The sequence below is a fragment of the Urocitellus parryii genome, chromosome 12, assembly GCF_045843805.1.
Source record: "Urocitellus parryii isolate mUroPar1 chromosome 12, mUroPar1.hap1, whole genome shotgun sequence".
Classification (NCBI taxonomy): Eukaryota; Metazoa; Chordata; class Mammalia; order Rodentia; family Sciuridae; genus Urocitellus; species Urocitellus parryii.
This window is the reverse complement of record NC_135542.1, coordinates 92,722,964-92,795,052: the sequence shown is the minus strand read 5'-3', so window position 1 is coordinate 92,795,052 and position 72,089 is coordinate 92,722,964. Positions and strand designations below refer to the sequence as shown.

Sequence of the window (72,089 nt, the reverse complement as noted above, 5' to 3'; positions counted from 1 at the left end):
CCAAGCTGGCAGTTGTGCATATTATGAAGAGCAGCCTGAGGGACATGCTAATAGGCATAATGGACTGACCTGTTTTCCTCCATTGCCCCCAGTTATCTCTCTTAACCTATCCCCATGGCCTGGGGTTTGTCTTCCAGGCTCAAGACATTAACATTTTTGCCTGTAGAGAGAGGATTCTCACTGAATACATCAGCCACTTCTTGTCTCTGCTGTTTCTGGTCCAGTGTGGCAGTTAGTGAAGTTAAAGATGATATGTGGAAAACACAAAGAGAGGAAATGTATCTTGGGTGGGGGTCAGGACAATGTATATTCCTTGAAGCCAGGGATCTCAAATGAGTTCTAATGTTTGTAGAGGAGAAAGATGAAGGGGAAGTAAATATGATGAATTTAATTTGACTCTTGAGTGCTATTAAGAAAAGGTAGTAGAGGCTGGGGTTGTGGCTCAGCAGTAGAGCACTCGCCTAGCACATGCGAGGCGCTAGGTTTGATCCTCAGCACCACGTGTAAATAAAGAAATAAAATAAAGGTATTGAGCCCAAGTATAACTAAAAAATATTTTTAAAAAGGTAGAAGGGTATCTGAGAGAGCAACACTAAGAATTCTGGGTGTGAGGGTCAGTGGCTTCCTCAGGAATGGCTGGAAGGTAGGTCATGTGTAGTCAGATGAGGCCTGTGAGAACAGAATGGTACGTGGCATTAGCAGGAACAGATTTGAAATTGCTTAAATGGATCCTGGATGGATGGCCTTATAGTTTGGCTGTGGTAGGTGTGGAGAGAGTCACCTTAAAAAGGCCCTTTCATTTTCTTTTTTGGTAAGGGAACTACACATTGGAAAGGGGAGAGGCAAACTAAGTCCCCTATGGAAATAGGAGGAGGGGCCCCTGAAGATTGAGTGTGGGAAGATGAGTGTGGGCATATTTCCAGAAGGCATCCCTGAGGTGAGGTAGGAGGTCTTTTGGGACATCTGGAGGAATGCTAGGTGGTTGAGGTTGAATGGTGAGGGAGCAAATTCTCCCCTAAATTAGTTCAAAGGGGCTGATCATAAGAGGATTTGGGGGCAGTACCTGGATCCAGAGAAGGGCCAAAGGGAGGAGCTTAATCAAATACAAGGAATGTCACTACATAATTTGGTTAAGGTTGCTTTTAAGGTCCTATTTGTCCTTTCAACCTTTCCTGAGGACTGCAGATGATAGGGGATGAGGAAATTCCATTTTATATTTCAACTTTAGCCAATTCTTGGGTAATAAAGAAATTAACTTGGGGGCCTATATGAGATTGGAGAGAGGCAGGTAAATCAAAACATGGAATTATTTCTTGGGAAGCTATGTTGCAATGGTAAAAGCCTTCTTATTGTTAGCTGGAAAGGCTTTGACCCATCCAGTAAAGGTGTCTACTGAGTCTAGGTGGTATTTGTTTTTCTTACAGGGGACATGTGGGTGAAGTCAAGTTGCCAGTCTGTGGCAGGAAGGTCTCCCTAGCTTGGTGTGTCAGAAATGGGTGTGGTCTCACATTAGGGTTGGGGTTATCCTTGAGACAAGTGGTGCAGGATTGAGGAACTTGTTGGAGATCCTGTAAATCTGAAGAGGGTAGGTTTAGTGAATTCTTCAGGAGTCACTGGAGGGAGCGCATATCAGGGTGGAGTAAACTTTGTAGGTAAAATAATAGGACTTTAGTTTCATCAGGGAGAAACTGGAGATTTGTGGACTTAGAGGCTTGTGAAGATTGAGGGTGGTGGTGAGAGAGAGCAGCCCGCTTCACTAGCCAGTCCTCTGTATTATTCCTAAGGATATGTAACACTAGCCAGCCTGATGTCCTTTACAGTGCAACTCTGCCATCTTGTGGAATAAAGGAGCAGCTTCAAGCAAATTTCTTATGTAATTAGCATTAGAATTCCTGCCTGAGGAAGAAAACCTCTTTCCCTGCAGATTAGGATATTAGAATGAATTATGTTATAAGTGAATTGGAATCAGTAGAAATATTGACTGATTTGTTTCTGGCTCATGATACAACTTGAGTGAGAGCAGCAAATTCAGCTTGTTGAGATGTGGTGCCTGAGGGGAGGGGAGCAGCCTCAATTAAATGGGTAAGGACAAAAGAAGAATCTCCTGTAATCTTTCCTTGAAGTACAGCATAGCCTGCAAGATTTGGGGACTGTTAGCACAAGAGGTCCAGGCTGGATACAAACTTCATGGATCAGCACAGCTTTTATGCAGGTACAGAGTGCTGCCTCTGATGAACCCACTTCTCAGAAGGTGGAAAATGAGTCATGGGCCTAAGGGAGAATCAATGCTTATATAGGTTACAGAGAGGTGACTTATTTAAGGAGGACTCATGATACAGGTTTGGGAGAATTTGAAAATTTGTTTTTACTGTACAGTGTTTTTACTTGGAGAAAAATGGAGCGTCTGGGGTTAGCATTCTGTGTTTAACTCTTTCCCTTCGGAGTCCCATTGTAGTGTTACTGGGAAAAGATTTATTTGTGGAAGGATCAATACTCTGGCTTCCTTTCTAGGGATTTTTATGTCACTGGGAAAGAATGCAGTGGGAAATGATCAATGCCACCCATGTACTGCTTTCTTCTTTACTCCCTCTTCCCATGCCACGGTATTTTGGAGTTTGTCATTTTCCATATCCAACAGGGACTCTTTGTGGGAGCTTCCAATTATGAACCAGTCTGGGGAGTCAGGGAGTGGCTGATCAGTTATATGTAAAAAGGGGTTCTTTAAGAAATCAAGGGTGGGGCTGGGATTGTGGCTCAGAGGTAGAGTGCTCACCTCACAAGGGCAGGGCCCTGGGTTTGATCCTTAGCATCAAATAAAAATAATGAAATAGAGGTATTGTGTGCAACTACGAATAAGAAATAAATATTTAAAAAAATGGAGGGTATCAGGACACAAGTGAGAAATCACATGGGCAGATTTTTTTTTTTTTTTTGGGAAAGATTGGCATGGTTTAATAGGGAGTCTTGCTGCTAGGTAGTTAGGGGATCCAGGAGTTGTGCATGCAGTCATTGGACTCTGGTTGGGGGAAGGTTGAGGGAATGGAGAGAAATGACCAACAACTGAGAAGTTTTGAAAGGGCGTGTGTGGTAAGAATAGTAAAAGTTTGACATAATCCAAATTTTCTGGCTTCCAGGATCAATAGTGCTGCAGTCTCTGAAACCTTGAGGCATTGGGGCCAGCCTTGATAAACTAAGTCTAATTGTTTGAATAACAATGTAATGGGGTGGGGGATTTTCCCTGACTTGGGGTAAAGAAGTCCCAAGGACTCCTTTGTCTTCTTTGCCAGAGTGGAGTGACAGGAAGAAAGGCTTATTAGGGATAGGTAAATAAAGAATTAAGGATTCCAGAAGAGAATTCTGGAGAGTAGAAAGGGTGGAAGAAAAGGAATGGGGAGATGGAAGAAGATCTAAAAGATTCCCTTTTGAGGCTTCACAAAAGAGTTTGGCTATGAGAGAGAATTTGGGTATCCAGATGTGAAAATACTGAAAAAGGCCCAAGAGGAAAAGCCTATCTCTTTTAGTGGAAGGTAGGGGAATGTTCTTTAAGGCCTGGAGTCATTCTGAGGGTATTGTATGGAGTTGGGCGGGGGGGGGGGGGGGGGGGGGGGTCAGTAGGATACCTAACTACTGCACCTGAGGGGAGCAGAGCAGGGTCTTAGATTGAGAGACCTTGTACCCAGGGAGGCCAGGGCATTAAGTAAGGTGTTGCTGATGTTTGGAGAATTTGGGGGCTGGGCTACCGAGCAGGAGATCATCTACATGTTGTATGAGATGGCTGGGGGATAAATTTAAGGTGGCCAGTTCTTGTTGGAGAGCCTGGCCAATTTAGTGGGGCTATCTCGTATGCCCTGTGAGAGAACAGCCCAGGTGAGCTGCTAAGACAAATTAGTGCCTGGGTCAGTCCAGGTAAAGGCATAAGTGAGCATTAGGCAGGATGGAGGGGAATAGTGAACAAGGTAGCTTTCAGGTGGAGAACTGAGAAATGTGTGTTGGAGGCTGGGATATGAGATAAGGGCACAGACTGGTTACTTCAGGATATGTGGGAACACTTGCCTTATTGATTTTCCTGACCTTCTGTACTAGCCAGAATTGGCCATTGGGTTTCTTTACTCTGAATATGGGGGAGTTGTGAGGATAGGTGGTTGCTATGAGGAGATGGACCTGTAATATGGTAGATGATTGTTGTGCTTTAAACCTCTGAGGGTCAGGGAGTTAATGGATATTGGGGAAGGGCACATAGTGAGTGGTATCTTTTAGTTGGATATGAACAGGGGAGTGGTGTTTAGCTATTTTAGTTGAAAAGTATTTCAGACTTTGGTTTTGATTCCAATGGGCAAAGAACAATCAGGACGCTTAGGGGACTCAGGGACTAGATAGATCTGGGCCAGAATGTATTAAGAAGATGATTTTGGAGTTTAAAGGGGGGATGATGATTGAGGCTTTTATTTTGTGGAGCAGATACTGTCCCAGTAGGGAACATGGCAACTAGGCATAACTATAAAAGAATGGATGATGAGAAGGATTGAATCGTACAAAAAACGGAAGTGTCTTTAGTGGATATGTAGAGGTTCCTGAGAATCCCATAATGGGGGTATTTGCCTCAAAAAGTGGGCCCATGGCATTGAGTCAAAAGTGAAAGTCTTTCCCCAGTGTCAATCAAAAAGGAAACTGCATGGCTGTTCACCCACCTTGTAACCTGGGGCTCCTCAGATGTACAACCTGAGGTGGTAGGGGCAGTGGAGCCCGGGCCCCCTCATTCTAGAAACTCAGTGAATGGGACAAGGGAAGCAGGTAGCTGCACCAAGGTGTCCTTGCCTGGGGACAGTTCACCTTCCAGTGTCCCCATTGCCCACAGTTGGGACAGGGCTTGGTGGGAGGCTTTAGGTTAAGTCAAGATTTTCCCCAATGTCCTGTCCACCCACATCGGAATCAGGGATCAGGAGGTATATTAGGTGGGACCACGAGTGGCAGGGATGCTTTTTTTTTTTTCTTTCTTTCTTTTTTTTTTTTTTGGTGTTGGGGATTCAACCCAGGGCTTTGTGCATGCGGGGCAGGCACTCTACCAACTGAGCTATATCCCCAGCCTGGCAGGGGCATTTTTAGGGCTCTGGATGGCTGAGGCCAGCAGTTGATATTTAGTTTAAAGACATTTATATTTATCTCTCTTGTTTTTGGCTTTGTCTTCCCTATTATTAAAAATCCTTGAAAGTAGTATCTAGAAGCTGCTGTAGTGGGGTCTCAGGGCCCTTTTCTGACTTTCTAAGTGTTTTATGGATATCAGGTGCAAGACCCACTGATAAAGTTAAAATGGAGAAAGAGAGTGCCACCAGGAGTATCCAGGTCTAGATTGGTATATTTGGTAACAGCCTCAGTAAGCCAGGCCAAAAAGAGGGTGGGGTTTTATCAGGTCCCTGGATAATTTTCTTTACCTTGTTCCAATTAACCTGGGTATGAGAATTTTTTTCATGCCCAAGGAGGCAAGTAATCATGTGCTGGAGTCTGATGACCCAGTGTCTTGAGGCTGATATGTCCAATCAGGTTCAGCTGTAGGGATGGCAGCCCCTGCTGCAGGATGGATAAGGGAACTTTGGGCATGGAGGAGATTGGCATGGTTTAGCCACCTGTAAACTATGAGCATGTTCATATGGAGTCAGGGTGGAAGGCTGGATGTAATAAATCTCTGCCCAAGTAAGGTGGTGAGCCTGAGTCAGACGCATGAACTCCTTCCTGTATTTAGTAGGGTTTTCAGAAAATGAGCCTTATCTGCCTCTGTTTGTGACTAAGGTGTCATAGAAAACATGACATGAACTTGGAGCATCTCTTCAGCCCCTGTTACCTCTCTGAGAGGGAACACATGTTGCACTCTAAGGACTTTGGATCCTGTAGAGGAGGTGATGGTATTGGGAAGATAGAGTATGAGTGTGGGGTTTCAGGGGTGGGGTTAGATTGGGAGTAGTGGGACTTTGAGGAGAAGAGTCTGATGTGGGGCCATGAGACCCCAGAATCTGTAAGGATTGGGTTCATCTGCTATTTCTTGATCAGTGAATGAGGAGGAGAGGTGTGAGTCTGTGTGGATTCATTGTAAAGCAGAGCAGGGCTGACTTAAAGAGGGCTTTGAGCTGAGGAGAAAGAAAGCTTAGAGATAAACTATTTTAGGCCCTTTGCCATTCCTCCATTGTTGGAGATAATTTGTGAAATCCTGGAAAATTTCTTTATCAAAGGTCCTGTTACTTGGGCCATTCATTGCAAATTTAAAATAATTTACATTATGGCTAAATTTGAGTGCAGAGAATAATGAGGCATTCGATATAGAGGTTTGAGAGTAAATATTCTTAAAATTACTATCCTAATGGGGAGTCCTGGGGAATAACTGTGTAGTTCACATATTGGAGAGGTTTGGTTGAGGTGATGGTTTGAGATGAGGGAATCCCCTGAAATCTCATGTCACTGGACTGGACTGATACACTGGAGAAGAGGAGAATGTCCTCACTCCAGTTTCAGTGGTGGGGAACACCAGGGTCCTGGCTAGTCAAAAGGTGGTGTCCCTGGTGTCCCTCTGCTGGGGACCGGACAGGGCCTTACCTCTCTGTAGAAAGAGAAAGCCAGTGTTGGCTCTGGGAACAAAATGGCAAAGAGGTCTCTGATCCAGAGGGCTGTAGGGTGTTGGGGAGGGGAGGGATTGGGAAAAGGATGGCAAGGGTGAGGGAAGGGGATCAGAAAGAAGATGTCTTCAAAGCCAATAGACAATCTGATGCAGATCCTTGCCCTATTGACATAACATAAGGCCACAAAAACCTAGCCCAGGGTTGCGTTATTTTGGGGTCACATGCTGTCATTGAGAGTCAAAGTGGAGTTAGAGGGCCTGAAGAGTCTCTTTCTATAGGGTGGGGAGGGAGGTAGAGGTACAGTCAGTTTAAAGATTCAGCAGTAGCTACGTGAGCTGTGGCTTGGGGTTTCCCTGACCTCAAAGGGCCAAAGGAGTGACAGGTGTTCAATGGTCACTTCCCAGGTCTCATGGGTCATTTCATGTGACTGAGAAAAGGAAAAGGTTGAGGGCAGGGCGGGAGGGATGGGGACATGTGCAGACATGAATTCAGCAAAGCCTTTATTCAGCTGTGGAGTCAGGCATCAGGTGGACACTTAGAAAATGGCCACCCATTACAGGAGCAGTCTTGATTTATGTAGGTAACACCCTGGGAGGTGACTTGCCTTTGAAGACTTAAATAGGAAATGGACATTCAGGAAAATGTTTGCAAAAATTACAATTTTTTTTAAAACTAAGCAGTGTTTTCACAGGGCAATAATGGAGCGTCTATTGCACTGCCACTGAGAAAGGATATATTGGGAAAGGATCAATGCTTGGCCTTTCCAGGGATTGTCCTATCACTGGGTAATGTTCGCTTCCTGCCCAGGGATTGTCTTGTCACTAGTAAAGGATGTATTGGGAAAGATCAATGTTCTTAATGTTCTTCCTTCTTCCCCCCATCTTCTTCAAAGGCCACACTGTTTTGGAGGTTTGTCATTTCCATATCATTCAAAAGCAATAGGCTTAAAACCAGGAGGAATGTGGTGTATTGTTAGCTTTCTGTTGCTGTAACAAACACCTGAGATAATCACCCTATAAAAGAGAAAAGATTTCTTTTGTTTGACAGCTTTGGATGATTCAGTCCATAGTGAGTTGGCAAGGCAGCACATGATGAGAGGGAGTTCAGGGTGGAACAAGCTGCTTACATTATGACCTGGATGGAAGAGAGAGAAGAGTGGGGAAGAGGAGGTATTGGGCCCTATTTTCCCCTTTCTTACTGGAAACCCTCAAGCCTCAATGATCAGAAGATATCCTACTAGGCATCCCCCCCTTTTTCCGGTACTGGGGATTATGAGTTATCACCAGATCCTCTTTTAAAATCTTATTTTGAGACATGGTTTTGCTCAGGTGCTCAGGCCAGTCTGGAACCTGAGATCATTCTGCTCAGCCTCCCAGGTAACTGGGATTTTAGAATACAACACTGTGCCTGGTTTAGGCCCCATCTCTTAAAGGTTCCACCATTTCCCAGTAGTGCCAAGCTGGAGACTAAGCCTTTATGGGACATTCCAGATCCAACTTTATAGCATGTGGTAAGATCATTATTGGGAGCAATATAATTTTTACATACTGAAATATTCAGGTTCAACTGCTGTTTGCCTCTCCTGTTTCCAGGCTTCATAAAGATTTGTTTTCATAATTCCATCTCGCTTGGAGTCTCAGCATCATCATACCTTCTAAAACTAGTCTAAAATGTGGTCGGAAAACTTAAGAAGTCTTGGTCCAACACTTGGACCTTAGCATTAAGTCTTCCCCTGACTAAACCCTCACTTTTTATACTGAGGTTATTGTCCCAAGGGCAACCCCATCCCTACATTTTGTACTGATCAGGATGACTGGGACTCATATTGGTTCACCCTACCATACTATCTGTCATTGAGGTCCTTCCATATTCTCTTCTCAGTTTTATTAAAGATTGGAAACCGGGCTGGGGATGTGGCTCAAGCGGTAGCACACTCGCCTGGCATGCGTGCAGCCCGGGTTCGATCCTCCAGCACCACATACAAACAAAGATGTTGTGTCTGCCAATAACAAATAAATAAATATTTTAAAAAAAGATTGGAAACCCTCATTCATTTATATTTACATAGGTCTTATCCAGAACTGTCACATTTTATTAGTGTCAACTACTTCATAGTTGCTCCAAATATCCCTTACTCCTATCTCTATTTTCCTCTCCATGTATTAGGTATCTGGAAAAAATACCTAAAATCCTCCAATGACCTCCCATGATATTTGGGATTAGAATTCATACTCTTTTTTCCAGTACTGGGGATTATGAGTTATCCTAGTTTGCAGAGTGATTCAGCCACTGTGGCCTCTCTGACCTCATCTCCCACTTTCCCTCTTCCTTGCTACTCTCCAGCCACACCATCAGAACATCTGCAGTTCCACTCCAGACCTTTGCCCAGCTGATTACTCTCATGAGGTGCTTTTGTAGTGCTCTTCATGTGGCTGGTTCCATCTTATCATTCATGTCACCTCCTCACAGAGAACTTCTCTGTCCATCCATTCTAAGGAGCTACCCAGTTTCCCTGTATCAGTTGTTTTTGAGTCAGTTTTCTTGATAGTCCTTACCTCTCTCTCTGATATGCTTTGGGTTTATTGTCTTTCATTTCCTATTAAAATATGATGTCCAGAAAGACAGGAGATTTTCTGACTTGCTTACAGCTCCCTTCTCAGCACCTACATTCTTTTGTGACCCCGGTGGATATTCAATACATATTCCTGGTCGTTCACATATATCTGATATAAATGTTGTCTCACTGTGCCTAAAATCAATTATATGGATGGGCTAGCTAAGTATGGTGATAATCAAGATATACAATGAGAAACCAGCTGGTAGGTTCTTGAATCCAAGTCTTCTGCACAAGGCAGTCAGAGGCAGAAGCATAATGCCTCAAGGCTAGATGCCTTCATTAGCTATCATGGTCATGAATCCATGTTAGCCAATGGATCTACAATGAAAAAGTACAGTTCCTGTTGTTTTATGGATTTCATCAATGGGGGCTTAGAGCCATCAGAAGGACAAATATCTTTAAAGTTGAGGAAATTCCTCCAGAGGATGCTAGGTGAGTTGCATGCATTGCAATGCTACAGCAGCCTATGCGGAACATTGCTAGGGAATGGGGATGCTCTGAATGCAGAAATGGAATGAAATTGTTCACGAATTGTTCATCCTGGTAAAATGTTTGCTGTGAGGCCATTGGGAATATAAAATGATAGAAGTTGAAAAGTAAATACCTGGGAAGAAAAAGATGGGACGAGCTGGTTCAAATATAGGAAAGTGTCTCAAATGCATTGGAATTTTTAAGTTGTACATTATTTTAGCATGCAAATTATGTCTTTTTACTTGGAGTTGGAATTACTTAATGAAGTTGTCCCTTAAGAAGAAGGCATGTGACTGCATGACCAATATGATTTTATAACATGTACACTCAGAAAAATGAGAAATTATACCTCATCTCTGTATGATATATCAAAGTGCAAAAATGCATTCTAATGTCATGAATAACTAAAAAAAATTTAAAAAAGAAAGCTACAGTAAAAATCATAACATGGAGATTAATCTGTGCTTTGGAGCGCCACCTATAGTTTCTTTAAAGACTGTATCTCCTGTCATCAAGAAAAATGACAAGTTTGGAAAACATATTCTTATGCATGCCTGGAAAGATCTTTAATATGTGTGTCTATTAAAATTAATGATTAAATGTGTACGTAAGGAATCATTTGTATTTTAGACATATTTTGATCCTTTGTTTCTGGCTAGTTAGCTATGAGTTATACAATTTATTTCCTAAAGATTCAAGATCTTTGTTTTAGGTAAAAGTTCCATTCTCACGGTTGAGAATGTCAAAAGTAGTTAAATGACATAAGAAAATTTAGGGTCCTTTGATGCACTTCAGGTTAGGGATTTATGTTTATATTTAGTTTACACATTTATTTTAAAAAGTGGCTTATAAGCAGATACTATAACTTTTTTGTACTTCGAATTATTAACTTTTTAAAAATATTTCTTCTTTCTAGTTATATGTGATAGTAGAATGTAATTTTTTGGGGGTGGGTACAAGAAATTTAACTCAGGAGCACTTGACCACTGAGCCACATCCCCATCCCATTGTTGTATTTTATTTAGAGACAGAGTCTCACTGAGTTGCTTAGCATCTCGCCATTGCTGAGTTTACCTTTGAAGTTGTGATCCTCTTGTCTCAGCCTCTTGAGTCACTGGGATTACAGGTGTGTGCTACTGTGCTCAACGTAGTAGAATGTATTTCCACGTGAAGTGGAGTTACACTGGTTTTGTATTCACATGTGAAAATAGAAAATTTCCTTCTGATTCATTCTACTGTCTCCTCTTCCTACCTTCTTCCATCCCTTCATTCCTCTTTATCTAATCCAATGAACTTGTATTCTTCCCTCTCTCACCCGACATTTTGTTTGGGGATCTGCATATCAGAGAGAACATTGGCCTTTGGTTTGAGGGGATTGGCTTACTTCACTTAGCATGGTAGTTTCCAGTTCCATCCAATTACTGGCATATGCCATAATTTCATTCTTCTTCATGGCTGAGTTATATGCCATTGTGAGTAATATGCCATAACATACCACACTTTCTTTACCCAGTCTTTTGTTGAAGGGCACCTAGGTTGGTTACATAACTTGGTTATTGTGAATTGAACTGCTATAAACATTGATGTAGCCATGACACTATAGTGTGCTGATATTACATCCTTTGGATATATGCCAAGGAGTGGGATAACACTATAACTTTCTTTGAGGCAGAAAGAATTCCATGCCACTCTATTAATACTCCTTCAAAAAGTTATTTTATTCAGTCATTCAACAAACATATCTTGATTACCTCTGAGTTCTAGACACCGTTTAAGTCAAGGGGCACATCGAAGTGAACAACACAGACAAGAAAATTTCTTGCCTTCAAGTATGTTACATTTTAGTGATGGGCAAGGGAGTGATGGAGAGTATAAGCCATAAAGATAACAAAGAAGTAAATTACATAGTATATTTAAAGTTCAGAGCACTACAGGAGAAGTGGGCTCTAGTGAAGGGAATCAGATACAAGTAATGGAGAAAAAATATGAGGTGATTGCAGTTTCAAATAGAATAGTCAGAGAAATCCTCATTGAAAAGATTCCATTTGAGAAAAGTCTTAAAGGATGAGAAGAGGGATCCAGCCATGGAACAGCAAGTGGGTTCAGTAGGTCTAGAGTGCAGTGAGTGAAGGGATCACAGTAGTAGATCAGGCGGAACCAGAGTCAGTGAAGCAGTGCAACCTGTTTTTGTGAATAAAGTTTTATTAGAACACAACTAATGTCCATGTGATTACCTATTTTGCAGGGCCACATTCTTTCTACAAGTGCAGAGTGGAGTTGTAGAGACAGAGAAAATCTGGCTCATAAACACTGACATCTACCCAGCATTTTATACAAAGTGGTTGTGACCCCTAACATGGGTAGACAGGCAGGAAATTGTAGGGGTTATGCGAGAGTCAAAATGAAGGGATGTAGTCAGAAATGGATAGGTTCTAGATGCAATTTGAATAGAGGGCAAATGTTATTTGGAATTTGCTAATATTCTGAGTGTGCAGTTGGGAGAGAAAGATAGGAGTCAAATGATGTCAAAGGATTCTGGCCAGGGCAACTGGAAAGATGACATTAACTAAAGGAAATTTTGCATAGACCAGATCACCCTCCCTGACTCCCCTCCACCAGTGGAAGGAGAACATATTGGAGATTCCTTTTCATACATGTTTAGAAAGTAGATACAAAGAAAAGAAAAACACACATTTGGACTAGAGGCCATGTCCCCATTCTCCACCTGTACAGCAGACTACTCCCTCTTCCTGTGGCCAGATGTCCCTCCCCCTGAACCCTGAGATTGTTGTTGTAACTTCTCATTCAAAACATGAACGGAAAGCACAAACATGAGGTGCCATGTTAGAAGGGACTCACAGTCTGCCTCAGAGTCTTAACTAGTTTGGGGGAAATGGAGCTTTTCTTTAGGGAACTGAAAACTGCAATGTCCGAAATGTAAAATAATTATGTTAAAAGAATAATCAGGATTTCAGAAAGATGGAGGCAGCAGTGCATTTTTGATTGTCCCCAAACAAAGAAAAGAGAAGACACATTTCGACTAGAGGCCATGGAAATAGATGAAAGAAAACCAAACCCTGGAGTAGCATTTACCACAAAAGTAGAGAACACAGTTTTCCCTAGGAACTTCAGAACAAGAGGATAGGGCCAATCACCAGCAGGAGGCACCAGACCTGCCTGGCAGCAGCACTTGCAGCAGAGGAAATGGGAGACAAGAGGCTTTCAAAGCTCCAGCAGGCATTCCTGCAAAGCACTGTGGGCCAGCAGGAGAAGAGCAGCTGAAACTGAGAGGGGTTCTGGCCAACCTGGAAGTTAGTACATTTGGTCTCATATATCTATAGGTTCTGCATCTGTGAATTAAGCCAACTTCAGGTCAACAATATGCAAAAGAAAAATTGAATCTCTACTAACTATGTACAGATTGTTTCTTGTTATTATTCCTTAATGAATATAGTACAACAACTATTTACAAATCATTGACATTGTATTAAGTATGATAATTAGAGATGATTTAAAGCATTCAGGAGGATGTGTGTAGTGTCTATGCAAATACTACCTCATGTTAAATAAGACTTGAGCATCTGTGGATTTTAGTGTCTGTGAGGGTTCCTAGATGCAATTCTCTGTGGATACTGAGGAGCAGCTATAAGTACAAGTGTCCCATGTTCAAACCTAAAGGGCTGACACTTTCTGGCCCCTCTACTGTCTTGAAAAATGAACAGCCAACACTCCTTTTCAGAACATGGCCCCGCACAGAAGAGAAATTGCTGGGAGGAACAATAGACACAAAGGATAAAACTTGCAGGTGGGAAATGGCCAGAAGATCTTAGAAAGCAAGCCACCATGTTTTTGAATAGTACAAGTAGAAGGGGAAGAAGGAAAAGGAGAAAAAGCAGGAGAAGAAGACTAGAAAGAATAAGTAGGGTAGAGGAGGCGGAGGGGAGGGAAGAGAGAGAAAAGGTAGAGAGAGAAAGGGAGGAAATCATTGTTCCATTCCACTAGAAACTGTATCCTCTGACACACTTTTACAAAGACAACAAATATCACATAAAAATGCATAGCAAGAAAAGATGGAAACCAGATTCCATATAAACGTATTCTAAGAAAAAGAATTGTATTCTCTCAATGATAACAAGTCCAAAAAGAACCCACCAAGCAGATCAGATGGTAAACAAGTCTTTCAAACCTAGCTCAAAGACATTACATAAAACAACGCAAAATATGACAGAACATGAAAGAGGAATGGGGAATTATTATTTCATGGATAGAGAGTTTCCGTTTGGGATGGTGAAAAGTTTTGGCGATGGATAGTGGATAATGCTATGCCATTATCTATTTAAAAATGGTTGAAATGGTGAGTTCTATGTTATATGTGTTGTTCCACAATAAAAAAGAACAATGTAGGGCTGGGGTGGTAGCTCAGTGGTAGAGCACTTGCATAGCATGTGTTGGGCACTGGGTTTGATTTTCAGCACCACATATAAATAAATAAAATAAAGGTCAATTGACAATTAAAAAAGAAAAATATAAATGGAAATTAGATGAGATGGAAGAACTCATAGGTAGACAAAAGGGGAACACAGAGTAAATGAACATAAAAATAGTACCTAAAAGAAAGAAGAATTTTTTAGAAAGATGATAAAAAATAATCCAGAGACAATGGTCAATATACAATGAAGAAAGCCAGGAGGGTTCTACAAAGAATAATGCAAACACACATAGGAATTTAGTATGCCATAAAGGTGTCATTTCAAATCAGTAGGACAGATTATTCAACAAATTGTGATACATATATTTTGGGGTTAAATAAACTATCTCTGGAAGGATCCAATAAGTGGGAAAAGGCAAAGTCTCCTGTGGGAAGAGTGGTGAAGATGGGGGCTGGAAAATTGGAGAGAATGGGTAGATTTCCATTTAGTACTATTTTGCATCTTTTAAAGTGTTCTATTGTGTGAATACTTTCAAATGTTGAATGCCAGAGTTCAAATCCCACATTCCCAGTTAAATGGTAGTCCTTACTCTTGAGCAAATTATTGACATTATCTTTTAAAGATCAAGAGGCTGAGCATAACTTTCAGCCCCAAATTCTCAATGAAATTACTAGTGAAAACAACCCAATGCCCACAGGGGATGTGTGGATAAACAAAGATGGTGTATCCACACAATATGATATCAGGCAGTCTTAACTGGGGAGGAAAGACATTTTACAGCATGGATGATGATCCTTGAAAATAGTCTTCTAAGTGGGAGAAGCCATTTATAAAGGTCACATATTGTATGATTCCTCTTATATGCAATGTCCAGAAAAAGGTAAAACCAGAGGGATTAATGTTTGCCTGGGGCCAGGGGGTGGGGGGAGTGGGAATGACCACTAACACGCACATTTTGGGATTATGAAAATGTTATGAATTAGAAAGTGGCGATGGTTACACAACTCATGAAAGTCTTTAATGCTCCTGAACTGCACGCTTTTAATGAAGAATTTTATGTGAATTTTAAGGAATAATTTTAAAATATAAAGTACTAATCTTTCGATGGTGATGGTCTGCTGCCTCCATCATCTTCTTGCCCCACTCCATTCCTTCCCTATCCTCCCGCCAGGTCCCTCATGGGGCATCTGCGCCCCAGGACTCTTACCTCGTGCAAAGCCTGGGCACCTCAGGCAACCCTTGGACTGCAGGATCCTGCAGCGGTTGGCAGGCTGCACCCTGCGCATGCGCACTCCACTCACATTGGCTGGAGATAGACGCCAAGAACTAATTTTTTTCGTGAGCTTCCGTTGATGGCAATGTCTCTGAAGGTGGCACGTGCCGGAATTAATGGAGGAGGACCTGACAGCCAATCAGTTAGTATTTATCCCCTTTTTGAAGCATGATCTCTCTACTGGTAACCTCTGGAAGCTGTGCTCTGAAAGCCAGGTTGGCTGCCTGCTGATCACTTGCCAACCCCATGGACTTGAGGCTAAGGCCTCAGATTGAGGCCTTGCTTCTCTGCATACAATTTGATCATTAGTAAAGTGTCAGAGTGGTACTGGCCTTGTGTGTGAATGTTAATTGAAGTAGTGCCTCTCTGCTGCCCTGGTGCATGGGTGTTGAGTCAATGTGATTTATTCCAGGCCATGTTCTGGGTGTGCCTCACGCTACTGAGTTCACTTGGCCAAGTCCTAGGTTATCAGCTGCACTCAGGGTAACTGTGACCTCCTGGGACACCCATGGTAGATTCCCCGTGTTTTGAATTTACCTTTCCCAGCTAGGATCTTAAATGACCCAAACATGCTGGAGATGTGCCCTGAATCTTATTTTGTAAAATGCCTCTCAGGTAGGTCATAAGACCTAGGCCATTCTCCATGAGAACTTTTGGTTTGATTTTTGCATTTTTTTCTGATCAACATGAACCCATCTTCTGGCATCTTCAAGTTGCTTCACATTTTATGCTTTTAAACCTACCCTCAAACTTTGTATTTTACTTCTGCCATTTTACCTAATCCTGATTCTTCCAGAAAGCTCATACACCTCTCTCATTTTTGCTTTCCTAGTGCTGGATCATATGCCTTCCTCTTTCCTCCATTCCTATCCTTTACCCATGTTATCCTAGTCAAGTTTTAGTTCCTTTCTTCTCAAGCAGACTGTGATCCCCACTTCTACCAAACAATACCAGAGTTAATGGCAATTCAAACTCAAAAGTCCTCATTATTATTTATCTATTAATCAATTCCATTACATTTCTTTATTCGATTTTATTTTTTGAAAGTATACTGGAATGAGGAAAAATGTTTGATAGCCAAGTGGTAACAGAAGGCCTCTTTATTATCTGTTAACCAATTCTATAACAATTCTTTATTCAATTTTGAATATTTATTGGAATAAAGAAATTTGTACCTATATAACTACATATTTAAAAAAAATTGTATCTACATATATGTGGAACATTATGGGGTGCCCAAGTGGTGCCAGAAATCCTCTTTATTACTTATCTCTCAATTCTATTACATTTATTTATTCAACTATATTAAGTCTTAAAAATGTATAAGTGAATACCTTTGTATCTATGTACCTCTCTCTCAATATATGTGGAAAACTATTTGGTATTCAAATGGTACCAGAAAGCCTCTTTATTGCGTACCTATTAAAGAAGCCTATAGCATTTCTTAACTTTATTACATTTTGAACTGTGTCTAAATGAATGAATTTGTATCTCTCTATCTATGTGTATATGTGCAACACTATTTGGTACCCATGAAGTACCCAAAGGCCTCTTTATTTTCTATCAATTCTCAGTGGTACCAGAGGCCTCTTTATTATGTATTACTTATATTATTATATTACATTATTAATTTAATTTTATTAAACATTGAATGTTTATGAGAATAAATAAATGTGTATCACTCTATCTATATACATGTGGAAAACTATTTGGTCCCTAAGTGGCACCACTGATCTTAGCAGCTCTTACATTGTGTAGCCATAGTAGCGAGAAATCTCCATCTCTCTTTCCCTCTCAATGAAACACTGCACTCTCCCCAAAGCAGTGTACTTGGCAGCATTCTCACGCTCTTGTTGAGCCTTCTTCTTCATGGCTTCCCGCTCTGGCCTCTGCTGTTTGGTGATGGGAGTTGATACTACTTGCCCAGCAACATTGGGTTTCCTCCATGGAATTGGTTGTAAGGCAAAGTCTTGGAGGAGATATTGGTTTTGAGGCTTGGGCGGTTGTGACTGGGGCTTGGTCCCAACCCTGGGAATGGGTTGCCAATGAAGAGAAGTACAAGATGATGTTTTGTAGGGTGCAGGCCCAGAAGCAGCAGACCAAGGGACACTAGGCTGGGTAGAAGCGCTCACACGTGACTGAATGGCATGAGTCAAAACGGGGTGAGCTGGCTTGGCAGGACGAATCCAAGATGGGTTGGCAGTAGCTGGTTGGGATGTGTTGACTGCCATGGGTTGAGCTGAGCTAGCAGGGCCAGGCTGGGCAGGGTAAGCCCCAGTGGGTCTCCGTGAGGCCAGAGACTGTGGCCTCCTATTGATTACTGGTCGAGGTGGAGGTTTCTCCTGGGTCAGAAAAGGCAAAGGTACCAATTTGACCTTCCCAGGTGGTGGAGGCTCACCAATGGAAGGAGAGGGACCCTCTCCTTCAGCACTGATATCTGGATTCTGGGCTTTGATTTGTGATTTCTCAGGACACTTAACCGCCAGCCATGGTTTCATAGCTGGGTATGGATGGGGGTCTTGGGTAGTGCCTGAATTTCCCAGGGCCTGGGAGGAAGAGGCCCAGTTTTCTTATCATTCTTCTTCCCCAGTGCATGGAAAACCTGCACCGACTGCAGCATGTGCATGCCGAGACAGCTCCGAGGTCTCTTGGCGAAGGTCTCTTGGCAAAGCTCAGGTTGGTTCCTCTTCCGCTTCATCTTGGGCACATTTGGCTTCTCTTCTGCCTTGACTTTATTGCCTGGCTGCTTCCTCTCCTCGGCTTTCTTGGAATTTTTTTCCCTGGTTCTCTTGGTCTTTTCCTGCCCATGGCCCTTAGCCTTGCTGTTCCTGCTGGATGCAGCTTCCTGAGCTTTGCTGTTAGAGTGCTTGGCTGTGTGCACATTGGCCCTACTGCTGTCTGTATCCCTGTGAGCAACTTCTCCTCCTAATGCACCCTCTAGGTCCCTTAGCTGCATTTTGGCCTGAGGAGTTCCATGAGGAGACTCTGAGGCTTTATGTTTTTTGTTCCTCACTGGATCACTAGGACTCTTTATGGCACTTGTGATTTCCTGCCCCTGATTCACCATGATGGCTCTGGTGTCATTGGATTTTGTTATTGTGGGACTTTCAGGTTGGTCAATGTCTTTGAAGGAACTGAAAAGCTCAGGAAGTTGAATATCCCCCAGCAGTGCAGTGAGGTCTGCAAAACCACTGCTAAATTCAATCCCATTTTCAAGTGTGCCTTGGTCCTCAAGACTCAGGCTATTCCTTTCTAGATGGATATTTTCAGAATGTGGCTTCTCCTCTTGGTCCAGAGGACCAATAGAGGCCAAAAGCTGGTGGATTTCAGGGATGTCTAAAGGGAGTAGTGGAGGATCCTGGTTCTCCATGGCGATCTGGTAGGTGTTTAGTGGTTCTGAGAGCATGGTGTTAATCTCACACAAATTCTTAATCTCTGTTTGTTCCTGGCTTTGATTTGGAGGCAATGCCAAGAAATAACTCTGGACTGGAGTTATTGTGGAAATGTCCCCAAGTTCAGTTTGTGAGTTTTTCTCAATTATTTGGCTTTTTCTGTTTTTGCAGGTGTATGGGAATTCCAGAGGCTGTGGCAGACAAAATATCTGACTTGGAGATTGCAATCCCAAGGAAGCCTCCATCCCTAGGGAAGTTTCCATCACTGCAAAGAAAGGAATCAAGGATGATGGTAAGTAGGATGCTCCCCCTGCCCAGCAACACACTAATTAGGGAACCTGTGGACTGTGGATATGTCATTTCTATTAGCTCTTTTTAAGGAGTGCGGACTTGTCTCTTTCGGAGGTTCCTGTTAGTTACAGGTGATCAGTTGTTGACACAGTTTTGGGCTAACACGTCATCATGGCAACATGACTCAGTGGTGGAGCACTTGCCTACTCTCTGGGAAATGCACAAAAACTGTTTTAGAAAGTCTCTCATTCTTATACATGGGCCTCTCAATTCTCTCAACTCTCCCCAGAATGTAAGAACACTTAACAGCCTGAACTAGGAGAGCGTGAAGCTCTTTCTCATGAAATATATGAGAAAGGACAGATTTTTAGACCCCTGCTTTGGACAGCATCACTGCATACAAAGTTTAAGTCCTGCAGCAAGTTAAGGAAAAATTATACTGTCACTCCCTGGTATATTATGCAGTATCTTCCTAAGACATCAAAGTAAAACTATGGGAAATAAATGTATAATGATGTGGTGTAGGGGGACTGATCTGCAAAAATTGTGAAAATAGCCTCCTTCAGTGTCCTGGAGGTCTCTTAAATGCATCCTGGATGGCCATTATGGTGTCCTGCATTCTTGTTTACATAGTCTTACAATGTGGAATGCTAAACAAGTATGGTAGATAATGTTTTGGGACTTAAATACTACAGGTCTGTGGACCACAGCTACCAGCTGAAATCTTAACCCTCAATTGAAAGGTAATCTTTTTTTATTTTTTTAAGAGAGGGGGGAAATTTTTTAACGTTTATTTTTTAGTTTTTTGGTGGACACAGCATCTTTGTTTGAATGTGGTGCTGAGGATCGATCCCGGGCCGCACGCATGCCAGACGAGCGCGCTACCGCTTGAGCCACATCCCCAGCCCGAAAGGTAATCTTAATCCTTCCCCTTCTTGCTAATTGTACTCACTTTGAAAATTTTCTTCTGTAATAGGTTGAGCAAACACTGAGCAATAGATCCCAGGGTTAGAGACTGATGGTAGGACATTTGTGGGCTGAACTTCCTTCAGCGCTGTCACCATTTCTGGTTGAGGGGCAACAGCACTACTTCCTGCATATGGCACAGAGCCATAGGATTGCAGACAGGGGCCATGTTCTCCACAGAGCAGAGTCCCCAGAGTGTTTTGGTCATAGACGTAGAGCTGGCTTCCTTCTTGGTAGGTAAATAAGAGGTTATGTCCCTGATTTGGAATCTGAACAAGCCTGGTGTTGGATACACACAGACCATGACATTGGCTTCAGAAGTTTTGGATGTCATAGATATGGAAGAACCTGCTGTGTCCTGGTCAGTGAGAGTCAGATTAGAGTCCCCGAGTGAAGATGAGCTCTTTTCAGCACTTCCTGGGATATACCACTCAGAAACACTTGGATAGGAGGCAGGTGCCATGGGAGTCTGGTTCTGGCCAGTAACCCCAGACACCATGGCTGTGCTAGCATGTTGATAAAGCTAGGCACTGCCCATGAGTGGCTGGAAGGAGGTGCCACAGGTTGAGGGCAGTAACCATGCTGAAGTGGCAGCTGGAGCAGAGGCTCAGGAGAAGTTGCAGACACTTCCTGTCAGGGAAGCTGTATTGGTCACCACAGGAAGAGAGAGCTGCAGAGAATGTGCATTTCCATGTAAAGAAGAATTTTGGAAATTTTCTGTAGGAAGAAAGAGGGTGGTGAAAATGTGATGAGACTGAGAGATTCTTATGACATCTCTGGATGAATATCATCCTAAGGTTGTGGCAGTCAGGAAGCCTCCAATACCAGAAATCATTGAGATACCCCAAATCAAACCATTTAAGATGGCTGCAAGTGTGGGAGCAGTTTGGTACTCTTGTGATCAACTGTCTTTTCTGTCCAATTGGGCACAGTAGATCCAAGTGATCTGCTTCACTCATTGTTCCCTAAAAGCATCCTTCTCTCTGCCCTCTCTTTCCTTTGAGTGGGCCATAGTATTAACTTATGAATATGCCCTAGAGCTGAAGCCTTTTAGAACTTTGAGAACACTTAACATTAACAGTTTGTTAAGTGAGGAAACAGAGGGTCAGAGAAGTAAGATTGATTTGTTCAGTATCAGTACCAGGTCATAGAAAATTACTGCCCTGCTCAGACTCTGTGCTCTAGACAAAGAGCACAAGTCAGGGAAATAGAATTTTATTTTTCCCTCTTCATAGAAAACAGTCCTGGTATCATCACTGTTTGCTTGTGCAGCTCTCCTGCCATTTTCTAGAGTTTACTTGTACCATTCAGATGGTATATTTAATGGATATTTTTTAGTATTTATTTTTTAGTTTTAGGTGGACACAATATCTTTGTTTTATTTCTATGTGGTGCTGAGAATGGAACCCAGTGCTAGGTGATAGGTGAGCGCGCTACCACTGAGCCACATCCCCAGCCCAATAGGTCTTTCTTTACCCTCTTAAGCCTGTCTTTTGATGCTATATCAAAATGACCACCTGAGAGTAAGTTTCTCAAGAAATGCTTTCTGGAAGAAAAATGTTATTTAAACTCTGTGAGCTTCAGGTTACTAATCTCGAAGGTGATTACAATAATACTAACAGCGATAATTCATTCATGAACCAAAATCTAATATTACTTAAGATTCATTCATGAACCAAAATCTAATATTACTTAATATTACTTATGACAGATTATATTGTATGTTCTGGAGTGACAGAAAAGTAAAAATGAAAAACAGCATAGAACTAAAAAGAATGCATAGATAACTGATGAAAATTTGGAAATGTAGTATATTTTCTCACAAATGAAGTTCTGTAATCATGCACAAAATATTATGAAAGAGAATGTTTCTAGTCTATTTTCCTGAATACTGTTAAACAAACCACTGCCCTCACCATTGAAGGTGATTTTAAATGAATTTCTATGCAGTGCATATAGGCAGAGAAACTCATCAGCCAACATAAGCAACAAAATTAAGTAAAAGTGACCATATATGTAGCCACAATGTATGTAGCTACCTATTTCACAAACAGTGTTATGAAGCCAGCTGCAGTGGCACACATCTGTAATCTTAGCTACTGAAGGACCTGAGGCAGGAGGATTGTACGTTTGAGGAGGACCTTGGCCATTTAGTGAGACAGTGTATCAAAATAAAATTTTAGAAGGGCTGGGGCTGCAGCTCCTTGGTAGAGCACTTGTCTCATACATGTGAGGCACTGGGTTCAATCCTCAGCCCCACATAAAAATGAATAAATGAAGATATTGTGTCCATAAAAATTGGGGGGTGGACCTGGGGATGGAGGTTGTGGTAAAGTGTCCCTAGGTTCATTCCCTGGTACTGCAAAAAAGCAAAATCCAAACCAATCTCTTTCCCACCACATGCAAAAAGCAAAAACCAAAGCAAAAGCCCACTATGAATGGTGGGGTGGGCCTGTGGTCCCAGAATTCAGGAGTTTGAGGCTATGGGGTTGTGGGAGCCCAGGAATTCAAAACCACCATGAACAATTTAGCAAGATCCTGTCTGAGAACCTCAACAAAATGTGCTGGGGATATAGATTGTGATAGCATGCCTGCCTAGCATGAATGAGACCCTGCATTTCAATCCCTGCATTCATTCCCCAGCACTGGAAAGAAGAAAGAAAGGAGGGAAGGAAGGAAGGAAGGAAGGAAGGAAGGAAGGAAGGAAGGAAGGAAGGAAGGAAATTTTGGCCAAAGTAGAGAATGAAACAAGAAGTGTAAAGTAATTTCATCACTGTGCTTGTTCATCTTTCTCTAAATATTACCCACACCAAATAAATGGTATGAATTTTACTATTAGAGATTTCAATTAATATAAAAACATTTTCTGATAAACATTTCAGTCAAAAATCAGGAAAAATGCTTGAAAATGAGCATAAAATTTACATTTGTCCTCAAAATCTAGTTTATAATCATCTATAACAGGAATATGTTGTCGCTAAAGTCTGAAAAAAACATCACCACTAGAATATCATAATACATTTAAATCTAATTTTTTTATGTTTACTGGTGCTGGGAAGTGAACCCAGGGCTTCACACATGCTAAGCATGCACTCCACCACTGACCTACACCCCAACCCATATAGAACAACCAAAAAGAGGGGCTGGGGCTCAGTGTTAGAGAGCTCGCCTAGCACATGTGAGGCACTGGGTTCATGCCACATATAGATAAAGGTATTGTGTCAAACTGCAACTAAAAAAAATACATATAAAAAATAAAACCCAAAAAGATTTCATAAAATTCTTTTAGATAAATGTGGAATTAGAGATGTGGAGCATGAATTTTTGTCCTATTGTAGGTCTCTCTTTTGATTTTTAGGTTTAAAAACCATTAATGACTCTTGAAAGGTATTCTACTTTAGAGAGTAAACTCTTGGAAAACTACCTGTCACACAAAGGAATATGTTCATCTGATGCAGGTTAATGAACATCAGTTTTTCAAAATCCATGTAGTTCAAAAATCAGAGTAAAGTAGGACATGGAGAATGCTGTTGCCCCAGCCCTGTCTATACCCACTTTCATGACATGTTTGTATGAAGAATAATTTCTAAAACATACTTCTAAAATGTTCTTGTTCAAACTGTCAACATCATTGGTGTTCAAAGAGGTCTTAGAAAAACTGTAACAGACTTTTCTGATAAACTGCTTACTCCAGTGATACCCTAATTCAAGTCTTAGTTTCCTTGCTAGTGCATTAATCTAAACATTCTCTAAACCATCCTCTATGAAGATTTACTCTATGCTGTCTGTTGGTTAAATAAATCTTTGCTTTTCTTCCACATCCATCCCAACCAACCTCCTTTTTCTTGAGAACATCATGCTCTTCATCTCTTTTATTCTGACATTTTCTTCTCTCTTATTTTTATATTTTCTTCCTCCACTAAATTCCTGTTGCCTTCTGCTTAAACAGCCTCAAACTTGCTCCCCAAGAACATCTGCCTCCTTACAGCCCTGTCCTCCTCCCCTATCCCTCTTTCTCTTTTCACCTAGTTTAAACAGAAAACTCCCAAATATGTGAATACCCCTTTTATGAACAGCACTAAATTTGAAATACTGAAGTGGAAATCTTGGTAGAGGGAAACTGTTCCAGGAAACCTCTTGGTTTCCACCCTGCCTAGGATTTGTCTCTTTCAGTTGAAAAAAACACAACCATAAAAACTTATTTCATTCTCTATAAACATGTCCCTCAAGGGTCAATATTAGAAAACAAAGGGACCAGAGCATGGGCAGTCTGTTATCCTCCTGTAGCAGATCAGGAAACAGATGTTGTGAGAGATTTAAAGATGGTCTAGTCCCATACCTAGTATGTCAAAGTCAAAAGTGAAATTAGGTGTCCAGATTTCTAGTTGCATCCTTTCTATATTATTCTAAGCTCTTTTGACACCATTAGTAAATTTAGGCAGGGAAAAGTCTAACGAAAAATTTTAAAAAGTTTTTTTTTCCTTACCTGACATGGTCAGAGAAGAGGTCACATCAATTGCAGATACAAAGGATGAGGAGACCACCTCAGAGGATGTGTGGGTGGCTGAGGCTAGAGAATGCATGTTTTTCAGTATGGGGTTCACTGGTCAGTGTTTACTGGCAACTGGCCACTCTGATTATTGGTTACTGGTCATTGGTCACTTGCGATGATCCAAATTTGTTTACAACTGCATGGCAAGCCTAAGATTCTATCAGGTGGCAGTAGGTTTGGTGGGGGAATGATGTCACAAAACTGTCAGTTTAAAGGTATGAGGTAGCCAATAGGGTGGTCAGATTCCCAATGAGAAGGTGGGATTGGGTGGGGAAAATGACAAGAGAGTTGATTGGGTGGAGAAAGTGACAGGAGAGTTATAATAGAAACTAAATGGCTCAGTTCTATACAGGTGAAACTCTGCAAGAGGGACATAATGGGCTCACCTCATGGCTTCCCTCCCCAGGCTCTTGTGTTAAGTATATCATCTCAGTGTTCCTTCTAAAAGTTCATTAAAGTATTATGAATATGTTTTAAATTATGTTTCACAGTGTAAGAGGTAATAGTGATACATTACTATATTAACGTATACAGTTAATATCCCTGGAGATGGAAGAAAGAGACATCTAGGTTGAGCAAGTATAGTGGTTCTGGAACCATAGAAGTTAATTTGATTAGTGAAGTTACTGCAGTATTCAAGGATTCAGAAAGGGATTAAAAATTTTTTGTGTTTTTCTTTTTTTGTTTTAGTTATAGATGGACACAATACTTTATTTTATTCATTTATTTTTAAGTGGTGCTGAGGGTCAAGCCCTGTGCCAAACACATGCTGGGCTAATGTTCTACAACTGAGCCACAATCCCAGCCCTAGGGGGAAGTTCCTTGAGTGCATTCTCTGGGGAATGATGTGGCCCAGATTCTCTTTAGTTTCTCCTTGACCCTTACATTCTTTGGCCTATGCTGGGCCAGGTTAGACTGGTAACTCTCTTCTGCTCTCCTTCCCCCACCCTCTTCACTGTAGACATTTTTTCATGGACAAGCCTTGAGTCTGCATTCTTGTACACATTGATATTACTTTATTTTAACTTGCAGAAGCAGGGGTCTTTTTTTCTGTGAGTTGATTCTTTGAAAAATGAACTCTGAACAATAGCAGAAACTCTAGAGAGGTGGAAGACTTAGTTGACTGTAAAATTTCCCTCTCTGGATTTTTGTTGTACTCCTTTAACTTATAACTCCCTGAGGACAGCTCCTTGGCCATGTAGACTTTCTGCCATCAGCCTCTTTCATATGTGAGAGGCACTGAGGATCCTCTCTCTCTCTTCTTATGTAAGAGGATCCAGTGTGGCAGTTACTGTGACTTCCTCCCCCATGCAAACATCCACTATAGAATCTTGGGCTTCTCACATTCTTTGTCTTGCATGTTTGGGTGGAAGGCCAGGAGAATAGTTAGAACATTAGGATAACATAATAAAGTAAGCATAACATAAAGAAAAGAGAGGTTAACATGGACTTTTAAATTTTAACTTTTTGTTAGAAACAAGTCAACTCATTGAGGTCTCATTTTGTGTTAATAAAAGAGGCAATTCATTTTTTTTAGCAGGGGGGGCAGGTCCTTGGAATTTAAACCAGGGACACTTTCCCATTATCTCACATCCCCAGCCCTTTTTATTATTTTTTTTTTTAGAGACAGGGTCTCATCTATTGCTTAGGGCCTTTCTAAGTTGCTGAGGCTGGTCTTGAACTTGCGATCCTCCATCTTCAACCTGTTGAGTTTCTGGGGCTAAGGTGTATTCTACTGCACCTGGCTCATTATTTATATAAATTAAATACATATATAAAAAATAAACACATATAAATTAAATGTGTATATATAAATTTTTAAAAAAATATATATATTTTTTAAAATAGCTATGTTGGAAGCCCAAAAGCTGTCATGAATTCTATACAGTGGAGATAAAAATCTTAATTCTTATTTTCTTTTTTGTCATATGATCTTATTTTTGTCACTCATTAATGTGTTTTAGTGTATGGATAGCTATTTTAGACTCTGGATTTTCAGCTCACTTTTTTGTCATATTTTAAAGAAATGCAACATTGTAAAGTATATTGCATGTTTTTCTATTGATGATAGTTTATGCTGAAGTATTGTAAATTAACTTAATCTGATGGATTTGTGTAGACATGCAAAGAGAGGCTTGTGGAAAAAGTATTGTGGTTATGCTATGCACCCAAGGAACAGGTGTGTCTGTTTAGCCCAACCTCATCTATATTGCTTTTGCTTTTGATCCCCTGGAGAGTGTTAGTTTCACCACTTTCTCTTGTAATGTGATAAAGTCAGTCAGGACTGAATTGGTAATAATATATATATGAGTACTGAGCTGGTTTGGGGGAGTACAACTATGGGATTTATTCATTTTCCTTGGTGGTAACCTTTTTTTGTATGTGGTGGTGGGGGTTTACCAGGGATTGAACTCTACCACTGAGCCACATCACCAGCCCTATTTTATGTTTTATTAGAGACATGGTCTCCCTGAGTTGCTTAGCACCTTGCCATTGCTGATGTATGCTTTGAACTTGCGATCTTCCTGCCTCAGTCTCCCAAGCTGCTGGGATTATAGGCGTGTGTCACCCCACCCAGAAATGTGGTAAGCTGTTTTTTAAAAAAAATGTTCTGTTAGTTGTCATTTGACCTTTATTTAATTTGTGGACTTCTTTAGAGAGAGTGAGTAGATAGTGTGATTCCTAAGAACCCACAGGAAGACAAGCACATATATAGAAAAAATTGCTCATAAATAAAGCTAAATATTGCATATAGAGGCCATTTGTTCCCATCTCTTACACTGCTAATTATGGTATGTATGTATATATATATATATATATATATATATATATATATATATATATATATATATATATGCTGGTTGTGGGATAATGCTTATCTAAGAGGGATTGGCAGTATAAAGATATGGCTTGAACTATGTCAACTTTTTCAGGCTATTTTTTTTTTCTTTCTAGTTCAATTGCATACCTCAGATAGCTTACTTCTATAATACTGGCATGTAATATGAGACTAAGTACATACAGTGAGTATCTGCAAGCCAGATCATTCCATAAGTTCAATGAGAAATCAAGGGTGTTCACAGCTACTATAGCTTTAGGATATAAGAACAAAATGGTGGAGACTGGTGCAGACCTTATGAATTCAGCAAAACTTTTTATTCAGCTGTGGAGTCAGGCATCAGATGGGCAGACTTTTTGGTTAGAAATGGTTGCTAGTCTTGGTTTATATAGGTTACACACTGGGAGGTAACCTATCCATTGAAGACTTTAACAGCACGTGGGCATTCAGGAAAAAGGTTGAAAAACTAGAAATTTTTTTTTACTGGCAGTGTTTTCGTAGGGCAAGAATGGAATGTGCATTGTCCTATCACTGAGAATGGATATATTGGGACATTGGGAGCAATGCTAGGTGGTTGAGGTTGAATAGTGGGGGGGAATGAGGGGGTCTCCCATAAAGAAGTTCAAAGGGGATGATCATAAGGATTTTTTTTGGGCAGTGCCTGGATCCACATAAGGGCCAAAGGTAGGAGCTTAATCAAATTCAAGGAATGTTTCTACATAATTTGGTTAAGGTTGCCTTTAAGGTCCTATTTGTCCTTTCAACCTTTCCTGAGGACTGCAGATGATAGGGAATATGGAAATTTCATTTTATATTTAAAATTTAGCCAATTCTTGGGTAATAAAGAAAGTAACTGGGGGGCCTATATCAGACTGGAGAGAGGCAGGTAAATTAAAACATGGTATTATTGCTTGGGAAATTATGTTGCATTGGTAAAAGCCTTCTTATTGTTAGCAGGAAAGGCTTTGACCCATCCAGTAAAGGTGTCTACTGAGTCTAGGAGATATTTGTTTTTCTTACAGGGGACATGTGGGTGAAGTCAAGTTGCCAGTCCATGTCAGGAAGGTCTCCATAGCTTGCTGTGTCAGAAATGGGTGTGGTCTCACCTTGGGGTTGGGGTTGTCCTTGAGACAAGTGGTGCAGGATTGAGGAACTTGTTGGAGATACTGAATTTAGTGAATTCTTCAGGAATCATTGGAGGGAGTGCATATCAGGGAAACCTAATAGGACTTTAGTTTCATTAGGGAGAAAGTGGAGTTTTGTGGGCATAGAGGCTTGTGATGATTGAGGGTGATGGTGAAGAGAGAGCAGCCTGTTTCACTAGCCATTCCCCTGTATTATTTCCTAAGGTAATGTATCCCTTGCCAGCCTGATGTCCTTTACAGTGCAACTCTGCCATCTTGTGGAATAAAGGAGCAGGTTCAAGCAGATTTCTTATGTAAATAGAATTAAGAATTCCTGCCTGAGGAAGAAAACCTCTTTCCCTGCAGATTAGGATGTTAGAATGAATTATGTTATAAGTGTATTTGGAATCAGTAAAAATATTGATTGATTTGTTTCTGGCTCATGATAAAACTTGAGTGAGAGCAGCAAGTTCAGCTTGTTGAGATGTGGTGCCTGAGGGGAGGGAAGCAGCCTCAATTAAATGGGTGAGGACAAAAGAAGAATCTGCTGTAATCTTTCCTTGAAGTATAGCATAGCCTGCAAGGTATGGGGACTGTTAGCACAAAAGGACCAGGATGGATACAAACTTCATGGATCAGCACAGCTTTTATGCAGGAACAGAGTGCTGCCTCTGATGAACCCACTTCTCAGCAGGTGGAAAAAGAGCCATGGGCCCAACGGGGAATCAATGCTTATGTAGGTTACAGAAAGGTGACTTAATTAACGAGTACTCGGGAAATAGGTTTGGGAGAATTTGAAAATTTGTTTTTACTGTACAGTGTTTTTACTTGGAGAAAAATGGTGGGTCTGGGGTCAGCATTCAGTGTTTAACTCTTTCCCTTTGGAGTCCCATTGTAGTGTTACTGGGAAAAGATTTATTTGTGGAAGGATCAATGCTCTGGCTTCCTTTCTAGGGATTTTTCTGTCACTGGGAAAGAATGCAGTGGGAAATGATCAATGCCATCCATGTGCTGCTTTATTCTTTACTGCCTCTTCCCATGCCACAATATTTTGGAGTTTGTCATTTTCCATATCCAACAGGGACTCTTTCTGGGAGCTTCCATTTATGAACCAGTCTGGGGAGTTAGGGAGTGGCTGATCATTTATATGTGAAAAGGAGTTCATCAAGAAATCAAGGATGGGGCTGGGGTTGTGGCTCAGAGGTAGAATGCTCACCTTGCACAGGCAGGGCCCTGGGTTTGATCCTCAGCATCGTATAAAAATAAATAAACAAAATAGAGGTATTGTGTCCAAGTATGATTAAAAAATAAATATTAAAGAAAATGAAGGTTATCAAGACAAGAGTGAGAAATCACAGGGGCAGAGGGTTTTTTGTTGGGAGAAGAGTATAGGGTTTAATAGAGAGTCTTGCTGCTAGGAAGTTAGGGGATCCAGGAGTTGTGCATGCAGTCATTGGACTATGGTTGGGGGAATGTTCGTGGAATGGGGAGAAATGACCAACAGCTGAGAAGTTCTCAAAGGGAGGGAGTGTGTGGTAAGAATAGTAAAAGGTTGGCATAATGCAAATTTTCTGGCCTCAGGGATCAGTAGGGCTGCAGTCTCTAAAACCTTGAGGCATTGGGCCAGCCTTGATAAACTAAGTCTAATTGTTTGGATGAGAAAGTCCTGGGGAGGGGGATGTTCCCTGACTCCTGGTGAAGAAGTCCCAAGGACTCCTTTGTCTTCTTTGCCAGAGTGGAGTGACAGGAAGAAAGGCTTATTAGGGATAGGTAAGAGTTAAGGATTCCAGAAGAGAATTCTGGAGAGTAGAAATGGTGGAAGAAAATGAATGGGGAAAAGGAAGAAGATCTAAAAGATTCCCTTTTGAGGCTTCAAAAAAGGGTTTGGATATGAGAGAGAATTTAGGTATCCAGATGTGAAAGTGCTGAAAAAGGCCTAAGAGGGAAAGCCTATCTCTTTTAGTGTAAGGTAGGGGAATGTTCTTTAAGGCCTGGAGTCATTCTGGGGTATTGTATGGGAGTTGGGGGGTCAGTAGGATATATAACTATTGCACCTGAGGGGAGCAGAGCAGGGTCTTAGATTGAGAGACCTTGTACCCTAGGAAGCCAGGGCATTAAGTAGGGTGGTGATGATGTTTGGAGAATTTGGGGGATGGGCTACTGAGCAAGAGATCATCTACATGTTGTATGAGATGGCTAGGGGATAAATTTAAGGTGGCCAGAATTTGTTGGAGAGCCTGGCCAAAGTAGTGGGTGCTATGTGGACGCCCTGTGGGAGAAGAGCCCAGGTGAGCTGCTGAGACATATTAGTGCCTGGGTCAGTCCAGGTAAAGGCATAAGTGAGCTCGAGGCACAGGGCTTTGTGCATGTGAGGCAGGCACTCTACCAACTGAGCTATATCCCCAGCCTGGCAGGGGCATTTTTAGGGCTCTGGATGGCTGAGGCCAGTAGCTGATATTTAGTTTAAAGACATTTATCTCTGTTGTTTTTGGCTTTGTCTTCCCTATTGTTAAAAAACCTTGAAAGTAGTATCTAGAAGCTGCTGTAGTGGGGTCTCGGGGCCCTTTTCTGACTTTCTAAGTGTTTTATGGATATCAGGTGCAGACCCACTAATAAAGTTAAAATGGAGAAAGAGAGTGCCACCAGGAGTATCCAGGTCTAGGTTGGTATATTTGGTAACAGCCTCAGTAAGCCAGGCCAAAAAGAGGGTGGGGTTTTATCAGGTCCCTGAAAAATTGCCTTTTAAATTATTCAGAGACCTGGTAAAATTAACATATGTATGAGAATTTTTGTCATGCCTTAAAGGAGGCAAATAATCATGTGCTGGTGTCTGATGACCCCAGAGTTTTGAAGCTGATATGTCCAATCAGGTTCAGCTGTAGGAATGGCAGCCCCTGTGCAGGATGGATAAGGGGAATTTGGGCATCGAGGAGATTGACATGGTTTAGCCACATGTGAAATATGAGCATGTTCATCAGGAGTCAGGGTGGAAGGCCTACTCTGCCTCTGTTTGTGACAAAGCTGTCAGAGAAACAGTGACATGAACTTGGACCATCCCTTCAGCCACGTTCAATATCCAAGTTCAGTTTTTGGAATTTGGAATTTGCTAAAACATAAGTGTTACCTACTTTATACCTCTTTCCTGTACTTAGCAGGGTTTTCAGAAAATGAGCCTACTTTGCCTCTGTTTGTGACAAAGCTGTCAGAGAAATGGTGACATGAACTTGGACCATCCCTTCAGCCCCTGCCACTTCTCTGAGAGGGAACACATGTTGCACTCTTAAGGATTTTGAATCTTGTAGAGGAGGTGATGGCAGGGGGGAGGTAGAGTATGAGTGTGAGGTTTGAGCGGGAGGGGGGTAGATGGGGGAATTGTGGTACTTTGAGGAGAGGAGTCTGATGTGGGGCCAGTGAGACTCCAGAATCTGTAAGGATTGGGTTCATCTGCTATTTCTGGATTAGTGAATGAGGAAGAGATGTATAAGTGTGTGAGTCAGTTTAAAGATTCAGCAGTAGCTGCATGAGCTGGGCCAAAGGAGTGAAAGATGTTCAATGGTCACTTCCAAGGTCTCATGGGTCATTTCATGTGATTGAGAAAAGGAGTAGGTTGGGAGGGGGATGGGGACAGGTGCAGACCTCATGAATTCAGCAAAGCCTTTATTTAGCTGTGGATTCAGGCATAGTGGACACACTTTCTGGGTTCGAAAATGGCCACCCATTACAGGAGCAGTCTGGATTTATATACTTTTGAATACAATAACTATCATAATTATCTACAGTTTAATCTGGAATTTAGTACTTTTTTCTGTCTTGAGACACACTGTTCTTTGCTCTTTTACTTGTAGGTGAATTCAGAGTTTTCCTAACATGTTGAGTCCTGGTACCTGATAAGTATGTGCAGATATTGCACTGAGCTGCATTCTTAAGTCTCTCAGTTTTGGTTTGTTTTTGGAATTTGCTAAAACCTAAGTGTTACCTACTTTAGCATGATACCTATTATGTAATAGTAACCCAGGAAAAGTCTGTCTATGAATAGGAGTGTAGGTTGACACAATTTTGGTAGATTAAGCAGTATCCTTCTAAATTTAAAGTTGTGTATCCTTAATTTCAGAAATTCTATTTCTAGAAATTTCTATTTCTAGGTATAGTTGTACATATGTGTAAGGATATTGCATTGCATGGTCTGTAACAGAAGACCAAAACCCAAACCAAAAGCTTGTAATAACTCGAGGTCCATCCATATGGGACTGGTGAAGTGAATGCTGTTATTTTCATTATGTTACTTATAGTTTATGCAATTCTCTATGGTCATTAAAAGACTTGGACGGATATAAGTATAAATGGAGAAAAATCAATATTCTAGGCACATAGTAGAGAACGCATCCTATGCTGTAGAGGACACACATATATGTGAAAATAAAAATTTCTATAAGATACACAAAATGTAAATGTAAACACTGGGACACATCCCGAAGAACACATCAGGAACTGGGTGCAGAGGGACCTAATTTTTTCTTGCAGGTCCTGTACCATTTGAACTCTGAAGTACTCACAGAAACTCACAGACCTGTGCTACAGGCCTCCGGCCATGGATGGCGCTGTCATCGCCAAAGTCCTGTGGTAAACCTAGCGACTCAGAAACCGGTCTGTGACGCCATCATGAGGGGCGGTGGCGCAGGCGCAGTGGCTACTCCCAGCACTGTGTTGGTAGCTGCACTTCCCACCCGGCATCTCATTCTGGCACAGCAAACCTACTGACCTCTTCGTCACTTTGACTCCCTGGCATTGGGTTGACGGCCTCTCGGCGCCCACATTGGTCAATGGCGTCATGGCCGCAGTGCCTGGGGCCGGGCACCCGACTTTTCTGGCCATCTCTTAGCAAAGAGGAAGGATGGAAACCGCATCGCGAAAAGGTAGTACGCCCTGGGTGCTGGGGATGGCCCTTCTAGCTTCTGGGCGTGGGCTCCATGTCTTGTGTCTTAGCCTCTCACTGTCGCTGTCCCGAGCTTGGCACATGGGCCAAGCTGGGATTAGAGACTTTGACCCTAGCTGCGCCACCTGCAGAAGCTGAAAGACATAGAGGTCAGTGAATTCACCCAACTAGTGCTTTGAGGCAGGACTTGGTTTTGGGGACGCTCCTTAATCATGGAACCCTCTCCTCAATTCAACCACAGAATATATGAATAAAAAGATTTAAATTTCAGCCAGGCGCTTTAGTGCTCGCCTGTAATCCCAGCGGCTCAGGAGGCTGAGAAAGGAGGATCCGGAGTTCAAAACCAGCCTCAGCAATAGCGAGGCGCTAAGGAACTCAGTGAGATCCTGTCTCTAAATAAAGTACAAAATAGGGCTGGGGATGTGGCAGAGGGCCCCTCAGTTCAATCCCCAGTACCAAGTAAATAAATAAATAAAAGAAAATAAATTTGAATGGCTTTTTCAGAATCTGCTTGAGACCTTTCATGAAAAGTGGTTTTGCATTATTTCCAGGAATTGGGGAAGTCAAACTGGTGCTTCCTGACAGGTGTCACCTGAGAGATCTTCTTGTAGACTTCCAGATGGTTAGTGTTGAGACTCTGTTCATATTTGCTGTGAAACAGTTTACTCCTTGAAAGCTTCCAAGCTTCCTCTCTTCCTTTCCAACCTTACATCAAGTCCCTTTCATTTGCTCTCCTGAATATGTTTTGAATTGGGCAGCTTTTCTCCTTCAACATCGTAATGCAGGTCTTGCCTGACCTATTGCAGTGGAGTCTAGTGGTGTCCATAGATCTATTGTTAAATTCTTCCAGTACGTTCTTTGCACAAATCTTTTAAATAGGTCATCACAAAAAATTGAAATTGAGCCAGGCACAGTGGTACATGGCTATAATCCCAGCTACTTGCCAGACTAAGGAAGGTAGATCACAAGTTCCAAGCCAGGCTCAGCAATTTATTCAGACCTTGTCTCAAAATTTAAAAAATAAAATAAAATGTGGGTTCATAGCTTAGTGGAGTAAATGCTCATGAATTTAGCCTCAGCACCCAAACCATCTTGAAATTGAAATGGAATTGGAAGAAGTTCATAGTTCTGATAGACATCAGAGTAAAATATTATTTTGAGAATAAAAGAAATCTCCTTACATGGTGTATAGGGTCCTGTATGGTCTGGGATCCTCTCTGCCTCCCCAGCCCCATTTCTTGCTACTCTTGACTTTCTGTGCTTCAGATGTATTGAATTAACTACAGTTAATTTTAACTTGTACTATAGAAGTGAGCGCAAATGTTACATTTCAGGGTTGACTCCTAGTATTTACAAGAGAAGTTCACAGTCCCTTTCTTTTGGAAGTTTTCTCTTGAAACAAAGTTTAAATTCTCTACTGATTGAATTTGATGCCATCAGTTGTATGAAGACTAAAACATCATGTTTAGTGAAAGAAGTGAATTTAAACTATTGTCCTGTGTTTGTTTTAATAACACTTTGGTATTTGATGCTGGTGTTAGCTTTTGTCAGGGATACAGAAGTTCTGACCATCTGATTTTAGATATTGCTTTTTTCTGGTGACCTTTGTTCTGTTGCCTTGGATCTGTTTTCCAGATGGGCAGATGGGAAGAAGGAATTTATGGGTTACTGTCAGGCAGGGATGAATAAGTTAAGTGGCAGAATGAGAAGCAGAGAATAGGGACATGCTCTGTGGGCTATGACTGTGATATTCCAGAAGCCTTTATTCTGTGCAGGGAGACAAGGCTAACATACAGTTTGACTAACCAAAAACATATCCACTAGGTGGAAAGACTACCTCCAAGTTGGACAGAGGATGCCTGAGACTGGATTCATTGCTTTCAAAATTTCCTTGCAAAAGGTAAGAAAAGTTAATTCTGTATTCTTTCAGAAATCTAAATTCACCACAGAATACTGGTTTTGCATTCTTTTCCTTTTTCAAATTAATATAGAATTTTAATATACATTGCTACAGATGTATATTTTAACAGAAGATGAAAATTTATTCAATACAAATTGTTCACTATGAAGTTGTTAAAAAAAAACTTTCCTAATAATATACATATCATAAGCATAGGTTCCTTTTTGCGGTATGGGTTAAAAGTCCTGGTATCCTCCCTTCCAGGTAGGAACCTGAAGACAAGGAGTGCTCTTTTTCTCTTTGGTGGCTACATAGGCCACATGGCCATTAGAGAGTTGGGTTGTTGTTGCCAGCAGAGGAGTAGCATGGACTCTTCAGAGTGAGGGTGTCATCAAGCTGTGACATTCTTTGGTGAAGAGCTTTTTAGCTGGGAGTGGTTCTTTGGGGATGTAGGTACTTAGAATCATGCTGCAATTGGTCTCTGTAAGTTACTTGGGGACACTGACTCTGCCATCTCCACCCATCTTACTGTGGTTTTACACATGTACAAATAATGGAACCCTTATCTGTGGCTGTTTCTGGGACTTATGAGTCACAACTCATGCATCCATATGGTCCACAGTGCCACAAAGCCAGAACTGTTTGGGAGGAGAGCATTTGTATTCAGGCAACCTGAACTTCATTGCTTATGTGCCTAGCCACTATAATAGATCACATTCCTGGAGTAGAAAAAAAAATAGGCCTTTTTATCTCCTACTTCTTATCTCTCAGAGCCATGCCATGGAAGGATTATTCTATACAGTGCTATTATTTATGAAATTATAGCTATTTGGGTTGAAATTGAAGAATTCCCACATGTTGTCCAGGATACACAGCTTTTGCAACTTCCTATGCGGTGCCATAGCTGCTTGGTGTCTTGTCTGCTTATGCCTGTGACCCTGTGTGCCAGTGCTTCATACACCACTGTATTTAGAAGCATGGCTAGCAGCCAGACTGGAAACATGGAGTAGGTTCTTCCATAATGTCTTTCCTTTGAATGCATGTCCTATGGAATTCAGCCAAATTACTTATTTTCACAATGACATTAAGAAACATCTTCCACTGTTTTCTGCAGTTTTTTTTAAAAAATTTATTTATTCTAATTTGTTATACATGACAACAGCATGCATTTCAAGTCATAGTACACATATAGAGCACAATTTTTCATGTCTCTGGTTGTACACAAAGTAGAATCACACCATTCATGTCTTCATTCATGTACTTAGGATAATGATGTCCATCTCATTCCACCATCTTTCCCAACCCCTGCCCCTTACCTCTCCTTCCCTCCCTTTGCCCTATCTAAACTTCCTCCATTCCTCTCATGCTACCGCCCAACAACCCCATTATGGATCAGCATCCACATATCAGAGAAAACATTTGGCCTTTGGTTTTAGGGGATTGGCTTACTTCACTTAGATGGTATTCTTCAACTCCATCCATTTACCTGCAAATGCCATGATTGTATTCTCTTTTAATGCAGAGTAATATTCCATTGTGTATATTACTCTGCATTAAGAAGCCACCATTTCTTTATGCATTCATCTATTGAGCGATACCTCGGTTGGTTCCATAGTGTAGCTATTGGGAATGGAGCTGCTGTAAACATTGATGTGGCTGTGTCACAAGAGTACACTGATTTTAAGTCCTTTGGGTATAAACAAAGAGTGGGATAGCTGAGTCAAATGGTGCTTCCATTCCCAATTTTCTAAGGAATCTCTATACTGTTTTCCATAGTGGTTGCACCAATTTGCAGTTCCACCAGCATTATATGAGTGTACCTTTTTTCACCACATTTTCTCCAACACTTATTGTTGCCTGTATTCTTGATGATTGCCATTCTGATGGGAGTGAGATGAAATCAATGACAGCAGAATGCATTACAATTCTTATTACACATACACAGCACAAGTTTTCATATCTCTGGTTGTATATAAAGTATGTTAACACCAATATGTGTCTTCATACATCTACTTTGGATAATGATGAATTCATCTATTTCTCCCATGCTCCCACCCCCCCGAACCCCACTGTGAGTCAGCCTCCTGATATCAGAGAAAACATTGGCCATTTGGTTTTTTGGGATTGGCTAACTTCACTTAGCATTATCTTCTGTTCAGTTCCTTAGGCCACTTATTGATTGGGTTATTTGGTTTATGTATTTATTTATTTGGTGTCTAGTTTTTTGAGTTCTTTATATTTCCTAGAGATTAATCCTTTATCTGAGGTGCATGTGGTAAAGATTTTCTCCCAATCTGAAGACACTTTAGGAGTCTTGGATTTTTTTTTTTTTTTGGTGTTAAGCTTTTGAGTTCTTTAGATATCCTAGAAATTAATGCTCTGATTTGCATGTGATAAAAATTTGCTCCCATTGTGTAGGCTCTCTCTTCACCTCACTGATTGTTTCTTTTGCTGAAAAGAAACTTTTCAGTTTGAATCCATCCCATTTATTGATTCTTGATTTCACTTCTTGTGCTTTAGGAGTCTTGGATTTGTTTTTGTGGTGTTAAGTTTTTTGAGTTCTTTAGATATCCTAGAGATCCGTGCTCTGATTTATGTGTGATAAAAATTTGCTCCCATTCTGAAGGTTTTCTCTTCATGTCATTGGTTGTTTCTTTTGCTAAGAAAAGCTTTTCAGTTTTCATCCATCTCATTTATTGACTCTTGATTTTCATTTCTTGTGCTATAGGAGTCTGGGTAAAGGAGGTCAGGGCCTATTCCTACATGATAAAGATTTGGTCTTACTTTCTATTAGGCACAGGGACTTTGGTTTCATTTCTAGGTCCTTGATCCACTTTGAGTGGAGTTTTGTGCATGGTGTGCTTGATGAGAGAGATAGGGACTTAATTTCATTTTGTTGCATATGGATTTCTAGTTTTTCTAGCACCATTTGTTGAAGAGGCTATCTTTTCTCCAGTATATGTTTTTGGTGCCTTTGTCTCATATGGGTTTGTCTCTGTGTCCTCTATTCTGTATCTCTGGTCTACAAGTCTGTTTTGGTGCCAATACCTTGCCATGTTTGTTACTATTGCTCTGTAGTATAGTTTAAGGTCTAGTAAAGTGATGCTACCTGCTTCACTCTTCTTGCTAAGGATTTCTTTGCCTATTCAGGCTCTCTTATTTCTTTTTGGTCTATACCCAAAGGATTTAAAAACAGCATACTCCAGGGACTCAGCCAGATCAATGTTTATAGCAGCATAATTCACAATAGCTAAAATGTGGAACCAAACTAGATGCCCTTCAAAAGATGAGTGGATAAAAAACTGTGGCATTTATACACAATACAATGTTATTCAGCAATAAAAAAGAATAAAATCATGGCATTTGCATGTAAATGGATGGATTAGAGAAGATAATGCTAAGTGAAGTTAGCCAATCCCAAAAAACCAAATGCCAAATGTTTTCTCTGTTATAAGAAGGCTGATTCATAGTGGTGTAGGGATGGGGAGCATGGGAGAAATAGAGGAACTCTAGATAGGACAGAGGGTTGGGAGGGGAATGGAGGAGGCATGGGATTAGAAATGTGAGTGTGATGGATGGACATCATTATCCTAAAGTACTTGTATGAAGACATGAATTGGTGTGAATATAGTTTGTATTCAACCAGAGATAGGAAAAATTGTTCTCTATGTGTAATAAGAATTGTAATGCATTCTGCTGCCATATATAAATTTAAAAAACATTCAAAAAAATAAAATTAATTAATTTAAAAAAGATTCCTTATATAACATGATGAGTACATAGTTCTGGTTTGGTTTTTTTTTCATCTCTATTTTTGAGGAATTGAATTTTTTATTTGATTTGAAATATTTTAATTCATTTCTTTTCTCTCCTTGTTTTTTTTCAGTAGATGGGATAGAAAGAGAAGATGGGGGGGAGGGGCGATAGTAGAGGATAGGAAAGGTAGCAGAATACAACAGTTACTAGTATGGCATTATGTAAAAATGTGTATGTGTAACCGATGTGATTCTGCAATCTGTATTTGGGGTAAAAATGGGAGTTCATAACTCACTTGAAACTAATGTTTGAAATATGATATGTCAAGAGCTTTGTAATGTTTTGAACAACCAATAAAAAAATGAAATATTTTAATTGATACATAATTGAAGATATTCATGGTATACAGGGTAATATTTCAATATATATGTTTACACACTATGTATAACAATAGGGTAAGTAAGTATATATCTGTGTTAGAGAACATTCAAAAACCTTATAAGGAGTCATTTTGAAATATTCAGTTCATTGTTGTCAAACTCAGTTTCCCTACCCTATAAAACATTATTTTTTTCCTCCCAAGAGCACTCTTACACCTATAAACCATCCTGTCTCCAAACTGCACTCCCCAACTCTTTCCAGCCTCTGTTAATCAATGTTTGTCTCTCTCTTAGGAGATCAACTCTTTGAGCTTCTACATACACATGAGAACATATAGAAATATTTCCGCCTGTGTGAAACCCTTTGGTTACCTCGCTACAGCATACCAATCTCCTGATTGTTTCATCTAGTTCAGTGGTAAGTTTTTTGTTTTTTATTCGTATTCTTTACTTCTTAATGTTGGAATTCCCCAGGGGTCAGACCTTTGCCATTTTCTCTTTTTCAGCTGCATTAAGTGATTTTTATCTAATGCCATGGTTATTCCCTAATGACTCCCAGATTAATTTTCAAGCCCTAAATTACACTGTGAAGTTTAATTTTCTGTTCAACCTCTTGAACCCAACATGAACAAAATAGAACTCGAGTCCATGCTTCTCCAAACCTTCCTCCAGTTTGCCACATCTCTATCTCAGAATTCACCTAGTTGTTCAGGGAAAAAAAAATGTAGGAGTCATCTGTTACTCTTCTCTTTTCTTCCTCCTAATATACAAGCCATCAAAAAAATCCTAATTTCTCTCTCTTCAAAACAGACTGAATCCAAAATGTAACCACTTGTCCGTCATCTGTGAGACTAGCCTAAGACTCTTGCCTGGAATATAGTAATAACCTAATTGGTCTCTCTGCTTTTCCCTCAGTCCTCTTCATTCCTGCCTTTCCATTATAGCTTTGTATTTCATACAGGTAAGACAAATTGTCCCACTCTTCTCAACCACACTAGTGGCCTCATTTACATATCTATACCAGGCTAAATGGACCTTTTATAAAATAGTCTCTGCCTTTCTTTCCTAGTTCTTATGAATGTCTTTTCTTAATCAGTATGCTGCATCCTCACCAGCCTCTGCTATTCCTTAACATGCCACGTAAGTTAACATTCAGGGCCTTTTCACTGCCTTAACCTCTCTGCAGAATGTTCTTTCCTAGTGGCATGGCTTATATGCTTATGAGATTCTCTGCCTATATTGCCTCTATAGACAGACCTTCCCTAACCACCTTATGTATACTAGCAACCACTTCCACATTCTGTCCCCAATCCCTGCTTTTTCTTCTTAGCACCTGATGGTATATATTGCTTATAATGTTATGGTCAGTCTTCTTCTCTGGGATGTAAACTCCGTAAAAGCCGGTATATTATATGAGATACAACTGTATAACCAGCACATGGAAGAATACCTGGCACATGGTAAGGAGTGCAATACATATTAATTCAGTTTATGAATGGATGAATGGGATTTCTTTTATCCAATAACATAGTTTTTGTTTGAATGAATAGGAAATTAAAGAAAGTTAAGGATGTGCCCATAAAGATAATGATAAATAAATTCATGTTCATTCCTTGAATGATACGAATTCCTTTTTTTAAGATTAAGAGAGTTATTCAGTAGTAGTAAAAAAAAAAAAAAATTTATTTTTTTAAATACTGTTTCAGTTGATGGTGGGCTTTATTTGTTTACTTATTTTTATTCATTTACTGTGCTGCGAATCGAACCTAGTTCCTCCCATATGCTAGGCAAGCTCTCTGCCACTGAGGTAAAACCCCAGCCCCTCAAAATTTATATTTTCAGCAAGACAGTTTACTTCATGTGAAATTCATAAAATGCCTCAGTATTACTTTTGAATGGAAAGTTGCAGTTAGTGTATTTAGGCCTGAACATTTAAAAAGCAGATATATACATATTCATATACACTCGCATACAATAGTTTCATGAAAACCTATCTGTATAAACAGAAGCATCTTCTTTCCTCAACAAATTCCTACCAGGAGGCCATCAGCTACTCAGGACTCTTAGAGTCGTATGTGGTGTATCCTATGAATTTGGTACTGTTGCTCCTGTTTAAGAAAACGGGGTAATATCTACATTGGTTTCACAGAGGCATCAAAGTATTCTGCATGATTATGTTTGTGGATTGTCTGCTACTATGCAGCTCCTAGTTTACAAAAATGTGGAAAATCCCACCACAAAGCAGATGTCTCTCTTCATGTATAATTTGGTGGAAGGCAGAGCATGGTGAGGAGGTCAGTTTTTACTAGTGAGCTGAAAATCTAAATCATGAAATATAGTTAGCCACACCAAGGCCCTCCTGAGCCATGGACAGAAGGCCATTCTGAGTATTCCTTAAAGATGGCAGTCTGTTAGTGAAATGAATAGGGAAGCACAAGTTGAGCCACTGGGCCTCTCTAGAATTCAGGAAGGATTTTAATCTGGCATGTTCAGTTTGTATGTCAACATTCATTTAACTTTTATCATGTGGTTGTGTTCTTTGATAATGGGACAGCTGTGATCATGGGACAGAAGAATGATGAACTTCCTATAAAGACTTTGAAGCCAAGGAACCCCTCTGAGAATAAGTGCTCCCAATACCAGTTCCATTTCTTTTCCCGAAGACAGCTCATGTTTATTGTCCTTTCTTCTCTACTTTCCTGCACCAGAAAAGGAAGCAGCAAAGCTTAATAGAGAAGGGCAATAGACTAAATTTAAACTATTGTAGTACTGTACTACTAGAGGTTTTTCTAGGATTTGGAGGTCAATATATGTTCCTTTCTCAAAGGGTTTGTATGTGCAGAGGCAGCCAACCATGGTTGTCAAGTAATGATAAAATTGTTCATAGATCTTGCTGCTAAAAAAGGAGTCTGATTTTGCCATTTGAACCAACTCAGTTTTCTTTGCAGCAAACTTTCACGATATCTGTGCATAATATATCAGAGCTGGTTCAGTATACTGGTATCCACGCTGAGGAGTGCAGAGTCGAAGATCCCAGGAGGAAATAGTACCACTAAAGGGCGGTCATAATTTACATATGTGTTCACATACCTTCTCATAGAAATCCCAAATGAAGTGCAACAAGAAAGTACTGCTACTCTCCAATGACATTGCAGTAGCGGACAGCCATCCTACATAGTGAATCAGTTTAGACATAGAGTTCATGAATCTACCAGGTTGTCTCTAGAGGACTGCTTGTCATTGGTTTCATGCGAATGACCACAGAAAGCCACAACAGCCAATTTTGCAATGGCTCTTTCAGACTGTGAAGAACACTGCACTTGAAAGAAATGTTGATGTAAAGAAGAAGCTTCATGTCTGAGAAACTACTAAAAGGAATCCAGCTCAGGAGCTGAAGGAATTGTGACCAACAAAAGAGGCCATCCCAGAGAGGATGGATCTTAAACAGGAACAAAGCCCTTCCTATAGGAAGCAGTGTGCCCTGATCATAGTGTCCAGGAAGTTGGTAAAGTCTTATCTCCGTTTTCATAATTTTTCATTTTATAACAAATACATTCTTCTTGTAATGTATCTTAACCAAAGATAGAGGCCCAGTAAGATCAACTCATCTCTGACACAGTTGCTATAGTGAAGTAGCGCAGAGTTGTTCACACTGAGCCACATCCCCAGCCCCTGAAGCTGTTCTAATGGGAGGAATCTACTGTGACTGAGACAATCAGAAAGACTCATCTCTTTTTTTCCACGTTCTTTAGCATAGCTACCAGAATTTAGCCCAGGTAAAACTGAGAATTCCATTTTTTTCTTTTTTTTTTTAAGAATGGACATTAGCTGGACCTAACAGCAGTTTTAGAGGTTCTGGAAAAGGTTGCCGATTTCTTAGTAGAAGCAGTCAGATATAGAAGAACTGTATCCAAAGGAGAGAAAAAGAATAAATTAAGTAGATATAATCCGTTCAAAGAAAGAAACAAGCAGTGTTTATAACACAAAGATAGAAGAAGTGAGGAACCCTTAGAGAGCCCAGATTTGCTTCCATGAATCCAGCCCAGTGTGGTGAGACTCTGCTGATTCTATATGAGGAAAAGTTCTTTGTTCTCCATGTTGCAGTAATCAGGCCCAGCACTTTGCTTGGTTATGACAATGCGGGTAATGGTTAAATTTATTCCTTGTCTGCCAAAGGAGAAAACAGCTTGTCACAATTCTGGGGCACTCATTCAACTCCAGGCAGTGGAAAGTCAAACATCTGCACAAGTAAAGGCCCTTCCCACCACAGTATGGTCTCTTTTGTGTTCCCTGAATCCCTCACAACTGTGCCTGCTACTGTGCATTTTTGGGGGTGGGGGTCTGTGAAGCAGAGATGCTGAGACCAACCACAAGGCCCCCTGTGATGCACAGCATGGGTAACTGCCACAGCCCTGTTGCAGTGCACTCATGGTTCTTCAAAAGCTCCAGGTGGAGTACCATTCTCTTCCTTTGCTCATACCTAAAGCAGTTTCCCTCCACTGTTAAGTCCTTCTCGTTAAGACTCAGGTTAAATCTGTTGCTTTTCCTACATGGATTTATTAGCACTTAGTAATGTATTCTTTTAAGTGCCTTCATTCTTTTATCTCTGCTTCCTCAAAATTCCTAGTGCTTGTATGGTACATAGTATCAGAATGCTATTTATCTTTTTTGTGTGTCTTCCATCTCTCCACAGTGGTTGGACACTTTTTGTGGACATATACTCTGTTCCTTACATATATTTTATATTCCTAGAGCCTACCAAAAGTAGGTTCTCAGAACTTGATGGTATAGGTAGTGGCTAGATCCGTCTACTAAATTTAGAGTTTGGTATTTTCTAACTCTAATATTAATTAGTTCAAGTCAAGGGACTCTGAACGTAACTAAATACAGATTCAACAGATCCAAAGTGACTACACTATATAGTCCTTGGTTCCTTCTGTGAAGGATTTGGTACAAAGAAAAACTGATCCTGATTATTTTCTCTGAGAGTCCTGGGAGGTCAAGGAAAAAGAAACAGTCTCAGTTCAGGAAAGAGTGAGTGTGTTTGTTTATTGTTTTTTATTTATTTATTTACCAGTTTTCCACAGAGAATTCCACGTGTTTCTACTCCCCGAGCAGTGTTGGCACTGGCTGATTGGAGAAACTGTGGACTCAGCTTCCTGGGCACCTGCACATGGCACATTCAATGGATTGTAGAAACTGGACTGGAAAGGGGAGAGTCTGAGACCATGAGGCTGAATCATTCCAAGCAGACCTCACAGCTGCTAACACTGGGAGAGCAATGCTAAGTCACTAGAATCCCTGCAACTTCAGACATTGAGTGGGCATTGAGCATCTTACTCTAATGGCATCAAAAATGTGTTGTAAAGTGTCTTCTGCAGCCTATAGCCAGAGCTCATTAGGAGATGTGATTATTAATTTTAGGTATCAGCTTTACTGCATTAAGGAATAGGAACATGGTAAAGAATTACTTCTGGGTGAGTCTTTCAGGGGTGTTGTGAAGGAAATTGACGTGTGGTTGTACAGAATGAGTGGGGAATATCTACCCTCAATATAGGTGGACACAATGCAGTCAGCTTCGGGTCCACATACAAATACAAGAAAGGCAGAGGTAAGTCACTCATCTTTTTCTGCCCCTGGGAAATAAAATCTGTTCATTTTAGAGGATGGATTCCAAGACTGGCACCAAGTGACTCCTGGATTCTCAGGTCTTTGGACTTGGACTGAGAATTATGCCATTAGCTTCCTTGGTTCTGAGGGTTTTGGATGTCTACTGAGCCACATGAGCAGCATTCCAGGGTCTCCATCTTGGAAAAAGGCTTCTGTGAGATTTCTCATCTTCTGTAATTATATGAGCCATGTGGTCTCTACATAGATTATAGAGTATGCTGCAGAAAACCTAAGAGCATAGATGGAGGCATGACTCAGGATTAGAACCACAAAAGAGACTTCCCTTTGGGGCAATGACTTGGCATTGTAAGGAGTAGGGCAGCCCCTCAAGACCCTAGAACCAAAGAGCCATCAGCCAACAATTCCAGTCTGGACAAGATGAGGGCAAACTCCTAACTTCTGAGAGCTGCTGGGTGAAGTGAGCCCAGCAAAAATATAGCAATGGGCTGTCTGAGGCCTTGGGGGATCCAACCCTTGTCTTAGTGTGCACCTGTGCAGGACATGGAATCAAAAGAGATTGTTCTCCAACTTTACGACTTAATGTCTTCCCGTTTTTGTCTGGCCTTGAACTTGGGAATCCTCCCACCTCAGCCTTTCCAGTAGTGGGATCACAGGCATGCGCTACCATGCCTGCTCCAGTCACTCTATTCTTCATTTGTTCCTCCCTTTTGGAATGGGGGACAGACCGTCATATACCTGTTCCACCATTGTATTTTGGAAGCATGTAACTTATTCATTTCACAGGCTCACAGCTGGTGAAGGATGAATTGTGTCTTGAGTCTCACCCACATCTGATTTATCGGAACCTTTGGACTTTTGAGTTCAATACTCTTGAAGCTTTAAGAAAAGGGTAGGCTTTAATTGGTCAAGGTAAGACAAGTGTAAACTACTACTTTGCAGAGCATTTCTAAGAAATTTAGGGATGAAAAACTAACCTTCCCATTCAACTGAACATTTTATTTTTCTCTTTGAACTCATAAGGTAGTTTATAATGGAAAATGACTTCAGTAGTTATTTACTTCTAAATTGAGTCTTTAGAAGAAAGTTTAGATGCCAAACCCTGCCCCTCTCAAAAAACAAAAACCAGTCTGGTCCCTCTAAAAAGGCATGAACAAGTGGGTCATAAACTACTTCAGGATACCAAGAATGGATTCAGTTTGTGAGTCCAATGGAGAAACCCCATGAGAAAGCCAGCAAGCTAAGGTTAGGGAGCAAGTTTCACAGCTATATTTTCATATTAAGAAAAAAAGTTAGAAAGTATATTAAATTTCTGCACATTCAACAGCAACATCTGAACTGGTGGACAATAACAATGTTTGATTAGGAGGTGCACAGTCATTCGGCAGTCTGATGATGCCATCTAGCCATGATGAATTAAAGTTTGGCCGAATCTTTTCCTTTCAATTCAATAAATCCACTTACTCAATGTATACAAGTAGTCACTGTGCTCAGCCTACACAGGGAACACAAATGTGAAGGAGACTCAAGACTCAGGTCCTACCTTGTGGGAAATGAAAATAGTTATTGACAGATAACTCCATGATTGGGTAAATGATCTAAGTTGTGTCGCAGATGAAAAGAGCTCTGAGAGTTTTACAGAGAACAGAATCAATCTACTTGAAGAGAGGAACTGGAAATCCTTCTAGAAAAGCAGGGAAGGCAGAAAGAGTAGTTAGAAGGCAAATGATAACAAGCCTCTTTGGGCAAGATAATGCCCTGAGAATATGAGAGTTCAATTTGCCTGAAATTAGAATGTGTACAAGGGAACAACTAATGGGAGCAAAGCTTGTCCAGGAAATGGGGTGGATGTCAAAAGGTCAGGCCTGAGAGCCCAGCCCTCCTTCCCTTCTTCCATTGTACTTGTAAATGGATTTTCAGCAAATTGACTTCTTTAAATGACTACTTGAAAGTCAGTTCCTGTCTTCCACAAATTCCTGTAATAATCAAGATATACTCACCATATTTCCCCATTATTTTCTTGATTGCAGTCATCAATGACAGGAGGAAAGATGGCCAATAGTTTTTATGGTTGAACTGAATGATCACCCACTATACATAATGTTTTTCTTGACTAAATTGCTTAAGAATCAAGAATGCTTTCAGGGCAAGCACAATTCAGTAGCCTTTTTTTTTTTTCCTCAGTTTTTTAAAGTCATTCATTGAATTGCCCCATTGTCCTGTACTTTTGAAGTGTTTTTTACAAAAAGCCAATGCTGGTCTCCAATTCACTGACCATTTTGAATCTCTAAATAACCGTAAAAGCTGAGTATTTGACATTTAAAGGTAGCACCAGCTTTTCAGAAAATTGATCTTGCTTCAGCTCAATTGCATGGTTTCAACAAAGCCTCTTTTACAAGATAGCCAGTGTAACAGAACAGAGTATGGCAGTCCTTATCCAAGGGCATTCTGTTATCAAAGCCTGGTAGTGGGATCACAGAGGCACTCCTGGGATGAATCCCCAGAATGACCCTGGCAGCAAAAAAATGGAAGAGGATAACAGCAAATGGACTCATTACTTTTAGAGTTGCTCAGTGCTCAAGGGTTCATGGACCTGTCCACCACTGGTGGCTTAGTTTGCTTTGCATTTGTGGTGTATTCTGCAGGGGGTGTGGATGATCCAGGTGAGGTGGGGAAGTATCAACGGGGTGAAACGTTTTCATTCACCTCCAGGGTACTCCCCAAATGGGACAGAGCCCTCCCCTCGCCTTCATGTGGAAGGAGCCTCCATGATCAGATGTCAGGACCAAGAATTTCTGAGACACAAAAGAGAAAACAGATGGCATTACAAAGAAGACCAACACCATCCCAGCCCGTTCTAGTACAAAGTGTGTTTACCTCACCAAATTCTACTTGAAAATATTTAAAGAAAAAAATATGTTGTGGTTCTTATCAAATAAATTGTTTCCTACAAGAAGGTGGACCACATCAAGGAAGCTCAAATCATGATGAGAGTATTGGCATACTCAAAAACCTACAATCCTTGTAGCACAATTAGGTTAGTACAATGAATATAACGAGAACAGGCCAAGATGGGTTCAGTTCTACCCTCAAGTAGTCATTCGCTATCATTAAGTTGCTCTGCCTAGAGAATGATAAAAGTAGGTACAGTACCTTGTATTTCTTCCATCATTTTTCCTCTCGGCTACCTATTTGCATTTATCCCAGTACCTGTAAGAGCACATTCTGTTAACTTACAGGAGGATTGTTAAGTGACTTTATGTGTGGTTATTTTAATTTAATCTGAGTAACTGACATTTTCTGTGCTATACTTTTTCATATTTGTGTCCAAACTTGGTTAGGGAAGCTCTTCTGGGAATGAATGTTCATAATTATTACTGCTCACTAAACCACTATTTCTTTCAGTCTAAAACATTGTGCCTCATTTTCATGGCAAGGTTATTTAATTTTTTGTTCAGTAAAGATTGAACCCAGGTATGTTTTCCTACTGAGCTACATTTCAAGCCCATTTTGTTTTATTTTTGAGATAGAATCTCACTAAGTTTCTCAGGGCCTTGCTCAGTTGTTGAGGTTGGCCTTAAACTTGTGATTCTCCTGAGTCTCCTGGGACTTTGAGATGACAGGCACCAGGCCCAGCTGAATTTTACTTTATTTTTTTAAACCAGTTTGAGAAACATTATCTTTAGTTCTAGTTATAAGTGAAACCCATTCATATTTCTTATGCCATTGATTGATATGACCACATATCCCAGTCATCAAATGCTTTTGCCAGGTGTGGGTTGGGGGGTGGGTGGCTGGGATTTCAGGAAGGTACCACCATATCAGCTTGGAATTTAGATCTTAAAATAACAATTTATTTATATTCAAAAACTAAGCACTCATTTAATAACAAAAGGGCACAAAGTAGTTTTGAATGTGGGGAAGAGGCATGGTTCCCAGTCTGGAAGTTTTCTTTTCCTGTGTCCTAAACTCCAGTAATTTTACAATCTTTCCAGTTATTCTTGCTGTTAGACTCCAGATTTTCTTGAGAGTTTCATTAGTTTCCATAATCTTCAAAAGAAAAGTGGGTATCTGACATGCATTAAAATGTAGTATTCCCTAGCCAGCACTCTCTTGGTTGTACAAGCTATACAATTCATCTTATCATTCAGAGCCCAAGTCAACTGTCTCTTTCTTGTCTTTTCCATAATTCCATCTTACCTCCTCCTCCACATATTTTTTTTTTTTCCTTCGGGATTACAGTGCCCCTGGGAATCCGCATCTTTTTCTTCATTTATCTGGCCACTGTTTCTGTGTTTTCTACTCCATCCCTTTCCTAGAGTTAGTCATCTCTATGCCAGTTCTCTGACGTGGTTTCCTCAATATTCAAGTCACATTTCCTTCATAGAACTTTCCCTCTAAACCCCCCTCATGGTCATGAAAGCTGGGGAACTGCTAGAGATGCAGAGGCACTGCGTCTCCCACAAAGCCTCTTGCGAATCTAAAATGTCCCCAAGCTGCCTCATTGATAAAATGTATTGTGGAGGCAGTGAAAGGAAGCAACAGGAATGAGCAGAGGGGGCGTTTACAGTACAGAGGGATGCATCCACAAGTGCTTGGAGTGCCCTTCTTGAAGGCACTCAAGCCCAAACTGTCATTCCTGGGCAAAATCACCTAAGGTTGTAGGTCTTTCATATGAAGTAGCCAGGATAGAGCTGGACCTTGCTGGTCAGGTGACAGCCCAAGGAGACCAGAGCCTTAAATGGCCTCATGCTCAGTGGGTGGTGTAGAGGACACACAGCAGCTGCTCCTTTCAGAGTCCCATGCTCAAAATTCCTGCCTGCTACATCCAAGACCCTTTATCTCCTTTCCTCCAGGATGATGCCTGGTGGCACGCCCACTAACACCAATCTGTCATTTCACCAATCTGTCAATTATGCTCCCAAGGATTTAGGTCCAGGGGTGAGAAGCTGGTGATTGGGGCTAGAATCAAATCCTGCAAAATCTGACCAGTGGAGCAAGCTCTACAGTGCCTAGCTTTTAAAGGAAAATAGATCTGGAAGAAAGTGAACCCCAGTAGTTAAAAGAAACCAGTGATCCTGCTGACTCTTTGTTTTTAAAATCATTTTGCTTTTGGGTAGGTGTTTCCCAAGAGATATCCCCTCTGTTACACTCACATAAACCTCATATTCAAAGAGGGATTGCTGATTCAAGTAAAACAACCGACTTCCTATACGAATCAGGGATTGAAACCCAGGACATTGAATTTGTTTTCAGCTTGTGTAATTTTCTACCCAAAATTTGTAGCCTGAGGTATTACTGAGGGAGTAACTTATTGCTTAGAAGAGAATGTAAGACTGTAATAATACCTATAAGATGTGTTGAAAGTGTTATGTTGAATTAAGACAGAAGAGGCCGGACACCTAAGCAATTTTCAGGAAGCAGATTTATTAATTGCAGGGTTCAGAGGTGGCTCATGCCTAAGAATTCTTCCTCTGAACAAAGATGATAGAAATTCCCTTAATTTTATACCCATGGGAGTCCAGTGGGGTCGGGAGGAGGTTCATATACCAATGGAGTTTCATTCTATCTTCTAGACAGTCACAGGTTTCACAGTTTTTACCAGGAAAACATAAAAATCTTTTTTTTTTTAAATAAGAAGTTTTCTGATTACTCTGTCACACCTTTTGTGTGCAAACCTGACATTTTAAAAAAAGAGGAAAGTACCAACCTCAATATCCTCTGCAGTCAAAGAGAAGCGTAATTATGGGTAAGAGTCTTCTGGGTGGGGGTCACTGACCTGCTTCAATAGTGCAAAAGCAATGGGTTCACAAAGACACCTGCATGATAAAGTTCCAGCCCCTGAAACCAGGAAAAGGTGTTTATATACCCAAGTGCAAATAGAGTGCCATGTTCTACTTGTAGGTATGCATATGATTGAATTTGTACTTACCTTTTTTTCCAGTAAGGTTCAGCAGGCCTGCTACCCATTCTGTCATAGGAGACTTTGTATGTCACCACCTTGAAAATTTATGCTTTGATTTTAAAGCTTATCTCTGAGGACACTTTCTGAAAAATTTATTTGGTAGCTCCCTGGAAGCTTGTTCTATGGTAACCTATTTGTGAAAGTATAACTTAAAGATCCAGCTCAGGTGTACCAGCTCCAGTGCCTTTTTTCTGCCAAACATAATTGTGTATATATCTCTTGGGGTTTCCTAAAGTGACTGTGTGGTCATTGGCCTTAAGATGACTGAAAGCACATTGTAGGTTATCCTCCCATCCCCAGTAAACACTAACACGTATGCCAATGCAAGGCTTCACTATTTAACTCATGGATCCCTTGCAGACGTATGTGGGAAGACAGTTGTACACAGCACATAGTAGATCACACCTAAGGTAAACAGTACCCCATCTACTTCTCTGTTGAGTCTTTCCCTTCAGAATATGAGTGTAGTAGATTATGCCTAAAGACATGGAGGCATTGCAGGTACTGATCAAACAGAGGGCATAGAGTATTGGTCAGGTCCTGGCAGGAGCCAATACAGGAGAAAATCCAGTCAATTCAACATTTTGATAAATACTGAATGAGTCCAGCAGGTGGATGCTGTTATTGGGTAAGTGCTATTCTTGTGGAAGTAGAGCTCCTAAAGTAGGAATCGGGCTCATCTGCTCCCATTGAGCATAATCCCCCAAGTAACTCATTTTTCCTAATGTTTTTAAAACATTTTTTTAGTTGTAGATGGACACAATGTCTTCATTTTATTTGTATGTGGTGCTGAGGATAGAACCAAGTGCCTCACATATGCTAAGCGAGCCTTCTACCACTTAGGTACAACTCGGCCCCTCCTCAGGCTTTTTAAAGGTCTCTTGGCAAAGCTCAGGTTGGTTTCTCTTCTGCTTCATGTTGGGCATGGTTGGCTTCTCTTCTGCTTTGACTTATTTGCCTGGCTGCTTTTTCTCCTGGGCTTTCCTGGAGTTGTTTTCTCTGGTCTTCTTGGTCTTTTCCTGCCCATGGTCCTTAGCCTTGCCATTCCTGCTGGATGCAGCTTTCTTAGGTTTGCTGTTAGAGTGCTTGGCTGTGTGCACATGGGCCCTATTACTGTCTGCATTCCTGTGAGCAACTTCTTCTAATGCACACTCTAGGTTTCTGGTTACATTTTGGCCTGAGGAGTTCCATCAGGACACTCTTAGGCTTTATGTTTGTTGTTCCTCACTGGAGGACTAGGACCCTTTATGACACTTGAGTTTTCTTGCCCCTGATTCACCATGATGGCTCTGGTGTCATTGGATTTTGTTTTTGTGGGACTTTCAGGTTGGTCAAAGGCTTTCAAGGAACTGAAAAGCTCAGGATGGTGAATATCCTCTACCAGGGCAGTGAGATCTGTGAAACCACTGCTAGATTCAATCCCATTTTCAAGTGTGCCTTGGTCCTCAAGACTCAGGCTGTTGTTTCCCAGATGGATATTTTCAGAATGTGGCTTCTCCCCTTGGTCCAGAAGACAAATGGAGGCCAGCAGCTGGTGGATTTCAGGGATGTCTAAAGGGAATAGTGGAGGATATTGGTTTTTCATGGTAAACTGGTAGGCATCCAGAGGCTTTGAAAGCATGGTTTTAATGTCATTTAGTTTCTTACTATTTGTTCCTGGCTTTGAGTTGGCAGCAATGTCCAGAAAGTAGTAGAACTCTGGACTGGAGTTATTACTGAAATGTCCCCATGTTTAGTTTGTGAGTTCCTCTCAAGTATTTGGCTTTTTATGTTACTGTAGGATTTGGGGAATTCTGGAGGTTGTAGCAGACAAAACGTCTGGGAGGTTGCAATCCCAAGGAAGCCTCCATCCCTTGGAAAGTTTCCATCACTGCAAAGGAAGGCATGAAGAAAGATTGTAAGTTGGATGCTCCTGGTATGCAGAAACACTCTAATTAGGGAACCTTCCAACTGTGGAGAAGGCATTTCTAGTAGCAGTTTTTAAGGACCATGGACAGGCTTCTGTTAGGAGGTGCCTGTTAGTTACAGTTGATCACTTGATGTCTTACTTTTGGGCTGGCACATCATAATGGCACCATGGCTCAAAGGTAGAACATTTGCCTACTCTGTGGGAAATACAGAAAAACTGTTTCTTGAAGTCTCTCCTGCTCATATAGGGGCCTCTCAAATCTCGCCCCTCTCCCTAGAGTGTGAGAACACTTAATACCATGAACTAGGAGAGGGTGGAACTGTTGCTCATGAACTATATGTGAAAGAACAGTTTTGGACAGAATCTCTGAATACAAAGTTTAAGTCCTGCAGTAAATTAAGAAACAGTTAAACTCTTAGTACCATGGTACATTTTGAAGTATTTTCCTAGGAGACCAAAGAAAAACAAGGGAAATAAATTATAATGTGGTGATGTAGGTGGACCAATCTGCCAATGCAGTGAAAAGTAGCTTCCATCAATGTGCTCCTGGAGGTCTCTTAAATGCATGGTGGGTGGCTATTATGGTGTCCTGCATTCTCATAGAGACTGAGATTGGGAGTGCTGAAGAAGGGGATAGTGGTCAAAATCTCAGGACATAATTCTAAGGATCTCTGGACCCTCAGCGACCAGCTGGAAACTGGACCCTCATTTCGAATGCTGTACTTATTTCTTCCCCATCCTGGTGTTTGTACTCCCTTGAAAATTTGTTTCTATGATAGGTTGAGCAGACAGAGAGTAGTAGATCCCATGGTAGACATTTGTGGGCTGAACCTTCTTCAGCACTGTCACCATTTCTGGTTGAGGTGCAGTGGCCCAATTTCCTGCATATGGCACAGAGCCATAGGATTGCAGGCAGGGGCCATGTTCTCCAGAGAGCAGAGTCCCCAGAGAGCTTTGATCATAGTAGTAGACCTGGCTTCCTTCTTGGTGGGGTAGTGAGAGGCAATGTCCTTGATTTGGAAACTGAGGTAGTGTCACCTGGACAAGCCTACCCGATAGTAGTGGATACCCAGGGATCATGACATTGGCTTCGGAAGTTTTGTCATACTGGAATGTCATAGATAGGGAAGAATCTGCTGTATTCTGGTCAGTGACAGTCAGATTAAAGTCCCTGAATGAAGATGAGCTCTTTTCAGCACTTCCTGGGATATACCACTCAGAGATACTTGGATAGGGGGCAGGTGCCATGGGAGTCTGGTTCTGGCCAGTAACCCCAGACACCATGGCTGTGCTAGCATGTTGATAAAGGGAGGCACTTCCCACGAGTGGCTGGAAGGAGGTGCCACAGGTTGAGGGCAGTAACCATACTGAAGTGGCAGCTGGAGCAGAGGCTCTGGAGAAGTTGCAGACACTTCCTGTAACGGAAGCTGCATTGGTTGCCACAGGAATAGAGAATTGCAGGGAATGTGCAGTTCCATCTAAAGAAAAATTTTGGAAATTTTCTGTAGGAAACAAGAGGGAAGTGAATATATTAATGAGACAGGAAGATTCTTACGATATTTGAGGATGAATATCATCCTGAGGTTGTGGCAGTCAGAATGCTTCCAATATTAGAAATCATTGAGATACCCCAAATGAAACCATTTAGGTTGGCTGCAAGTGTTGGAGAAGTTTGGTACTCTTCTGAACAACTTTCTTTTCTGTCCAATTGGGCACCATAGACCCAAGTGGTTTGCTTCACTCATTTGTTCACTAACAGCATCCTTCTCTCTCCCCTATCTTTCCTTTGAGTGGACAATAGTATTGACTTATGAATATACCCTAGAACTGAAGCATTTTAGAACTTTGAGAACACTTAACACTAACAGTTTGTAAGTGACAAAATAGGGTCAGAGAAATAAGATTGACTTGTTCAATATCAGTAAGGGGTCATAGAAAATTCCTCCCTTGCTGGGACTCTGTGCTTTAGACAAAGAACACAAATCAGGGGAATAGAATTTTATTTTACCCTGTTCAGATAAAACAGTTCTGGTATCACTACTTCTATTTTTAGTGTCTCAGTTTGCTTGTACAAATCACATATCATTTTCTAGGGTTCAGTTTTATTATCCAGATGGTACATTTAATGGATCTTTCTTTACCCTCTTTGAGCCTGGCTTCTAATTCTACATCAAAATGAATACCTGAGAGTAACTTTCTCAAGAAATGCCTCCTGGAAGAAAAAAATTATTTAATCTTTCTGAGTTTTAGGTGTCTAATCTGGAAAGTGGTTACAATAATGGTAGGAGTGATAATTCATCTGTGAACCAAAGTGATATAGTAGTTAAGGTTCGTATGGGGGAATACATAGTAAGTTATGGAAAGATTGAAAGGCAAAAAGTGAAAAACAGCACAGAACTACAAAGAATACCTAGGTACTAGTGAAATTTTAGATATGTAGCAAACATTAAAGGATAGCAAATTTTCTAATAAACAATGATCTATTATCATGCATACAGTATTAGGAAAGTGAATGTTTCTAGTTTATTTTCCTGAATGCTGTTAACCAAAATACTGCCCACCATTGAAGGTGGTTTTCAATAAATTTCTATGAAGTACATATAGACAGAGAAACACCTATCAGCCAACATAAGCAGCAAAATTAAGAAAAGTGAACACATAGGGAGCCAGAATGTATTTCAATAAAAAGCATATTTCAATAAAAAGCATTATGAAACCAGCTGCAGTATCACACACCTGTAACTTCAGCTACTCGGGAGCCTGAGGTAAGAGGATTGCAAGTTTGAGGACGGTCTTGGCTATTTAGTGAGACACTATCAAAATAAAATTTTAAAAGGGCTGGGGCTGCAGCTCCATGGTAGAGAACTTGTCTTACACATGTGAGGCACTGGGTTTGATCTACAGCACCACACAAAAATGAATAAAGATATTGTGTCCATAAAAACGGAAGGGGTGCAGGGGATGTAGCTCAGTGTTAAAATGACCCTAGTTTCATTCCCTAGAAGTGTAGAAAAGCAAAATCCAAACTAACTTCTTTCCCACCACATGCAAAAGCAAAAACTGAAGCAAAACTCCACTATGAATGGTGGGGTGGGCCTGTAGTCCCAGCATTCAAGGGCTGAAGCTGTGGGATTGTTGGAGCCAGGAATTCAAAACCACCATGGGTAATTTAGCAAGATCCTGTCTCAGAAGCTCATCAAAATGTGCTGGGGATATAGATTGTGGTAGCGTGCCTGGTTAGTTTCAATCCCTGCATTCATTACCCAGGACTGGAAAGAAGAAGAAACAAAGGAAGAAAGAAACGGAAGGAAAGAACGAAGAAAAAAGTGAATTTTTTTACAAAATAGAGAACAAAACAAGAAGTGTAAAGTAATTTTATCAACTGTTCTTGTTCATCTTCCTCTATTATCCCTAAAAAGTAAAAGATGTGAATGCTAGTAGGTAGATATTTCAATATAATTTTTTTTCCTGATAAACATTTCAGTTATAAATAGGCAAAGAAAATTCTTCAAAATGATCATGTAATTTATGTTTGTCCTGAAATTCTACTTTATAATTATTTTTAACAAGAAAATGTTATCCCTAAAGTCTGAAAAATCCACCACCAATAGAATATAATAATAAATTTAAATTTAATTTTTTTGATGGTTACTGGTGCTGGGAAGTGGAACCAGGACTTTAGGATGTTAAGCATGACCCTCACCACGGACCTACTCCCCCAGCCTAAAATAATTCTTTGATATACAGAAAAACCAAAAAGACTTCATAATATTAGATAAATATGGAAATTAGAGATGTGGAATTGACTTTTTATTCTTCCATAGGTCTCTCTTTTGGTTCTTAGGCTTAAAAACCATTAATGACTCTTTGTATGTATTCTATTTTAGAAAGAAAACTCTTGGAAAGATGAAAAATAGGTTCTACTCCAAAACTACCTGTCACACAAAGGAATTTGTCCTTCTGATACAGGTTACGGCACATCAGTTTTTCAAAATCCATGTAGTTCAAAAATCAAAGTAAAATAGGACATGGAGAATGCTGTTGTCCCAGCCCTGTCTACAATCTCTTTCTTTATATAGTTATAGAAAGAATCATTTCTAAAACATACTTTTAAAATTTGTTCATTTCAAACTGTCAACATCATCTGTGTTCAAAGAGGTCATAGAAAAACTAACAGCCAAGTGTGACTTTTCTGATAAAGTGCTTAGCCCAGTAATGCCCTAATTCAAGTCTTAGTTTCCTTGCAAGTTGGTTATTCTAAACATTTCTAAACCAGCCTCATGTTTTGCAGGTCACTCTGTGCTGTCTGTTGATTTAAAATCTTTGGTTCTCTTCCACATTCCATCCCAACCAACCTCGTTTTTCTTGAGAACATGTCCATGCTGAGGTGGCTGAGGCTGTTTCCCAGTATGGATTTCACAGGTCACTGTTCACTGGCCACCAGCCACTATGATGAGTGGTTGCTGGTCACTGGTCACTTGCATGCTCCAAATTTGTTTACAACTGCATGGCAAGCCTAAGGTTCTAGCAGGTGGCATTAGGTTTGGTTGGAGAATGATGTCACAAAACTTGCTGTTTAGTGGTATAAGGCAGCCAATATGGCGGTCAAATTTCCAACAAGAAGGTGTGATTGGGTAGAGAAAATGACAAGAGAGTTGATTGGGTGGATAAAGTGACAGGAGAGTTATAATAGAAACTAAATGGCTCAGTTCTGGAAAGGTGAAACTTGGCAACAGGGACATAATGGGCTCACCCCAGGCTCATCCCCCCCCCCCAGGCTCTTGTGTTTGGGATATTATCTCAGTGTTCCTTCTAAATGTTCATTAAAATATTATGAATATGTTATAAATTATATTTCACAGTATAAGAGGTAATAGTGTATACATTTCTGTATTAACAGATACTGTTAATATCCCTGGAGATGGAAGAAAGAGACAACTAGGTTGAGGAAGTATAGTTATTGTGGAACCATAGAAGTTGATTTGATTTGTTAAGTTATTGCAGTTTTCAAGGATTAAGAAAGGGGTTAGTCAAAAAGTTGTGTTTTTTTGTTGTTTTATTTTTTTAGTTTTAGAAGACAGAATACTTTTCTTTCATTGGTTTATTTTTATGTAATCTGTTGAGCCTATTGCCTCACAGATGCTAGGCTGATGTTTTACCACTGAGCCACAATCCCAGGCCTAGGGTGAAGTTCCTTGAGTGCATTCTCTGGGGAATGATGTGGTCCAAGATTTCTCCTTGACTCCTACTTTCTTTGGGCTTAGCTAGGCCAGGTGGGACTGGTAACTCTCTTCTGCTCTCCTTCCCCCACCCCTCTTCATTGTAGACATTGTTTCATGGACAATCCTTGATTCTGCCTTCATATACTCATCAATATTACTTTCTTTTGAATTCAGGAGCTGATTCTTGCAAAAATGAACTCTGAATAATAGAAGCATAATCTAGAATGGTGGAAGACCCAGCTGGCTGTAAAATTTTCCTCTTCTGGAGTTTGTTGTACTGCTTTAACTTATAATTTGCTGCAGACAGCTCCTTTGATCATGTAGACATCCTGCCATCATCCTCTTTCATATGTGAGAGGCACTGAAGATCCTTTCTCTCTTATTTAAGTAGATCCAGTGTGGCTGTTATTGTGACTTCCTCCCCCATGCAAACAGCCACTATAGAATCTTGGGCTTCTCACATTCTTTGTGTTGCATGCTTGGAAGACCAGGAGAATAGTTAGAACATTAGGAAAACATAAAGAGAGGGTAAATAAAGAATGGTTAACATGGATTTTTTTTTAAAAATTATTTTTTTCAGAAACAATTCAACACATTTAGGTCTCATTCTGTGTTAATAAAAGGGGCAATTAAATTTTGAGGGGAGGTGCATTTTCTGGGCATTTAAACCAGGGAAACTTTCCCATTGCATTACATCCCCATCCCTTTTTGTTTTTCTTTTGAGAAAGGGTCTCAGTATATTGCTTAGGGGCTTTCTAAGTTGCTGAGGTTGGTCTTGAACTTGAGATCCTCCATCCTCAGCCTTTGAGTTTCTGGGATTACAGCCATGTTCCACTGAACCTAGCTTGTGCACTCTCACACTCTCTCTCTCTCTCTCTCTCTCTCTCTCTCTCTCTCTCTCTCTATATATATATATATATATATATATATATATATGAATATGAATTTATATATATAATTATCAAATATATATATTTGCTTATTTTATATTAGCTAGGTAGAAAGTCCAGAATCTGTCATGAATTCTATAAGATAAAGATCTTAATTCTTATTTTGTTTTATGTCATATGACCTGTTTTTTTGTCACCCATTAACATGTTCATAGTGTATAGATGGTTCTTTTATGCTCTGGGTTTTCAGTTCACTCTTTTGGGTCATATTTTAAAGAAATCCAACATTGTTAGACATATTGCATGTTTTTCCATTGATGATTGTTTATGGTGAAGTTTTGTGAATTAACTTAACCTGATGGATTTTTGGAGAAATGTAAAGAAAGGCATTTGGAAAAATTCTTGTGGTGAGTTATGCTGTGCACCCAAGGAAGAGGGGTGTCTCTGTTCAGCCCAACTTCACCTAAAAAACTCCTTTGCTTTTGAACTTGTGGAGAGTGTTTTTTTTTCACTGACTTCTCTTATTAGTGTTATAAAGTAAGTCAGGATTGAGTTGGCAATTATACACACACACACACACACACACACACACACACTCAGCTGGTCAGCTGGTTTTGGGGAGTAAAACTATGGATTTAATCATTTTCCTTTATGGTAAGCTTTTTTTTTTTGGTGGGGAAGGGTACCAGGGATGAACTCCACCACTGAGCCACATTCCCAACCTTATTTTTATATATTATTTAGGGATAGGGTCTCATGAGTGGCTTAGTACCTTGCTGTTTCTGATGTTTACTTTGAACTCGGGATCCTCCTGCCTCAGCCTCCCAAGCTGCTGGGATTACACAGTAGTGCCATCATGCCCTGTTAAACCACAATGGAAAGAAAAGACTGCAATGGAAAGAAAAGAGTACAATGGAAAGAAAAGGCCACGACTCCAATTATTAATCAAATTAAAGTGTACATAGGAGTTGTCCAGGACTGTATGTCCCTAAACCGCAGACTAGACCCATCTCTCTAGCAACACAGTTTTAGCATAAAAAGTTGCAAATGGGGGTGTCTTGAGAACTTACAGATAACAGGATTTTGACAAGCAAAATACAAAGGCAGATAGTAGGTTAATGATGTACATGGCTTAACATTTCAATGTAGGGAATAAATTCAAATTCCAACATCAGAATTTATGAGGCACCACTGAGGTTTCATAATAGGTTATCTGATTTGGGGGAGCCAGGAATTATGAGAAGCCACTAAGGTTTTAGAGAGGGTTGTTATCTGGCCACAGAAAGCCAGGCATGGCTGAGGTCAAGGCATGGGCAGAAATTCCAAACAAGGTTAGAAATCGTAGTAATTTATAGTAAATCAGAAATTAAGTTTTCATGACTTTGTGATCTGATAGCTTCCAATTTTAAGATGAAATTAGGCTGGGTTCATCATTCCCCCCTTCTCTTTTATGTCTCTTTCAAATCTTTGGTAGGGTAGAGGAAGAGCTCTAAAGAAATTTTAATCCCTTAGGTGACAGTCCCCAACTTCCAAGACTCACCCAAAACTGGCCTCCTTGATGCAACTTGACTGGATTTACCTATCTATATTGATTGTCTGTCTATTTCTGGCTTCATTGTTGTAAGAAAAAAGGAGTGACAACTGCTGTGGCTTCTTCGGAGCTAAGAGGGGGTGTGATGTGGGATGGGGCAAACAGCTTTGGAGTTCTAGTCAGATTGAAGTCTGGTTGCAGAAGAACAGGTTGTAAAGTCTTCTGGGAATGGGTGATTCTATGAAGGAGAAACCAAAAACATGAGTACTGAACAAATATTGCAGTCTCTGGAACATGTCAATGAATATGAAGACAACAGAAATTAATATTTCTCACTAGGAGGTGTGAAGACTTGAGAAGATGTCCCCGTGATAAGGCCAGAGTAGACAAGGCCTTTATATTGGAATGTAAATCTTCAACATCTTTAGAGTTATCAGGAATGTAAACACAACATTTAACTTTTAATGTTGCAGATGTCCATCCCCATGAGATGTAGTTATGTTACTCAGTTTCATCTGATCTTGTAAAATTTTTACTGGTACGACCTGACCTTCATGTCTAGTAGAGAACCCTTTATTTCTGTTACTTAGGGCTGGATAATATACTAGCAAACATCAAGCCTACCTGTATAGGTTAGGAATATCTGTTGGCCTTAAATTAACTAAAAACTTCTGACTCTGGCAGTTCCTCTTGATAGTTTGTTTTGATAGTTATCAAGCATTCCTGCTTAAGAATCTCTCTTTGTATCCTCCAGTCTTAGTTAGCGCATATATAGAAAAAAATTGCTCATATATAAAAATACTTATTGCAGTTATAAACCTATTTTCCCCCATCTCTTTCAATGCTAATTATGGAATATAATTTTTTTTTGTGCCTGAGTGGGGTAATGCTTAGCTGAGAAGGAATTGTGGAATGTTTGGCAGTATAAAGATATGGCTTGGACTATGTAAACTTTTTTAAAGATTTTTTTTCTTTTTAGCTCAGTTACATACCTCAGATAGCTTACTTATTTAATACTTGTGTGTAATATGAGACTAAGAACATACAGTGAGTATCTGCAAGCCAGATCATTCCATAAGTTCTCTGGGACATCACAGCTACTATAGGTTAAGGGTATAAGCACAAAATGGTGGAGACAGGTGCAGACCTTATGAATTCATCAAGACCTTTATTCAGCTGTGTAGTCAGGTATCAGATGGGCAAACTTTCTGGTTAGAAAATGGCCACCCATTACAGGAGCAGTCTGGATAACACCCTGGGAGGTGACTTAGCCTTTGAAGACTTTAACAAGATGTGGGCATTCAGCAAAAAGGTTGCAATTTTTTTTTTTTTTACTAAGCAGTAGTTTTACAGGACAATAATGGAGGGTCTAATGTACTGCCACTGAGAAAGGATATATTGGGAAAGGATCAATGCTTGCCCTTTTCCGGTTTTGTCTTGTCATTGAGTGATGTTTGTTTCCTTTCCAGGGATTGTCTTGTCTCTGGGCAAGGATGTATTAGGGAATGATCATTGTTATTAATGTGGTGCCTTCTTTCCCCCGCCATCTTCTTCAAAGGCCACACTGTTTTTGAGCTTTGTCATTTTCATGTCCTTCAAAGGCAGTAGGTATAAGACCAGGAGGAATGTGGAGTATTGTCAGCTTTTTGTTACTGTAACAAACACCTGAGATATTCACCTTTCAAAAGAAAAGGTTTGTTTTGTTTCATAGCTTTGGAGGTTTCAGTCCTTAGTCAGATGGCAAAGCAGCACATGATGGAAGGGTGCGTATGGTGGAACAAGCTGCTTACCTCATGACCTGGATGAATGAGAGAGAGAAAGGGAGGGAAGTGGAGGTATTGGGCCCCATTGTCCACTTCAAGCCCATGCACTCAGTGACCAGAAGTTAAACTACTAGGCACCCCCTTTATTTCCCAGTACTGGGGTTTGAACCCTGGATCATTACCAGCTCTTTGAAAATTTTATTTTGAGACAGAATCTTGCTCTAGTGCTCAGGGGGCCTGGAACGTGAGATCATTCTGCCTCAGCCTCCCAGGTAGCTGGGATTATGGACATAAAACATTGTGCCTGGTTTAGGCCCCACCTCTTAAAAGTTTTACCTTTTTTCTATAGTACCATGGTGAAAACTAAGTCATGAGCATGTGTGCCTTTAGGGAAATTCAAGGTCAAACTTTATAGCAGGCGGTAAGATGATTTTTGATAGCAATATAATTTGTACATAGTAAAACATTCAGATCCAACATTCAGTTATAATCAGGCAAATGCTGTTTCCCTCTCCTATTCTCAGGATTCCTAGCAATATTTTTTTCATAATTCCATCCATTGAATTGTAGCTTTCAGTCTCAGAATCATCGTACATGCTAAAACTAGTCTAAAATGTGGTCAGAAGGGCCTAAAGAGCCTTGATCCAAAACTCTGGAATGTAGCATCAAGTCCTCCCCTGACCTAAACCCTCAGTTTTTGTACTGAGAATATCATCCAAAGGACAACTCCATCCCTATATTCTGTACTGAGCAGAATAACTAGGGCTCATCTTGGTTCAGTGTACTATACTATCTGTCACTGAGTTCCTTCCATATTCTCTTCTTGGTTTTATTAAAGATAGGAAACCCTCAATCCTCCGTGCACTACATTGGTTCTACCAAAAATTGTCACATTTTATTAGTGTCAACTACTTCACAGTTACTCCAAATAGCCCTTACTCCTGTCTCTGTTTTCTTCTTCATGTATTAGGTATCTGGAAAAGATACCTAAAATCCTCCAATGACCTCCCATGAGGCTTGGGATTAGGATTCATACTCTTTACCTAGATTGCAGAGTGATTCAGCCACTGTCGCCTCTCTGACCTCATCTCCCACTTTCCTTCTTCCTTGCTACTCTCCAGCCACACCCTCAGGACATCTGCAGTTCCATTCCAGACCTTTGCCCAGCTGATTACTCTCATGAAGTTCTTTTGTAGTGCTCTTCACTTGGCTGGTTCCATCTTATCATTCATGTCGCCTCCTCAGAGAGAACTTCCCTGTCCATCCATTCTAAGGAGCTACCCAGTTACTCTGTATCAGTTGGTCTTGTTTCAGTTTTCTTGATAGTCCTTACCTCTCTCTGATATGGTTTGGTTGGTGTATTGTCTTTCATTGCCCACTAGAATATGATGTTCAGAAAGACAGGAGATTTTCTGACTTGCTTACAGCTCCCTTCTCAGCACCTACATTCTTTTGGGACTTCAGTGGATATTCAATACATATTCCTGGTCGTTCACGTATATCTGATATAAATGTTTTCTCACTGTGCCCAAAATCAATTATATGGATGGGCTAGCCAAGTATGGTGATAACCAAGATATACAATGAGAAACCAACTGGTAGGTTCTTGGGACCAAGTCTTCTGCACAAAGCAGTCAGAGGTAAAAGCATAAAGCCTTACGGCTAGATGCCTTAATTAGCTATCATGGTCATGAATCCATGTTAGCCAATGTATCTACAATGAAAAAGTACAGTTCCTGTTGTTTTATGGCTTTAATCAATGAGCCCTCAGAAGGACAAATAACTTTAACGTTGAGGAAATTCCTCCAGAGAATGCTAGGTGAGTTGCATGCATTGCAATGCTACAGCAGCCTTTGTGGAACATTGCTAGGGAATGGGGGTGCTCTGAAAGCAGAAATGGAATGAAACTGAAAGCAGAAATGGAATGAAATTGTTCACAAATTGTTCACCCTGGTAAAATGTTTGCTGCTAACCTATTGGGAATACAAAATGATAGAAGTTGAAAAGTAAATACATGGGAAGAAAAAGTTGGGACGAGCTAGTTTAAATATAGGGAAGTGTCTTAAATGCATTGGATTTTTAAGCTGTACATTATTATAGAATGCAAATTATGTCTTTTTACTTGGAGTTGGAATTACTTAATGAAGTTGTCCCTTAAGAAGTAAGCATGTGACTTCATGATCAATATGATTCTATAACATGTACACTCAGAAAAATTAGAAATTATATCTGATCTCTGTATGATATATCAAAGTGCATCAATGCATTCTACTGTCATGTATAACTAAATAAAACTAAAAAAAAAAGAAAGAAAAAGCTACAGTGAAACCATAACATGGAGATTAATCTATGCTTTGGAGCACCACCTATAGTTTCTTTAAAGTCTGTATCTCCTGTCATCAAGAAAAATGACAAGTTTGGAAAACATATTCTTATGCATGCTTGGAAAGATTTAATATGTGTGTCTGTTAATATTAATGATTAAATGTGTACATGAGGAATCAGTTGTATTTTAGACATATTTTGTTCCTTTGTTTCTGGCTAGTTAGCTATGAGTTATACAATTTATTTCCTAAAAATTCAAGATCTTTGTTTTAGGTAAAAGTTCCATTCTCAAGGTTGAGAATGTCAAAAGTAGTTAAATGATATAGGAAAATTTAGGGTCCTTTGGTGCACTTCAGGTTAGGGATTTATGATTTTATATTTAGTTTACACATTTATTTTATAAACTGGCTTAAAAGCAGACACTATAACTTTTTTGTATTTCTAATTACTTTTTTAAAAAAAACTTTATTTCTTCTTTTTATTTATATATAATAATAAAATATAATTTTTTGTAGCTGGATACAAGAAATTGAAGTCAGGGGCACTTGACCACTGAGCCATATCCTCATCCCATTTTTGTATTTTATTAGGAGACAGGGTCTCACTGAGTTGCTTAGCATCTCGCCTTTTCTGGGTCTGGCTTTGAACTCTTGCTCCTCTTGTCTCAGCCTCTTGAGTCACTGGGATTACAGGTGTGTGCCACTGTGTTCAGCATAGTAGAATGTATTTTGACATATATACATGGAGCATAACTTCCCATTCTTGTGGTTGTACATGGAGTTACACTGGTTTTGTATTCACATATGAAAATAGAAAATTTATTGGATGCAAAAACACATCAAAAAATTGTGCACCATGATCAAGTAGGATTCATCCCTGGGATACAAGGATGGTTCAATATACAGAAATCAATGTTATTCACCACATCAATAGAATTAAAGATAAGAACCATATGATCATCTCTATAGATGTAGAAAAAGCATTCGACAAAGTACAGCATCCCTTTATGTTCAAAACAGTAGAAAAACTAGGGATAACAGGAACTTACCTCAACATTGTAAAAGCTATCTATGCTAAGCCTCAGGCTAGCATCATTCTGAATGGAGAAAAATTGAAGGTATTCCCTCTAAAATCTGGAACAAGACAGGGATGCCATCTATCACAACTTCTATTCAATATAGTTCTCGAAACACTGGCCAGAGCAATTAGACAGACGAAAGAAATTAAAGGAATAAAAATAAGTAAAGAAGAACTTAAATTATCACTATTTGCTGATGACATGATTCTATACCTAGCAGACCCAAAAGGGTCTACAAAGAAACTATTAGAGCTAATAAATGAATTCAGCAAAGTGGCAGGATATAAAATCAACACGCATAAATCAAAGGCATTCCTGTATATCAGCCACAAATTTTCTAAAATGGAAATGAGGACAATCACTCCATTCACAATATCCTCAAAAATAAAATAAAATACTTGGGAATCAACCTAACAAAAGAGGTGAAAGACTTATACAATGAAAACTATAGAACCCTAAAGAGAGAAATAGAAGAAGATCTTAGAAAATGGAAAAATATACCCTGTTCATGGATAGGCAGAACTAACATCATCAAAATGGCAAAATTACCAAAAGTTCTCTAATACGTTTAAAGCAATGCCAATCAAAATCAGAATGGCATTTCTTGTAGAAATAGATAAAGCAATCATGAAATTCATATGGAAAAATAAAAGATCCAGAATGGCAAAAGCAACTCTAAGCAGGAAGTGTGAATCAGGCAGCATAGCGATAGATAGCAGATTTCAAACTATACTACAGAGCAATAGTAACAAAAACAGCATTGTACTGGTACCAAAACAGGCAGGTGGACCAATGGTACAGAAGAGAGGACACAGAGACTAATCCACAAAGTTACAACTATCTTATATTTGATAAAGGGGCTAAAAGCATGCAATGGAGGAAGGATAGCATCTTCAACAAATGGTGCTGGGAAAACTGGAAATCCATATGCAACTAAATGAAACTGAATCCCTTTCTCTCACCATGCACAAAAGTTAACTCAAAATGGATCAAGGAGCTTGATATCAAATCAGAGACTCTGCGTCTGATAGAAGAAAAAGTTGGCTCTGATCTACATATTGTGGGGTCGGGCTCCAAATTCCTTAATAGGACACCCATAGTACAAGACTTAATAACAAGAATCAACAAATGGGACTTACTTAAACTAAAAAGTTTTTTTTCTCAGCAAGAGAAACAATAAGAGAGGTAAATAGGGAGCCTAATCCTGGGAACAAATTTTTACTCCTCACACTTCAGATAGAGCCCTAGTATCAAGAGTATACAAAGACTCAAAAAAATAAACAGTAATATAATAAATAACCCAATCAACAAATGGGCCAAGGACCTGAACAGACACTTCTCAGAGGAGGACATACAATCAATCAACAAGTACATGAAAAAATGCTCACCATCTCTAGCAGTCAGAGAAATGCTAATCAAAACCACCCTAAGATACCATCTCACTCCAGTAAGATTGGCAGCCATTATGAAGTCAAACAACAACAAGTGCTGGCGAGGATGTGGGGAAAAGGGTACTCTTGTACATTGCTGGTGGGACTGCAAATTGGTGCAGCCAATTTGGAAAGCAGTATGGAGATTCTTGGGAAAGCTGGGAATGGAACCACCGTTTGACCCAGCTATTCCCCTTCTCGGACTATTGCCTGAAGACCTTAAAAGAGCGTACTACAGGGATACTGCCACATCGATGTTCATAGCAGCACAATTCACAATAGCTAGCCTGTGGAACCAACCCAGATGCCCTTCAATAGATGAATGGATAAAAATGTGGCATTTATACACAATGGAGTATTACGCAGCATTAAAAAATGACAAAATCATGGAATTTGCAGGGAAATGGATGGCATTAGAGCAGATTATGCTAAGTGAAGCTAGTCAATCCCTAAAAAACCAATGCCAAATGTCTTCTTTGATATAACGAGAGCAACTAAGAACAGAGCAGGGAGGAAGTGCAGGAGGAAAAGATTAACATTAAACAGAGACATGAGGTGGGAGGGAAAGGGAGAGAAAAGGGAAATTGCATGGAAATGGAAGGAAACCCTCATTGTTATGCAAAATTACATATAAGAGGTTGTGAGGGGAATGGGAAAAAAATAAAGGAGAGAAATGAATTACAGTATATGGGGTAGACAGAGAAGATGGGAGGGGAGGGGAGGGGAGACAGTAGAGGATAGGAAAGGTAGCAGAATACAACAGTTACTAATATGGCATTATGTAAAAATGTGGATGTGTAACCGATGTGATTCTGCAATCTGTATGTGGGTTAAAAATGGGAGTTCATAACCCACTTGAATCTAATGTATGAAATGTGATATGTCAAGAGCTTTGTAATGTTTTGAACAACCAATAAAAAAAAAAGAAAAAAAGAAAATAGAAAATTTATGTCTGATTCATTCTACTGTCTTTCCTATTCCCACCTTCTCCCTTTCCTTAATCCCCTTTGTGTAATCCATATAATCTTCTTTTCTTCCCTCTCCTACCCGACATTGTGTTTTGGGATCTGCATATCAGAGAGAACATTGGTCTTTGGTTTGGGGAGATTGGCTTACTTCACTTAGAATGATAGTCTCCAGTTCCATCCAATTACTAGCATAGGCCATAATTTCATTCTTCTCCATGGCTGAGTTATATGGCATTGTGAGTAATATGCCATAACATACCACACTTTCTTTACCCAGTCTTTTGTTGAAGGGCACCTAAGTTGGTTACATAACTTGGTTATTGTGAATTGAACTGCTATAAATATTGTTGTAGCCATGACACTATAGTGTGCTGATATTACATCCTTTGGATATATGCCAAGGAGTGGGATAACACTATAACTTTCAGTGAGACAGAAAGAATTGCATGCCACTCTATTTACACTCTTTTAAAAAATTCTTTTATTCAGTCATTCAACAAACATATCTTGATTACCTCTATGTTCTAGACACCGTTTAAGTCAAGGGGCACATTGAAGTGAACAACACAGACAAAAAAATTTCTTGCCTTGAGTATGTTACATTTTAGTGATGGGCAAGGGAGTGATGGAGAATATAAGCTATAAAGATAACAAAGAAGTAAATTACATAGTGTATTTAAAGTTTAGAGCACTATAGGAGAAGTGGGCTCTAGTGAAGGGAATCAGACACGAGTAATGGAGGAAAAAATATGAGGTGATTGCAGTTTCCAATAGAATAGTCAGAGAAATCCTCATTGAAAAGATTCCATTTGAGAAAAATCTTAAAGGATGAGAAGAGCGATCCAGCCATGGAACAGCAAGTGGGCTCAGTATGTCTAGAGTGCAGTGAGTGAAGGGATCATAGCAGTAGATCAGGCAGAGCCAGAGTCAGTGAAGCAGTGCAACCTGTTTTTGTGAATAAAGTTTTATTAGAACACAACTAATATCTATGTGATTACCTATTTTGCATGGCCACATTTATTCTACAAGTGCAAAGTGGAGTTGTAGAGACAGAGAAAATCTGGCTCATAAACGCTGACATCTACCCAGCATTTTATACAAAATGGTTGTGACCCCTAACATGGGTAGAGACAGGCAAGAAATTGTTAGGGGTTATGTGAGAGTAGAAATGAAGGGATGTAGTCAGAAATGAATAGGTTCTAGATGCAATTTGAAGAGGGCAGATGGTATTTGGAATTTGCTAATATTCTGAGTGTGTAGTTGGGAGAGAAAGATAGGAGTCAAATGATGTCAAAGGATTCTGGCCAGGGCAACTGGAAAGATGACATTAACTAAAGGAAATTTTGCATAGACCAGATCACCCTCCCTGACTCCCCTCCACCAGTGGAAGGAGAACATATTGGAGATTCCTTTTCATACATGTTTAGAAAGTAGATACAAAGAAAAGAAAAACACACATTTAGACTAGAGGCCATGTCCCCATTCTCCACCTGTACAGCAGACTACTCCCTCTTCCTGTGGCCAGATGTCCCTCCCCCTGAACCCTGAGATTGTTGTTGTAACTTCTCATTCAAAACATGAACGGAAAGCACAAACATGAGGTGCCATGTTAGAAGGGACTCACAGTCTGCCTCAGAGTCTTAACTAGTTTGGGGGAAATGGAGCTTTTCTTTAGGTAACTGAAAACTACAGTGTACTAAATTTAACGTATTTAAAATATGTTAAAAGAATAATCAGGATTTCAGAAAGATGGAGGCAGCAGTGCATTTTTGATTGTCCCCAATCAAAGAAAAGAAAAAAACACATTTGGCCTAGAGGCCATGGAAATAGATGAAAGAAAGCCAAACCCTGGATTAGCATTTACCACAAAAGTAGAGAACCCAGTTTTCCCTAGGAACCTCAGAACAAGAGGATAGGGCCAACCACCAGCAGGAGGCACCAGACCTGCCTGGCAGAAGCACTTGCACCAGAGGAAATGGGAGACAGGAGGCTTTCAAAGCTCCAGCAGGCATTCCTGCAAAGCACTGTGGGCCAGCAGGAGAAGAGCAGCTGTAACTGAGAGGGGTTCTGGCCAACCTGGAAGTTAGTACATTTGAGCTCATATATCCATAGGTTCTGCATCTGTGAATTTAAGCAACTTCCTGTCAACAATATGCAAAAGAAAAGTCGAATCTGTACTAACTATGTACAGATTGTTTCTTGTTATTATTCCCTAATAAATATAGTACAACAAATATTTACAAATCTTTGACATTTTACTAAGTAGATAAATAAAGAAGAAAGACTTTTTTAGAAAGATGATAAAAAATATTGTAGAGACAATGGTAAATATAAAAGGAAAAAAGCCAGGCAAGTTCTACAAAGAATAATGCAAACACACATAGGAATTTAGTATGCCATAAAGGTGACATTTCAAATCAGTAGGACAGATTATTCAAAAAATTGTGATACGTATATTTTGGGGTTAAATAAATATCTCTGGAAGGATCCAAAAAGTGGGAAAAGGTGAAGTCCCCTGTGGGAAGTGTGGTGAAGATGGTGGCTGCAAAATTGGAGGGAATGGGTGGATTTCCAATGAGTACTCTTTTGCATCTTTTTAAGTGCTCTATTGTGTGAATATATTACTTCCAAATATTGAATGCCAGAGTTCAAATCCCACATTCCCAGTTAAATGGTAGTTCTTAATCTTGAGCAAATTATTGACATTATCTCTTAAATATCGAGAGACTGAGCATAACTTTCAGCCCAAAATTCTCAATGAATGAAATTACTAGTGAAAACAACAACCCAATGCCCACAGGGGATTTGTGGATAAACAAAGATGGTGTATCCACACAATATGGTATCAGGCAGTCCTAACCGGAGAGGAAAGACTCACACTTTACAGCATGGATGATGATCCTTGAGAACAGTCTTCTAAGTGGGAGAAGACATATATAAAAGGTCACATTGTATGATGCCTCTTATATGCAATGTCCAGAAAAGGCAAAACCAGAGGGATTAATGGTTGCCTGGGGCCTCGGGGTGGTGGGCGTGGGAGTGACCCCTAACAGGCACGCACAGTGTTTCTTTCTGGGATTATGAAAATGTTATGAATTAGAGAGTGGCTATGGTTACACAAACTTGTGAAAGTCCTTAATGCCCCTGAACTGCACGTTTTTAATGAAGAATTTTATGTGAATTTTATTTTAATAATTTAAAAATATAAGGTACTAATCTTTCAATGGTGATGGTCTGCTGCCTCCATCATCCTCTTGCCCCACTCCATTTTTTCCCTTTTCTCCCGCCAGCTCCCTCAGTGGGCATCTGCGCCCCAGGACTCTTGCCTTGCAGAGAGCCTGCGCAACTAACTCAACCCTTGTGCTGCTGGGTCCTGCAGCTGTTGGCGGGCTGCTTCCTGCGCATGCGCACTTTACTAGTCTTGGCTGGAGATGATTTTTTTCTTGTGAGGTTCGGTTGATGGCAATGGTCTCTGAAGGGGCACGTGCCGGAATCAGTGGAGGAGGACCTGACAGCCAAATAGTTCAGTATTTATCCCCCTTTTGAAGTGTGATCTCTCTACTGGTGACCTCTGGAAGCTGTGCTCTGAAAGCCAGATTGGCTGCCTGCTGAGCACTTGCCAACCCTGAGGACTTGAGGCCACAGGCCTCAGGTTGAGGCCTTGCTTCTCTGCATACAATTTGATCCTAGAGCACTAGATGATTAGTAAAGTGTCAGAGTGATACTGGCCTTGTGTGTGAATGTTAATTGAAGAGGTGCCTCTCTGTTGCCCTGGTGTATGAGTGTTGGGTAAATGATGATTTATTCCAGGCCATGTTCTGGGTGGGCCTCATACTGCTGTAGTTCACTTG

General features: G+C 40.3%; 1 protein-coding gene, 1 long non-coding RNA gene and 1 pseudogene across 3 annotated transcripts; 1 reads left to right on the top strand and 2 right to left on the bottom strand.

Annotated features, from left to right (window-relative positions):
* Positions 1-17,141: 17,141 nt before the first annotated feature.
* Positions 17,142-24,628, bottom strand: LOC144249687 (uncharacterized protein C2orf78-like). Its single transcript, XM_077791825.1, is given in 5 exon segments — positions 17,142-17,956; positions 17,959-19,053; positions 20,032-20,328; positions 20,331-20,762; positions 24,532-24,628. Coding segments are annotated over 5 exon segments (2,736 nt in total).
* An 8,662-nt stretch (positions 24,629-33,290) lies between these two features.
* On the top strand, positions 33,291-48,845 carry LOC144249590 (uncharacterized). 2 transcript variants are annotated; one of them, XR_013342245.1, is made up of 5 exons: positions 33,291-33,473; positions 35,318-35,393; positions 39,824-39,947; positions 40,445-40,490; positions 44,607-48,845. It is a non-coding gene; the product is annotated as an uncharacterized LOC144249590 (long non-coding RNA). The 2 variants fall into 2 exon arrangements; XR_013342244.1 differs by lacking the exon at positions 40,445-40,490.
* LOC144249589 (centromere protein I pseudogene) lies at positions 41,963-43,600 on the bottom strand (annotated as a pseudogene).
* Positions 48,846-72,089: the final 23,244 nt, after the last annotated feature.